Here is a 60948-nt window from a genome sequence, read left to right as displayed (position 1 = left end):
ATATTGTTCAAGTGAGGCCTGGATGCTTTTCTTGAAAAATATATTATAAGTTATGGGCATTATATATCTGGTGATAGGATGTTGATTCGGGGATTTATAAGGGTTTTTTTCCTTCCTCTGGATCAGCACACTAGAGTTATAAGTTGAGCTTATCATATCCAAGAATGCCCAAACTTCCAGACACAGAACAAATTTCACACTTGGGTCAGCGTGCTTCATGACAGGTACATTTTAATTGTCTCTGAGATTGCCAAGTGCTTTAGTGGACTCTCTCAGGTGACCCCTTGGGCAATAAAAAGGACAACAATGCGAATGTAACCAACTAGTGTGGCGGTCAACTGGGGTTTCCTGCTCTCAATGTCCTGTGGATAGAGGATGAGTGCTGGAGATGCATGAGCAGGAGATGTGACACTTAAATAGAAAATAGAGCACTGACCTCTATAAAGATTGATCATGAAATTATTCCGCACAGATTAGACCCCAACACAAAGATATCGTGAAATAAAATGATTTTATTACCATTATTGAGCAGAAAACCAGTTACCATATTTATTCACGATGACCTTTCATATTGTAACAATTTACAAAGGTATTCTAGAGAATTAGTTTCTCTTTACATAGAGAACTAAAGTTTTTTCTCATCTGACAGCATGTCCAAATGTTGACCTTGTACAGCAATATCTCATTTTCTGGGGAAAACACAAGTATCCGCCTGGCAATATAATATGCAGTTTACAAGCTATGGTGATCTGATTGATATTGCTGGTGCTTATACTTATATTCATTGGATATGTTGCGTTTCTACATTACACATAGGACAGAACCGAAAAAACAATAGCGTGTTATGGGAAAAGATGAACACAAAAGCGCAATGACCTTTAACCTGTATACAATTTAAATTACACTATGAAAATTTTTTGTAACTTTTCAACACCACACAAAATAAATTGGTTAGAGCAATGTAACAGAGTATCCATAACATGGGTTAAATTTCCAATTGTCTACCTGGAATTGTGTTGGATGGTGGAGCACTGGGGGTGCACTAGTTTAGCGAAAGTGGTTGCAAATTATAGAAGTCAGTTGTTCAGACTTGCAGTATCCACCTGCGTTCCACTTACCAAGGCTATCACTGGCCTTATGGCAACTCCTGCCAGGACTTCATTCACAGAAAAGGGGCAACTCTTTGAATTCTTTAAAGTAGGTAGCTTAAAGGGGTTGTCTGGGCAGGTGACTTTGATGTATGCCAAAGTTGGGGGTATTTGAAAAAAAGAAATTACACCTATCTCCCTGACCCCACTGGTAGGTTACCGATCCATCCCCGCAGTATGAATGCTTCTGGAATTGTGACATTGCAGGCCCCCTTAGACAACCAGCAACTAAGGACAATGTTTCAGCCGCTGACTGGATGGGCAGGCCTGCAACGTCTCAACCCCAGAACCTAGAGGTGGCTGCACTTCTGGGGGATAGTTGTAAGATACAGACAACATAGTGGGAGCCAAGGACGAAAAATAGATATAAAAGGTATATGTGTACAACGCAATACAGTATATCTACCGTAATTATTTTACTGGCAATTTTTGCGTAGAGTATAACTGGACAATTAGAATAGAGTCTGATATACTTGCCTTGTATGTTTGCCATTCATAAACCACTTAATACTAGAAAGGCCAAAACAAATTTAGTTTTGAATGTAGAAATTCATCAGATAGGCCTCAGGAAAACCAGTCAGATGGCTACCATTATTTTAGAACAAACATCTGACTGGTCTCACTGGTAAGCACCAGTATTCATAGATATTAAGACTGGAAAATTCTTTATAAATGAAGCACCAGACTTCAGTGATAGTATGACAATAGAGGATACTAGGCCAGTGGTGGTCAACTTACCACCATATGGGGTCTCAGATGCCTACAGATTACTTAAAGGGAACCTGGCACATTGAAAATATATTATAATCTGCAGCATGTTATACAGCCGGGGAAAGCTGAACAGACTAATATATAGTCAGGTAAATGGCTGCTCATGAGTTATTGACAGTTATCAGTGTATAAGTGTGCGTAAAAGTAGCTGTCAATCAGTGAGTAGCACCGCCCACTTGCCTCAGTGGCCCAGAATGAGCAGAGATTTACATGAATATATGACAAGTTATCCTGGAACTTTACCCACAAAACTATATATCAATCTGCTCAGCTCCTCCTTCTCTATAACATGATGCCTACATATTGGACAGCAATTTCAATATAATGTGTAACTTTAAGAGGGCTGCACATGCAATAAAATGTCCTGCCTTCCCTGTGAATATGGCAAGTCTACAGTATCAGTATGGCAAGACAATACACAGTTGCAAGTGCATTGTCTTCAGTCCTGTAATAGGAGGCAGGGAACAATGGGCTACCAGTTGCCGCCACTGTACTAAGAAATGCATATCTTCTCCTTATCACAAGTGGTTGTAACCAAATCAATAATCTTAGGGAGATGAGAACGATTCATGGACTGTGTTTTCATCATCATACGGAAAGCTATGTTCTACATTGATCATTTGTCTTGGGAGATTGAATGTCTTGATTTTTTTTCATGAAATCATCGATGGAACAGTTTGCCACTTTTTCCTTTGAGGCACAAGAGAAGCTTTGTGCATTACTGGAGAGGAGAAATCTTCAATGGGATCATAATCCTGGATTCCATCTCCTGTATAAGAGGGACTAAAACGTATAAAACCATTAGTGCTGAATATTAATGTGACACAGTTTGACAAAGTGCTATCAAATTTATGTGTAGAAACGTGCTACCTGTAGTTTCAAGCGACTCTGTACCCACAATCTGACCCCCCAAACCACTTGTACCTTCGGATAGTTGCTTTTAATCCAAGATGTGTCCTGTGGTCCATTCGGCAGGTGATGCAGTTATTGTGCTAAAAATTTACTTTTAAAGGGGTAGTGCGGCGGTAAAGATTTATTGACAGAATAACACACATTACAAAGTTATACAACTTTGTAATGTATGTTATGTCTGTGAATGACCCCCACCCGTGTACCCGGAAGTGTGGTGCGCTATACATACCTGTCACGTGTCGACTCGTCTCCAATCTTCAGTCTGCGATGTCGTCTTCGGGCGGCCGAGCCGAATCCCTCCAAACGTCCTGAGTGCCGGCATCATCGGCTGCTCAGCAGCGATTGGCTGAGCACAGTTATGCTCAGCCAATCGCGGCTGAGCAGCCGATGATGCTGAAGAGGGCGGCCGGCACTCAGGACGTTTGGAGGGATTCGGCTCGGCCGCCCGAAGACGACATCGCAGACTGAAGATTGGAGACGAGTCGACACGTGACAGGTATGTATAGCGCACCACACTTCCGGGTACACGGGTGGGGGGGGGGGGTGGGACAAGGGGAAGGGGGCCATTCACAGACATAACATACATTACAAAGTTGTATAACTTTGTAATGTGTGTTATTCTGTCAATAATTCTTTACCGCCACACTACCCCTTTAAACTGGCAGCCCCGTGCCCTACGGGAGTGGCCTGGATTGTGTATGCATTAGGCTGGCACAACCTCTCTGTCCCTCCTCATCATTAGGAATGCTCCAGGGAGATTGCCTACTATTCGTCAGCTGTGCCAGCCCGGCACATGGGCTGGATCGTTAAGGACCTGTGCAATGTTCAGCATGGAGAGAATGTTCCAGTAGCATTCCTAATGATGAAGAGGGTGGCGAGGAGGAACGGAGGAGTGGTGCAAAGTTAGGGCACAGATATTCCCGTTTGGCACGGGCTGCAAGTTTAAAAGTTGTTTTTTGGACAATAACTACATCACTTGCAGAACGGACCCCAGGACAGATCTTGGATTAAAAGCAGCTATCTGAAGGTACAAGTGGTTTGGGGGGGTCAGATTGAAGGTACAGAGTCGCTTTAATGGGCATGGCTTAAAGTGTGTCTATCACAAAAACACAAAAAACTCCTGCAGATGCGTGGTCCTCCTGTATTGCAAGTGAAGGATGGAATTCCCAGAAAGTGCTGTAGACATTTTAAAAAGAATGTACAGCAGTACATTTGCTTTAAAGTGTAACTGTCATTTCAGGGTCATTTTTCTGAAAACATTAAATATCAACAGTACAAGCGATTTTAAGAAACTCTGTAATAGGTTTTATGTACTAAAAGAGTTTCCTTCTGTAGTGAAAAAGCAATCTCCCAGCCTCCCCCCTCACATCAAATGAAGCAGGATTTCTGTCTCCATTATGTGGCTATGGAGAGGGGAGGGGCTGTTAGGAGTGACTGAGCACGGAGGATTTCTGCAAAGCACAACACCCTGCAATCTTCTCTCAGTAAGTTCATAGATAAGCACTGACCTTTCTGAATTTAGCGTTTTAGGTGCCCAGAGAGTCTACAAACAGCTGACCTTCATGTCACCTCTTCCTGCTTCCTCATCTCCCTCAGCCCCTCCCCCTTCATAGGCTTACAATGGAGAGAGCAGAGCCCGTCTTCACTGGCTTCTCTGTAATGAAGACGTGTTTGCCTGATAATGCACAGATAAGAAGTCAGGGGGGGAGGCTGGGAGATTGCTTCTTGAGTACAGAAGGAGGCTTTTTTGGCTGATGAAACCTATTACAGAGTTTCTTAAAATTGCTTATACTACTGATTTCTGCAATAATAAAAAAAAAAACATGACAGTTACGCTTTAAGGTTTCCCCATCGATAGAACAGCACTTGCTCGGGGAAGCCAATGCCGTGGTTCTTTTTTTGAACCACTGTCTGATTCCCATGTACAGCACCGTTCTATTCCCTGACCTGCCTCCAGTGCTTCAGCCACGGTCAGTGCCTGGGAATAAAATGGCGCCGTACACCGGAACTGGGCCACGGTTCAAAAAAAGGACCACGGCAACATCGCCATTCTAATTATGTGAAAAGCTTAAAGTGACACTGTCACCCCCTATTTGCATTCTGACTTCTCTACACAGGTGTAATGGGTAAATTTAGCAGTTCTCATACCTTATTTTATATCATATGTCATGGTGCTTGTTCAAGTAAAAAGTGTTATTTTATCAACTGCAGATTCTGCTAAGTGGGTGGGGCTTCACGACAACAGTGTCACTTAGCCCCACCCACAATGACATTATAGGTACATAGGCCCCGCCCCTTCACAGACCATTGGAACAGGCTGGCCTAAAGGTCTAGGCCCCACCCCCTCTAGGTTGACCATACCAATGGGTGTCGAGAGAGCGGGGCCTATGTGCTGATGACGTCACGGAGGGCCCCCTTAGCACAATCTGCAGTTGATAAAATATCACTTTACTTAAACAAGCACCATGACGTATGATATAAAATAAGCTATGAAAACTGCTAAATTTACCCATTGCACCTGTGTAGAGAAGTCAGAATGCAAAAAGGGGGGGGGACAGTGTCCCTTTAAGCTTTTCACATGAATAGAATGGCGCCAGTGTTGTGCTCCTTTTTTTGAACCGTGGCCCGGTTCCTGTGTACGGCACTGCTCTATTCCCAGGCACTGGCTGTGACTGAAGCACTGAAGGCGGACCCCAAAAAGGGGGTGGTGACAGTGTCATTTTAAAGCGAATGTACTTCTGGTACATTTGCTTTAAGTGTTTTACAATGCAGGCAAAGGCGCTTCTGGGAGGTCCATACCCCGCTCACATCATAAGAGGACTGCCCGCTTCAGAATTTTTTCAGTTTATCCTGAAGCAGGTGCAAAGTGATTTTAAAAGAAACGAGTCACAGTGAAAAAGTCTGATCTGTTGTAATACATAAGGAGCTGAGTGGATCACCATGTGGGTGGAGCTACTCAGTGATTGACAGCTATCTGGGTGTATAAGCCAGCATATAGAGAGCTGTCAATCACTAGGTAGGATTGCCCATTAGCCTAGAATGAGCAAAAAGTTTTGCATCAATGACAATTTGTCCTGGAATTGTAGCCATGAAATTGATAAATAATAATAAAAACAAATTATATATATATATATATATATATATATATATATATATATATATATAAAGATAGATATAGATTTCTAAGTGTATATTATATATATATATATATATATATATATATGCATACACACACAAACACACTTTTACCAGAAAGTTAACCGGCAAAGAAAGGATCATCGGCTGATTGTTGGCTTTCAACATGTTGAAAAATCAATATATGCATATATACCTGTAATATACTGAACTGAAAAGTTAAAAATTGAGATAGTTTTTTGGCCTCCTACCTGTATAGTAGACACATTCATCCCAGCCATCTTTCTGCCAGGCTGAATTCCTAATGTCATCCCTGGACTGCAGATCAGTATAAGCTAGAATGAAATAGTTAAGATATTAGCTGCTTTTGCATAATATAAGTAATGTACATCTAATGATATGAGTTTACTGCCCCTAAATCATTCTTGGCCATTTCCACTTAGCCAAATGGCAGCCGTCCATGGGAACCCCCAGCCGTTTTTAGCACAAAGAGACCAATGTAGCAATAGAGGGGTGGTTGATAAAAAGGGCAGTTCTTTAGGACATCCATATGGCACAAAAAAGTGCAGTATTAAAGAATGCTTGTCAAAAAACACATCTGCCCAGTATACAAGGGGTTAAGCAGTTCTACCAATTGATGTGGCATATTTGTGCTAAAGATCATTGACGTTCCAAAGCTTATAGATAGACCATAGATGTCATATTTGGGTAACACTTCTGCCAGTAGGTATACATAGTAGGTATAAATGATATAAATTGTGGTAATGTGTTACATCTCAGTGTGACTCTCAGAGACTCCATAGCTAGCCATGTCAGAAGCTCTGGTGTTAGAACTAGATTAGCTACATTTTGATCCTTTTGGTACAAAAAAATAAAACATATAAATTTTTACCCCACAAATGATGGACCATGTATAGCTGTCCAATCTGTGAGAAAAATCCAGCCACAGCTTCACCGCTGTCTTGTCGATAGCGAATGGCACGAGCCCTGAGATACAGAAACAAACAGCACAGGTCACAATAAAACAGGAATTTATTCCATCTCACTGTAAAAGCAGTGGTCAGGTAGATTATATATGGCTGACATGGCTTTGTTTTACGCTGTATATTTCTCTGAAATGCCCTAAGTGTTAGCGATGAGGGGCACAGCTTGCTGAATTCTTTATCTGCATTGCATTATCAAAACATGATGATCATTCCATTATTTCTTCTGCATTTGTCCCAAGCAAAAGCTCAGACACATTTTTATATATAAAAATATAATTACAGTGGACTTTCCTATGGAGAGGGGTCACGTGTCACACACACACACACACACACACACACACACACACACGGGAAGTCCTCTAGAACAAGTAGTTTAAAGTCCATCCAGGAGTATTATGTGATCCATCCTAACACCACTCATAGGCCGCATGGGATGACTTTTACTGGTCCAGATTAAACTAGTAAACTTTCAAAATCTAAATCAACGGTAGATATAAACAGTGATATAAAGCAAGTTTGCAATTTTACCTTCCTGGGAAACACAGGAAGTTCCGTGTTTCCCAGGTCATCTGAGAGAAGGCAGTCATTGAAAGGAGAAGTCTGGCAAAAATAAATTTTTGATATGTTATTACTTACGGAAAGTTATACAAATTTCTAATGTACAATAATGATGGGAAATGCACATATAGGGCTATTTCCCTTAATTTAGTAGATCAGGAAGTGTTAGAATTCTCTCAGATACAGTGACGTCACGACGAAAGGTGTAATTCCTATGGAGTGTCTATATGTAGAAGTCTATGGGACTTTATTGTTTCTATGGATGTCTATGCAAAGTAATGTAATGTAGTGTACAGTGTGCTTTATTGAATGAATACATCTATGGAATACTTTGGGGAGCAAGTGTCCTTGCTCCCCAAAGCATTGCATAAATGTATTCAAATCAGTACATTAGGATATCACAGTAAGCCCGCCGATCCGCCGCACGCCAATCTGGACTATATACACTGAACTACTGCTCCCATCATCTGCTCATAGTATGAGCAGGTGATGGGAGTAGTAGCTGGGTTATGGCTATCACTTGCCTGCCGCCGGGCGCAGGGGGAGCCGCTCATCACACAGGAGCGCTCCCCCCTTCTCCTCCTTCCGGGATCTGGGGAACCTCCCCCCTATCCCAGGGCTGACTCCCCGCCTGGCCGCCGCTCTCCCCCCACACATACCGTCTCCCGATGCTTCCTGGTCAGCAAGTGTGGGAGAGGACAGTCAGTGCGGACACCAGGATGCATCGGAGCCGTTATGTGTGGGGGGAGAGCGACGGCCAGGCAGGGAGTCAGCCATAAGATAGGGGGGAGGGACCCCGGAAGGAGGAGGGGGAGCGCTCCTGTGTGATGGATGAGCGGCTCCCCCCTGCGCCAAGCAAGTGATAGCCATAACCCAGCTACTACTCCCATCACCTGCTCATACTATGTATTTCAGTGTATATAGTCCGGATCGGCGGGAGTGCGGCGGATCGGCGGGCTTACTGTGATATCCTAATGTACTGATTGAATACATTTATGCAATACTTTGTGGAGCAAGGTATGGAGCAAGGACACTTGCTCTCCAAAGTATTCCATAGATGTATTCATTCAATAAAGCATACGGTACACTACATTACATAGAAATCCATAGAAACAATAAAGTCCCATAGACTTCTACATATAGAGTGCCCCCTGCTGGACACGCCATAGGAATTACACCTTTCGTCGTGACATCACTGTATTTGACAGAATTCTAACACTTCCTGATCTACTAAATTAAGGGAAATAGCCCTATATATGCATTTTCCATAATTAATGTACATTAGAAATTTGTATAACTTTCCATAAGTAATAACATATCAAAAATTTATTTTGGCCGGACTTCTCCTTTAATTGATGGACACATTGAGCCGTGACTCTCAGTACTGGCCAGGACTTCATGTGTTTAGTCTCTTTTTTTTCCAACCAGCACAACAGTAAAAAGCTGCCTCCAGGAGACTGGACCTGGATTTCTGGTAAGTACATTATAGCTTTGTTTTACAGCATGATAAAAAAAAATAATGAATGTTTATTGCAAACTTGCTTTATATCAGATCTACTGTTGATTTAGATTTTGAAAGTTATAACAACAGGGACACTTTAATACAAGTTGTTGAAGTCTTTGATGATTCCTTTCTGCCTTTAGATGTAGCTGTAAAGTGAACCCAACTCCATATAAGATATTATAAAAGAAACTACAATGAAAAGCAAAAAAGATGTTCAGTGGATACGGAGGATTCCAGTGATCACCGAGAACAGAGGAGTGCTAGATGTAACTTTGGCTTCTAATACTTCAATATAGACTGTAAGCTCTTGTGAGCAGGGCCATCACTCATATTGTGTCTCCTCTATTCCCTCACAAATTGCAAGTTATTGTGCGCAGGGCCCTGATGCCCTGTGTTCCCTCTATTCCTCATAGACTAAGCTCTTGTGAGCAGGGCCCTGACTCCTGTTGTGTCCCTCTATTTCTTTATAGGGTATAAGCTCTTGTCAGCTCTTAATCATATTTCTGATTAATCTCTTATTGTGACATTTTATCATGACAGAGAAAATAGGAGCTAACAAATAGAGAATTATCCTTAAAGAGGACCTGTTGGCCCGGTGCCGGGGTGACAGGCTCCCAACCCCCTGCTAGAGCCCCTCATACTTACTTGATTGCGCCGGGTCCTGCTTCTTCGGCCGCTCCCGGGACGGAGATATCCCCGCGGGAAGCCCGGAACATGCGCCACTGAGATGAGTCCGACACTCATAGAGAATAAATGGTGAGTCCGACGCTCCATTCATTCTCTATGAGCGTCGGACCCATCTCAGCGGCGCGCGATCAAGTAAGTATGAGGGGCTCTAGCGGAGGGTCGGGAGCCTGTCACCCCGGCACTGGGGGTGACAGGTCCTCTTTAAGAGCCAGTTCACACGGAGCAAAAGTGTCAGAGCTCTCTGTCGCAGAATTCCGTCTGCCTCAGCATGACACTTTTTCTCTATGGGAGGGCTAATGTTCCTCCACTTCCATCGCTCTCTGCTCAAAGAATTCACACATCACTTTTGCTCCGTGTGAACTGGCCCTAAAGACAACCTATCACCTGGTTATGTTTATTCCTTGACACATTATTAGTCCCTTCAAACTAATTTTTTAAATGTAAAAAATAAATAAATTTTAGGGCATGTGCTCTGAATGCAAATAACCCAAATATGAATAAAATATCTTTAATTCCACTGGCAACATCCTAAAGTCCCCATCAGCATACAGTGTCAGAGTCATGAATATCTATCAATAGTCACGATCGATCGCTTTACCTGAGTCCTGTAATAGGATGGGTCATTTACTGACTGTGCCTGTGACATAATAAGCTTTTTTTTAATTGTAATTTTTTTTATTTATTTATTCAGGTGATAGGTCCTCTTAAATGATTACAATTTCAAATATAAAGATAGATAGACATACGCTGAAACAGTAGCCAAAGTTGGTCATATATTTATTTTACTGTGAGTTGCTGCAAAACTATTATAAAATGACAGCCAATATGGCTGCCAATACTGTGGCTCCAAACGTCAGATGTATTACTACATGGCCAGTTATAAGTTTTGGCTGTAAATTGTCTGTAAGTAAAATATCTTTACTAGTTTCTGAATAGGAATTATTAGTCTAATGTATTGGGTCCTTACCAGTGGTTTCCCCATTCAATCATGGTTCCGGGCTGGAAAAGAAAAAAAGCATGTCCCATGTAGCAAAATGGAAATTTTTAGGAGGGCAGTACTAATAATTTTATCTAAGTATAGTGGAGGTCTAAACACAAACATCACTAGCAGTTACACATGGCATCACATGCTTGACCACAGTACAGGGTTAGGCGATAGGCTGCGAACATCAATCACAGTATACTATACTGATAAGAGATATAATACCAGCACAGAAAGCTCAGGTGTACACTGCTGCAAGCTACACAATCCATACTCATTGCATGTGACCTGATAAGTAGAGACATCTGACTAAGCGACTATGATGGGGAATTTATCAATGGTTTCACCAGAAAACTATTATAAGAAAGTATCACATTTCTGTACAACACTGTCAATTTTTGTGCAGTGCTTTGAAATTTTTGCACAAAACACAGGAAAGTCGCAAATCCTTGAGCAAATAAGTGATTGAGATGATTTTACATCAAAGCCTACACAAAAACCATTGAGAAATTCCCTCAGTAGTGTCTACAACGCAAGACCCCAATACACTTTATCCTAAAGACGTCTGAAACCGCCAACGATGGAAGGTTCTGCTGTCAGTATATAAGGTGTATGGGGGCCTCCCAAATCTCCACCGAGAGATGTCAGTAGAGAAATAGGTCAAGCGTAATGGATTTTTCTGGAAGGGATAAGCCAGCACCAGAGCTTACCTCTCTCAATAGTGAACACATAAACGTCTAGCAACACTTATGAATGGATAAAAGATAAATGTTGAACGAATAATCATTCAGCCAACATTTATTAAAGGTGTATGGGCACCTTTAGTTTTAAGTTAGTGGACGGTAAGCTAAATAATCCTGTCAGCTCAGGAATGCCTGCTCAGCCAGTCAGTGACTGGGGCGGGACACCACTGCACTCACTGACTGGCTGAGCAGGCAGGTCCCAGTCAAAGAGCTGGTGACACAGTGCTGTAGGGGCACCCCCTGCACCAGATTTTTTTGTTTTTGCAGGACTTGTGCTTTTATATCAAAGAGGATTTTATGATACTCGCGTCAAAATTTATTAAAAAGAATCAGCAAAATTAAAGAGCATGAGCTAGGCCCGATTAGCACATCAGTGATCCTATCCATAATTGTGGACCCGCACCTACGGATAGGATTCAGGTTAAAAATATTGAATACTATACAGTCCACAATCATGGATCCGTAACAGCGGACAGTATGATACTAATGTGTAAGAGGGACATTAATGTGAAGCGTAACATACCCTTGTTTGTTAGTACTGTCCTCCATGCCACCCCTATACAATCCACATAGAACACATATAAAGCACATAATCATGCTGAATCACAACTCACTCTTAGTTGGTAAGATCTTAGCTCATATATATTTGGCCCTGCTCTAGGGACCGGCTCGTTCCAGAAGCTGAATTCAAGTAGTAGCTGATTTTTACGAGACAGCAACATTTGGCCCCGTTCTTTGCGAAACTCTGTGAATTCCTGTCCATGAACAAAGTAAAACATAAAAAATACTTAGAAAATGTTTTTGTTGTAGATAATGTCTAGATAAAACTCTATCTACAGATATACAACTGTATTCAGTGTTATTGACAATGATTTACTAAGAATAGTGTTTCATGGTGTTTGGTTGAGACCCAAAAGCGTATCAAGCCGACCACGCTTAAAAAACGTATAAGTCCTGGAAAATTCACAGAACATGATCACAAAATGACTACAACCTGTTTATTAGGTTAATGGGGCTGTCGGCAACACATCCGGCTAAGGCTAGGTTCACACTGCGTTTTCAGCATCCGTTTAACGGATCCGTTTTTTTTAACGTCCAGAAAAATAGGGTCAGCAACGTTTTTTGGTCCGCCAAAAAAAACGGATCCGTTTTTTTTATAATGGAAGTCAATGGAAAAACGGATGCACACAAATGAATCCGTTTTTTGCAATCCGTTTTTCATGCGTTTTTTAAAAAAACGGATGCGTTAAACGGATGCTGAAAACGCAGTGTGAACCTAGCCTAAGCGTCAGCAACCCTTTTTTTCATAGGTTTCTGAAGTATAGCCTGGTGTGGGGCAGAAAACAAGACGTGAACCTAGCCTACAGTGTACAAAATAAAAAACCATGTCCATATGCCATTTTGGGACCAATGGGAGTTATAAGGAGAGAAGAATCCTCTTCTCATGGCCCCCCTTTATGAGCTAGAGCAGAAAGATGCTAAAAACAGTGCCAATCCTTGGCCATCTATAATATGTTCACAATGTAACACCATAGGGGCCATAGCAAGGAAATAAATGGCCAGTCAAAGCCTCCACTAGCTATAATAGCTGTTTATTGAGCTGAGCCACAGCATGAATGCCCCTTCCCTCCCACACCCTCACTGTATTGACTGAGAGATGGGGAGGAGGCGTGCATGCTGTGGCTCAGCTTTATTTCTGTTGCACTTCGACTTCACCTATATGTAGCTCTGTACCTTTAGTATATATGTTTATGGTTAGCTACTTTAGTACTATGTAAATTTATTGCTGCAATTTGTGATTCCCTGACAGGTTTGGAATCTGTTGTGAGAACTTACCTTGTTTTTTCTAAGTTTACTCATCACCTCTGTAAGTGCTGGATATCCTCCTTCATACCGCCACAGGTGAACTGTAACAGGACAAGACCCCAGTCAGCACGTGATACATAACAGCATGTTAGTAAACTTGTTGTGCTGTAAATGGAGAACACACACACCTGCCTGATCTTGCTCTCCGTACCATGTATTCCAAGTGCCCACCAATGTACATGGGTATTCCTCTCCTTCATGGACCTTGGACAGTACTTCCTCACTGAAAAACAATACACGTGAAAACAAGATTGTAGTGCAGCGTTTATGGCTCTTTTCATTTTTAAATTTACCTGATCATTTAGAATAGGAGATGACAAACAACAATACAAATACACACGCATATACTAGCCCAGATTTATCAGACACTTACACCGTGTGCCACTGAAAGCGGTGTAAACTGCCCATAACAACCAGTCACAGCTGGTATAGTAACAGCTGCACTTTGATTGTTGGGGGAAACTTAGGGTCCTATTCCACGGGCCGAGGAGGGCCCAATCAACGATGTGAACGAGCGTCGATCTGCTAGATCGCCGCTTGTTTACTGGGCCTATTCCACGGCCCGATGATTGTTGAGCGAGGGCTGCAAGGACATCGTTACCGATGTCCTTGCAGCATCATACATTACCTGGCTGCAGGGCTTGTCCTCTGCTCCGTCTCCTCCCCGGGTCCCCTGCGCTCTATCTTCTGAATGGCCGGTCAGCTGACAGGCCACACTCAGCCAATCACAGGCCGCGGCGGTCCCGGCCTGTGATTGGCTGAGCGCTCCGTCAGCTGACCGGCCATTTAGAAGATAGAGCGTGCGGGACCCGGGGATGAAGACAGCGCAGAGAAGAAGCCCTGCAGCCAGGTAATGTATGATGCTGCTGTTTCTTCTCAAATCGTCGGTCGCCCGCCGTGCACCGCTATTCAACCGTAGCGATGCGCGGTGGAGGAACGATGATTTTAGGTCTGGCCCTAACTGAACGATCAGCCGATGACACGATCTCTATTTCACCAAACGATCCGGCCGATTATCGTTACTGTGGAATAGGGCCCTTACTCCATTTTCTATTTTACACAGTTTTATAAATTTGGTTCATTTACTAAAAGGGAATCTGCGATTCACACTGCAAACCGCTGATGCTGTTAGATAATTGTTAGGTCATGGAGACACATGGTACCTTTCATATATCCAGCTATGCTTCCAGAATGCTAAAAATGCTTTTATTTTCTAAAGCAAGTGTGTCAAAGAGGGTTTCCCAAACTTCTCTGAATTCAATCTCCCTGCTGCCTTCACTTTTTAAAGAAAATCCAAAAGACCAGGGGTCTTTTTACATGGCCTGATATGGGGCCCTGTAAGGACGCAGACAAACACTGATCAGCTAGATCAGCGCTCACTTGTAGTGCCTTTTTTCACTGCGAGTTCGTAGTGAAATCAGCTGCAGGTCCCAAACTGTCATTTCCAATGAGATTACATACTCTCAGCAGAATGGTCATCCCGCTGTGAGTATGTAAATGCCGCCCCCTCAACCCGCCGCCTTTAGCTGCCTGCGGCTGCTCCGGCTGCATCTGAGGCTTCCAGCCCCAGCCAATCGGTGACTGTGGCGGGCCCGTGCAGAGTGATTGGCTGAGTGGGACTTACGGGGGCCGAGAGCCTCAGATGGAGCCGGAGCGCGGACCAGGTAATCTATGCTCCAGGCAGCGGCGGGTTAAGGGGGCCGGGGACCCCCCCCACACACACTCCGTTTCTCCCCCATTCTTATAAATCCCTTCTGATATCATACCCATGGTAACCCGCTGACTATCTCTCATACAGTCCTACAAGCAGTACAGCAATGTCATCAGTGGTATGGGACAAAATGTTAATGGTGCAGAGCTCTTAGATTTCTGGATACATACATGGGTCATATTATAAATAACTACATTGGACACATTCAGTTGTGACTCGCTTTCCTTGGACCCATTTACCTATATTTTAAAGTCAATTTTAAAAAGTTTGTTTTTAATGACATAATAGAAAGATGCGGGGCTAAATGTCCTCATAGGGGGAGATTTATCAAACATGGTGTAAAGTGAAACTGTCTCAGTTGCCCCTAGCAACCAATCAGATTCCACCTTTTATCCCTCACAGACTCTTTGGACAAATGAAAGGTGGAATCTGATTGGTTGCTAGGGGCAACTGAGCCAGTTTCACTTTATATCATGTCTGATAAATCTCCCCCATAGTATCAGTATTTAGCACTTTAAGTGTAAAAGTAACTTACCAAAGCTTGTTGTAGGCATCAAGGCATTCAGGTTTTACATTGTGAACTGGAAAAACAAAAGAAACAGAGCATGAAAAGGAAATGCAGATAATGCAAGCAAATCACATAGATTCTACAATGTTATAAATGTGTATATTGTCAGCTTTACACCCTCAGTAGCCGGATTATTGCCCTTCCCATACAATGTTATGTACACTGCAGTACACGCTGATGAAGGAATAAAGGCAATTTTACACAATTATTGTTAACCAGCATTTCTCAGAACACTCATTAAGGGTACAAACCCACACACCGTATACGCAGCAAATACGCAGCAAATACGCAGCAGTTTGATGGTGAAGATTTAATGCTGAGTTCAGTTATTTAGATCTAATCTGCTGCGTTTTTGTTGCGTATTTGTTGCGTTTTTGCTGCGTATTCGCTGCGTATCGCAGCAGTAAATACGCTGTGTATACGGTGTGTGGGTTTATACCCTAACCGGATAATCGTCCTGTGTAAAAAGGCCAGCGATCACCTGTAGAATAAGGAAACGCTCACTCATTGGCTGAATGAATCTTTTGCGTGGCCGGTATCATTGGCATCAGGTGCACATCTATCTGTCCAAACAGGAGATGTGCGGCCAATAACAATACATTTAAGCGGCTGCATGAATGATACATTGATGGTTTGTGCAGCCTGACCGCACAATTAAATCATGCCTTATAATGGCGCTCATTTGTGGCCGCACATTGAGTGTGTAAGAGGAGCCTAAGGGCCTTATTACATGGAGAGATAATCTGCTGAATCAGGCCAATTCAGCAGATTTTGGCTCCCTATAATCAAGACAACGAACACTGACTGATCGTGTATTTTGGTCCTGCCTAAGAATCATTGCCCACTGATCACGCATCGCTATGTGTAATAGGAGGTGTCAGCTGTAAAAAAAAAAAAAAAGAAAAAACTTTACACATACGTCTCCACAGTCTCCAGTGTTCTTCTTGCTTCTGCCCACTTTCCGACACAGCCACTGAAGCTTCTACACTGGTCTTTGAAGTACCAGGTTGCTTAGCCAATCAGTGGCCCTGTCCAATCTCAGCCAGTGATAAGCAGAGCGGCCTGTCACTTCAGAGACTGTCTCTAAAATCCCAGCAATAGCTGCGGGGAGGGGGTAAAAGTGAGAAGAACACCGGGTAGCGTGGAGAGGTGACATATATACTTTTTTATTTGCTGTATACAGCAAGGGCTGCACGGACATCGCTAACAATGTCCTGAGAATGCACTAGATTCATAATTCATTCCTTCATCAAACGTTTAAAGGGGTACACCAGAAAAGTTATAAAGTTACGAAGTTTGGGTACGTTCACACTGAGGAAAACAGGTGGGAATTCCAAGTGGAATCCCACCTGCCTCACTGTCAATTCTCTAAGCAGAGAGCCACGGAGCCCTATACATTACCCTGAGGCAGGCAGTATTCCAAGAGGAGTCCGCGGCGGGGATTCTGCTCAGAAATCCACCAGTTTTCCTAAGTGTGAAAGTACCCAAACTTTGTAATACATCTTTAGAACTTTTTTCCTCAGTGTGAACATACCCTTTGTTACATAATGTCATGTATCCATTACATGATAGTCACTGAGCTCACCTTTACTGTAAGTTCTTAAAGTGAACCTGCTTCTAAGACAATGCTATCTAGCCATCATGTTATAGAGCAAGAAGAAATAAGCAGATTGATATAGATCATTGTTGGAAAAGACTCAGTATAACTCCTCCTTGGTATGGAAACATCAGAGCTTACGGAGTTTTAGGAAGACCACTTAAAGAAAAACAAAAAACTATGCATAAAGCTGTAACAATTACATTGTATTTTATAGAGGTTGCTGGTCTCTCTCTTGGCCAGTAGATTTGAATGAGCGTCTTTCCGGGGATCTACTTTACGAACAAACAGCGATCTCAACCAGCTGTCTTCTCTGGCTTTCGAACTGGAGGCGGAGAGGCCCCTGTGAAGAGATTCAATCTTCATGTTAAACTTTATTTTTACACAACACTCCTATAAAAGAATACTTTCCTTCACCAATATCTCAAAGCATTCTTAATGGAATTATTACATGGAAACAAGACTTGCAGTATAAGCATTGGTATCAAGGCTGCACAATGGGCTGACCATTACTGTTTACAATTAGAATATGCATTAGAGCCAATGAGAACCCAAACCACAGGAGGAAAAAATGGGCAATTTGACGATTGGCATGCAAATTAGAGATGAGCGAACCGGGTTCGGGTTCGAGTCGATCCGAAACCCGAACGTTCGGTATTTGATTAGCTGGGGCTGCTGATATTGGATAAAGCTCTAAGGTTGTCTGGAAAACATGGATACAGCCAATGACTATATCCATGTTTTCCACATAGCCTTAGGGCTTTATCCAACTTCAGCAGCCACCGCTAATCAAATGCAGAAAGTTCGGGTTCGGGTAGACTCGAGCATGCTCCAGGTTCGCTCATCTCTAATGCAAATATTGGAACAGAATCTATTTTTCCATGTAGTCAATTATTACCTAAAGAGAGGACTTTGATAGATCTTATGATCATTATAGTAAACTGATACTGGACTGGCAACCATCCATGACCCAAATTAAACTATTCAATCATGCCACTATTCCAAAATCTGGAGAACAGTTCATTGCTCTTGTAGTTTCAGGGCCCGATCCTTCTGATTATCGCTCCATGTGACAGAGTGAACGTTCAGCCAATGAATCGATTAGGTTTCTTTAGGTCCAGAACCAAAGTCATCAGCTGATGATTGTAGTATAAAATAATAAAGTATTTACTTACCTTACCACATTCCCGGTCATCCTCGGAGGCCTTCCCCGCTGTCTGCAGCTCTGACTTCTGTTTTGGTCTTTGCTCTAACAGGCTGTAGCCGCTCTGCCAATCACAGGCAGAGACAGGCCTCCAGGTTGGTAAGCTAATTACAGGCCGAGACAGGCCACCGGACGGTCAGCCAATCACTAGCCGCAGACTGTCTCAGCCAGTGATTGGCCGAGTGGCCTCGGCCTGTCAGTGCAGAGACCAGAGCAGAAGGCAGAGCTGCATACACTTTGGAATGCCTGAGAACATCAGGGGAACGTGGTGAGGCGAGTTACTTTACACTAAAGGCATAGGCTGCACGGGCATCGCTAACAATGTCCGCGCAGCCCTTGAGCCCTGATCTAGCAGATTGCCACTTGTTTACAGTTTATGATCAAGCCTTCTAATAGGACCCTTAGGCTCCAGACATCCTTTTGACCACCGACAAATGATGGGTTACCTTTAAAAATGAGCAAACTGGGTTCGGGTTCGAGTCGTTCCGAACCCGAACGTTCGGTATTTGATTAGCTGGGGCTGCTGAACTTGGATAAAGCTCTAAGGTTGTCTGGAAAACGTGGATACAGCCAATGACTATATCCATGTTTTCCACATAGCCTTAGGGCTTTATCCAACTTCAGCAGCCACCGCTAATCAATTGCCGAACGTACGGGTTCAGATCGACTTGAGCATTCTCGAGATTCGCTCATCTCTAGTTACCTTATAACCTGTAAAATAGATAAACTGTAAGGGACCATTCACACATCAGCAAAATTTGCATTTATGATGATCTCGGGAGCTCTGAAACTGTTTAAATGCTCACGCTACTGTAGTGACAGCGTGTCAGTACAGTAGCGTGAATGTAGTAACAGTTTGGGTGCTACTGGTGTCATAATGAATGCTGATGCCTGAGGATGAATTTTCTTACCTTCATCCTCTGCTCCCTTTTCATTAAAAAGTGTCACTGTCGTTTAATTTTTTTTTTTTTTTTTTTTTGCAGAAATCAATAGTACAGGAAGTTTTAAGGAACTTTGTAATTGGGTTTATTATCTGAAAAATGCATTTTTATCATGAAAAAGCAGTTTGAAGCTCTCGCCCCTGTCTTTATGGTTTTCTATGCAGGGGGGAGAGGGGGATGAGGCACCAAAACAGGACAACAAAGAGTTAATTTACAGCTACATCACCGAGTTATCTCCTCTGAAGTCAGCACCGACCTCTCTGACCTCTGAATACTGGCTTTCACACAGCTCCCACTGTGTAATCCTTTGTTCTCTTCTCTCTGCTGGCGACTAATCTCCCTTCTCCCTCTTCCCCTTTCCATAGCACAGACCACCCAATGTAAACAACTTCTGGCATGTCACAGTGAAGATGGGGTCCACAAAGTCTAGGTTTTGAGAACCTGTCGGCTATATTACAAGAAACTTTATTCCCCATTGTGCAGCAATGAGTCTCAGCACACAGCATCATGTGTGACTGTATAAGCTTTATCCATGTATTGTATTATCCTTTTTTATTTGCATTTAAAAATATCTTCTTGTGTTAAACTGTAAAAAGGGTCGGGAGCTTTAAATAGCCCATAGAGATGATATATATATAGTAACAGTCCTACAAGATAAATAAGACACACAGTGACCTTTCCCAGGAATGTAACCACAGGATACCCACGTACTCAGAGTCATAATAGGAAAGGGTCAACAGTAGCAAAAACCATCAAATAAGACTTTAGATAAATAATTTTGTCTTGAATTTATTTTATACAATAAAAAGTGTTGGCTTGGCCACCTTCGAACGTCATATTGGATTTATGCATTTCTTGATGTATCCTGATCGTGTGATGCAGCCTGTATTAGGATCCTATGATCAATATTGTAAATGAGCAATGATCTGCTAGATCCGCATTTGTTTACTGGGTCTATTACACAGCCCAATAGTCGTTTGGCAAGGGCTGCACAGACATCGTTAGCTGTTAACTGTTAGGGCAATCGTTAGCTGCCGGTCGTGCATCGCTATTAGGCTGGGTTCAAACTCCGTTTTTGCAATCCGTTTTTTTTGCAAAAAACGGATGGAAAAACAGGTAGAAAAAACGGATGCAAGTGTGTGCATCCGTTTTGATCCATTTTTCCATTGACTTCTACTATAAAAATAAAAAAACTGATCAAAACGGATCCATTTTTTTTTACGGACACAAAAATTAGGTCAACCACGTTTTTGTGTCAGTCAAAAAAAAAAAAAGGATTTTTTTTTATAATGGAAGTCAATGGAAAAACGGAGCAAAACGGATGCACACACTTGCATCCGTTTTTTTCTGTCCGTTTTTCATAGTTTTTTTTGCAAAAAACGTAGTGTAAACCCAGCCTTACACGTAGCGATTAGAGATGAGCGAACACGGTTCGGGTCCATTCGAACCCGAACGTTCGGCATTTAATTAGCTGGGGCTGCTGAACTTGGAGAACGCTCTAAGGTTGTCTGGAAAACATGGATACAGCCAATGACTATATCCATGTTTTCCACATAGCCTTAGGGCTTTATCCAACTTCAGCAGCCACCGCTAATCAAATGCCGAAAGTTCGGGTTCGGATGGACTCGAGGTTCGCTCATCTCTAGTAGCGATGTGTGATAGGTAACAGATGATTTTAGGTCAGGGCCTAAAGAAAGGACCAGTCAATGATTGTTTCATTGGTTGATTGTTGTCTCTATTCCACGTAGCGGTAATTTTCCGCATTGGGCCGATTATCACTCCGTGTAATAGGGCCCTTACAGTCCACGGCTATGTTCACAGGCTGTAATAAATTCGGAAAACTACAGCTGTAGCGGTCATTGAAAACAAAGGCCGTAGGCTTCAGAATTCATTATGAACTATTGTTTTCAATAGAAAAATGGCCACCACAAAATAATGAACATGTCTATTTTCTACAGCCGCAGTTGGCAGCTTGCTGGCTGTGGTGTCCATGAAAGTCAATGGTTTATTGATTTTCATTCACACCCATACGGCCACCATGTTTAATAAATTCCCCCATAAAGTGTAAAATAGAGTTCAAAGCTAACCCAATAGGTATGTATATGGCTACTGTTCTGAAGAAAGACACCAGTGATGGGCATGGCCTGTATACTACCACAAGAGCCCAACCTAGAAGTGGCGGTCATGATGGAGCCATAGCCACAGAAGTCCCAGCCTCTTTACACATTTCAGCCAAAAAAAAAAAAAAAACTGATAAAATCCAGGACACCATGATAAAAACCTGATGGCCTTTGGTGAGGGGGGTCCTACCCTGCCAATATTTTTGTGGTTCTTCGATTTAGAACAGGGATGGGGACCCTTCAGCCCTCCAGCGGTTGCAAAACTACAATTCCCATCATGCCTGGACAGCCAAAGCTTTAGCTGTCCAGGCATGATGGGAATTACAGTTTTGCAACCGCTGGGGGGCTGAAGGCTCCCCATCCATGGTTTAGAAGAACAATAAAAACAATGACAGAAGTGTGACCACAGCCTGAGATTTTCCAGCTGCCCAGCCAGTCCTCACGCCATCTCTACCCACCGCACGAGATGCTCTTAATAAGATGAATGGGATTCACTATCAGAGAGCAAACACATTACCTTCTGCCGCTCCTAGATAGAGTCAGGTACATGAATTACTCACACTGAGATGAACCTATTGCAGATACACAGATGGACCAATTACTATGGGTTTTATTTACTAATATAGTACTGGAGTCACCAATATAGCTATAGCGGCTCTAGTTCACATTTAAAGTGTCACTGTCGTATTTTGTTTTTAATTTTTTTTTTTTCTTGCAGAAATTAATAGTACAGGCAATTTTAAGAAACTTTGTATTTGGGTTTATAAGGCAAATATGCCATTATCTGCATTCAAAAAGACTTTCCCCAGGTCCCCCCCCCCCTCCCTTTTCTCTCTCTCATTCACTGCTCATGATCAGGAAATCTCAACTCTTTTACATCAGTCCATCCCTGTGTAACCTATGGAGAGGGGAGGGGGAGGGGGGAGGAGGGAGATTAGTCACAGCAGAGAGCAGAGAACAAAGGATTACATAGCAGGACCTGTGTGAAAGCCAGTATTCAGAAGTCAGAGAGGTCAGTGCTGACTTCAGAGGAGATAGCCCAGTGATGTAGCTGTAAACTAACTCTTTGTTGTCCTGTTTTGGTGCCTCATCTCCCTCAACCCCTCCCCTCTCCATAAGAGAACCATGAAGACAGGGGGGAGAGCTTCAAACTGCCTTTTTATGATAAAAATGCATTTTTCGACTAATAAACCCAATTACAAAAGCTTCTTAAAATCGCCTATACTATCGATTTCTGCAAAAAAAAAAAAATGTAACGACAGTGACACTTTAAGATATTTCCTTTGAAAGTTAGATTCTCAAGATTAGATGTTGCAGGTTCAGATGTCTCTGTCCACACAGAAGTCGCTATGAGTTTATGGACAGTCTCTGATGGGAACACTGGATGTCACAGACTAGATCTTTTGCATCCAACGTCGCAGCCTATGGAGAAACGTATGGAAGGGGCACAACGTCAGACCAATCAACCGTCCGGCATGTAGAGGTTTTGGATCCAGCGCCTGCAGGCCAGATGGCAGATCTGCAGATATATAGGAAAGTGGCCATATACAGATGGGCACATAGAACAGTCCTAAACCACTTCAATACAAGGCCCAAATGGCAACAATATCTGTAAGGCTCCCATGACCTTTTGCATTTTTATTTTTTGCATTTTTTAAAAATCCATATAGCAGTCCACAACTGGCCGACCGCAAAGGCCAGCTGTCCGGACCCCTGCTGCAGCGCAGTATACCTGTATACTGAGCTGCGCACTGCAAAGTAAATATGAGCGCTCATAGTTACCGTGTGGCAGCACTGGCAGAGAGGGAGCCATTGACTCCCCTCACTGGCCACAGCGGTCACAAGAGGCCGCACTCTGCCTCTGGTGCCAGGGCTCGAGTGACGTCACTGGAGTGCCGGGGCCAGAACAAGGGGAAAGCGGCCCTTTTGTGACCGCTGCAGTGCAGCCACAAGAGGGGAAGAGAAGAGGGGAAGAGAAGAGGAGACGCCTGGACCCAGATGAGTGTTTTTTTTGTTATATGGGAGGGGGAGCACAGGGAATCTATATACTACTGGGGGACTGCACAGTGGGGCTATATATACTACTGGGGGAGCGCACAGGGGGGCTTTATACTACTGGGGAGAGTGCACAGGGGGGGCTATATACTACTGGGGAGAGCACAGGGGGGGCTATATACTACTGGGGAGAGCACAGGGGGGGCTATATACTACTGGGGAGAGCACAGGGGGGGGCTATATACTACTGGGGAGAGCACAGGGGGGGGCTATATACTACTGGGGAGAGCACAGGGGGGGCTATATACTACTGGGGAGAGCACAGGGGGGGGCTATATACTACTGGGGAGAGCACAGGGGGGGCTATATACTACTGGGGAGAGCACAGGGGGGGCTATATACTACTGGGGAGAGCACAGGGGGGCTATATACTACTGGGGAGAGCACAGGGGGGGCTATATACTACTGGGGAGAGCACAGGGGGGGCTATATACTACTGGGGAGAGCACAGGGGGGGCTATATACTACTGGGGAGAGCACAGGGGGGGCTATATACTACTGGGGAGAGCACAGTGGGGGCTATATACTACTGGGGAGAGCACAGGGGGGCTATATACTACTGGGGAGAGCACAGGGGGGGCTATATACTACTGGGGAGAGCACAGGGGGGGGCTATATACTACTGGGGAGAGCACAGGGGGGGCTATATACTAATGGGGAAAGCACAGGGGGGCTATATATTACTGGGGGAGCGCACAGGGGTCTATATACTACTGAGGGAGCAACAGGGGGCTATATACTACTGGGGCAGTCACCCCCTTTGTACCTAATATCAAAGGGCCGATGAGAGAGAAAAAAATGCCAGTTTGCCCACTAACACGCATCAATTCTGTATATAAATAGTTCAACAACGTTTGTGAAAAGTAACAAAACATGTTTACTACTGATGTTCAGCTCGGACCTTCACCTGACAATAGACCCCGGTAAGTGGAGCTTCACTAAAAGTTGTTGAGTACCCCTGCCATATAGAAATACTAACACGTCTACATACACAGCATTTTGAGCAAAACACAACTTGCTCTATAGGCGACTACTGAACCTAAGAGCTGGTTTACACACAGCAGTGACCATGCAACATATCGCATCCACAACACAACAGTCCCCTAAAATCCAAATTTGATGGGTTTTTAGTCACAGGTCACACATGACTCTCAGCAGTGACCTTGCGTCGCATAAGACTGCAACCAGTTTGCAACTTGTCTGCAAATTCTAACAAAGTCACATGACAGCAAAGCTGCAGACAAATAACTAATTAGTCATTTATGGTGCGTTTACACAGAGCGATTTTTCTAACAGATTTTTTTAAGCCAAAGCCAGGAATGGATTTGAAAAGAGGAGAAATCTCAGTCTTTCCTTTATGACCTGATCTCTGTTTATAGTCTGTTCCTGGCTTTGGCTCCAAAGATCTGTCAGCTTAACCTCCCTGTGTAAACACACCATTACTGTTGCACGACTAAAGTCACCATGTAGCCCTTGCTTAATACTTTTGTTTACCCCTAACAAAAAGAGCAACATCTCCATTTCGCATTTATGATACCATTCTCAGCCCTTACATATACACATATCTGTGGGACTGCCACAAATGGCCGCCTGCAGCCCGCTGATGGATTTGCCCATCTAGGCCACAGACTTAAAAATTCCCAGAAATTCTGCGGCTGGTTATAGAGGGGGTAACTAGCATGTTGTATAGTATAGGGAGGGTAGAGGGGGTAACTAGCATGTTGTATAGTATAGGGAGGGTAGAGGGGGTAACTAGCATGTTGTATAGTATAGGGAGGGTAGAGGGGGTAACTAGCATGTTGTATAGTATAGGGAAGGTAGAGGGGGTAACTATCATGTTGTATAGTATAGGGAGGGTAGAGGGGGTAACTAGCATATTGTATAGTATAGTGAGGGTAGAGGGGGTAACTAGCATGTTGTATAGTATAGGGAGGGTAGAGGGGGGTAACTAGCATGTTGTATAGTATAGGGAGGGTAGAGGGGGGTAACTAGCATGTTGTATAGTATAGGGAGGGTAGAGGGGGTAACTAGCATGTTGTATAGTATAGGGAGGGTAGAGGGGGTAACTAGCATGTTGTATAGTATAGGGAAGGTAGAGGGGGTAACTATCATGTTGTATAGTATAGGGAGGGTAGAGGGGGTAACTAGCATATTGTATAGTATAGTGAGGGTAGAGGGGGTAACTAGCATATTGTATAGTATAGTGAGGGTAGAGGGGGTAACTAGCATGTTGTATAGTATAGGGAGGGTAGAGGGGGGTAACTAGCATGTTGTATAGTATAGGGAGGGTAGAGGGGGTAACTAGCATGTTGTGTAGTATAGGGAGGGTAGAGGGGGTAACTAGCATGTTGTATAGTATAGGGAGGGTAGAGGGGGTAACTAGCATGTTCAATAGTATGGGGGGGGGGGTGGAGGGGGTAACTAGCATGTTGTATAGTATAGGGAGGGTAGAGGGGGTAACTAGCATGTTTTATAGTATAGGGGGTAGAGGGGGTAACTAGCATGTTGTATAGTATGGGGGGGTAGAGGGGGTAACTAGCATGTTGTATAGTATGGGGGGTAGAAGGGGTAACTAGCATGTTGTATAGTATGGGGGGTAGAGGGGGTAACTAGCATGTTGTATAGTATGGGGGGTAGAGGGGGTAACTAGCATGTTGTATAGTATAGGGAAGGTAGAGGGGGTAACTAGCATGTTCAATAGTATAGGGGGGTAGAGGGGGTAACTATCATGATGTATAGTATAGGGGGGTAGAGGGGGTAACTATCATGATGTATAGTATGGGGGGGTAGAGGGGGTAACTATCATGTTGTATAGTATAGGAGGATAGAGGGGGTAACTATCATGATGTATAGTATAGGGGGGTAGAGGGGGTAACTATCATGATGTATAGTATGGGGGGGTAGAGGGGGTAACTATCATGTTGTATAGTATAGGAGGGTAGAGGGGGTAACTATCATGATGTATAGTATAGGGGGGTAGAGGGGGTAACTATCATGATGTATAGTATGGGGGGGTAGAGGGGGTAACTATCATGTTGTATAGTATAGGGGGTGTAGAGGGGGTAACTAGCATGTTGTATAGTATAGGGAGGGTAGAGGGGGTAACTAGCATGTTGTATAGTATAGGGAGGGTAGAGGGGGTAACTATCATGATGTATAGTATGGGGGGGTAGAGGGGGTAACTATCATGATGTATAGTATGGGGGGGGGGTAGAGGGGGTAACTATCATGTTGTAGAGTATAGTAAAGTGTTGCTGTTTATGCAGTGTCCTCATCTACCATTGTAGGTGTACTATCAGATACTCCAGCGTCTTCTCTGTATACTACCTGTCCCTATGTCTTATTTACTAGATATCAGCAGCCCCACCTGTATTCTGCTGATACTTTGTGTTTATTAGCAGTTCGGGTTCCATTATTGTTCATTGTTACAAGTTATTGTTTACAGTCTCCTGCCCCATTGTACAGAGACATTACAGATGCAGGCTGGAGGGAGTGGGGGTCACTGGGGACAGTGCTGGGGTGTCCTGCACGGGATCCCCCATAGAGAGTGCAGTGACCTTGAGCCGGCCGGCAGCTGTGCACATGTCACATGCATGGCAGGAGCGCAGTACAAGTCACAGGGGGGCAAACAAGGCTAAATAATAATAATAACCCCCTGCAGGGGCAACAGCCGCTCACCGAGTGCCCCGAGCCTCTCACTATCACTACTGCCCCCTGCTAAAATCCATAAGAAAACATACAGCGGCGCAGGATGGGGGATGCAGCAGGACGAGCCGAGCAATAGCCCTGTTCTCACCTGACCAGCAGGACGCTCGGCCCGCAGGCCTGGATCTTCGCTGCCCTACTCAATGCCACAGACATGGCTCTGCTCGCCATCTTGCACAACCTACTGTGCTGCCAGTAACGTCAGGAGTGGAGGAGGAGCGGTAATACTGACAGGCGCCACCAGGGGGGGAACTGCTGCCGACTTGGAAGAACTTCCTAAAACTTAGTAATACCATAAATAACCACTAGAGGGACGCAGCGAGCTCGTGTTGCTGGCACTGAACAGAAGCGGATGGGATTGTATTATTTTGTAGATTTGTATATTTATTCAGGATGTACAGACTGAAGACGATCTGTTCAGAAGTTGTGTTTATGCTTACCCATACCATGATACTTACCATGTTACCCATACTATGATACTTACCCATACCATGTTACCCATACTATGATACTTACCCATACCATGTTACCCATACTATGATACTTACTCATATCATGTTACTTACCCATAAAATGTTACCCATATCATGATACTTACCTATACCATGTTACCCATACTATGATACTTACTCATATCATGTTACTTACCCATAAAATGTTACCCATATCATGATACTTACCTATACCATGTTACCCATACTATGTTACCCAAATTATGATACTTACTTATATCATGTTACCAATACCATACCTACCCATACCATGTTACCCATAGCATGATACTTACCCATACCATGATACTTACCCATATTATGTTACCCATTCCATGATACTTACCCATACCATGTTATCCATACCATGATACTTTTAAATGAAATAGTTTTGTTTCTTTTATGTTTACAACATACATAAAACAAACATTTATTTAAAAAGAAATAATCAGCCTTGCATCACGATATTCTGGCTGTATAACTTTTTCATTTTTTTTATCTATGAAGATGTGTGAGGGCTTGTCTCTTTATAACAGGGTGAGCTGTTGTTTTTACTGGTGCCATTTCTGGGTGCATATGACTTTTTGAACATTTTTTAATCCATGTTGACAGTTTAATTGTTTGGACATTTCCAGATCTGGCCATGCCAGTTACGTAGACTTCTCTCGCCCCAGATTTAGGCAAGGGCCATAGAGATGAACACAACTCCAGCATGCTCAAGTCCAATCAGTTGGCATTTGAATACCATTGTCCGAAGAAGTTGGATGCAGCCCTAAGGGCCATATTACACATACATTATCTGACAGATTTTTGCAGCCAAAACTAGGAATGGATTTGAAAAGAGGAGAAATCTCAGTCTTTCCTTTATGACCAGACTATAGTTTATAGTCTGTTCCTGGCAGACAATTAGTGTGTGCAAAGGGATCATAAGGCTGCCTGGAAAACATATGGCTGTCTCCACATTTTCCGTGACTCCCTAGGGCTGCATCTAGCTTATTCAGCCACCAATATTCAAATACCGAATGATCGGATTTGAGCATGATGGAGTTGCGCTAATCTCTATAGCGCTACACAGTGATTTTGGCTGCAACACAGGTCACTCAACTAAAGATTGTCATGTAGCACAGTGCGGAAGGCGTTGCAGCACATCTAAGGTAAGTAGGAAGGAGACCCAAAACAGGCAGTTACTGCAACCAGAATTGCAAGAAGAGATCACACTAGTGTATTACAGCCTTAAAGGGGAACTCCACATAAGGAAAAAATGTTTTCTATTAAAAGTACATTAAAAGTTATATAGATGTGTCTATACAATGTATTACCATATCCGTGCGGTTCTGCCACACTGGTAGCTGATAGAAATCCAGGAAGTGAAGAAATATGTCCTCTGTGCCAATTCACATTGTCTTCTGCTCCCTCTGCTCTCCCACCTTAGGAGACAAAGATTACATTCCTCTGTCTCACATTGTGTGTGTTTGCTGAGCACAGGCTGATGATGCAGACAGTGGGCAGGGGCGTGATGTCACAGGAGGTGGGGCTGTATCCCCCAATCCCCTGAGTGATTCACCATCTCTGACCAGCCAGAAGCAGCATGTTCTGCAACAGATTTGGGCGGGGAATGGGCAGGGTGGAGTACTGTGATGAACAGCTGTGGGAAAGCATTGCATTCTGGAACCAGTACTGCATTCTGGGAACTGATCAACCAGAAAGTACAGAAACACAATACAGAACAACCCTCCCAAAACAAATCGATTTTTGGAGCAGTTTTTTTTTTTTTTAAACCTCTTTAAGTCCTAGCCAGGCCCCTGATCTGATGACCTGAAGTGGTAGCTGTGAGTGATGGCGTTATTTGTCGCATTTAATGGCAATGCTCCTTTCTACCATCAGGCAGCCTGATATTGCTGTTCTGTCTTGTGAAACATTTAGCCTCATAAAGACAGGTATAAGATTCCAGTGCTACCTTCTCGCCAAGACTTGTTGACCGCTTGGTTCACCTCATGTCTTTGAGTTCGAAGAGATCATCTTGTTTTTCTCTTCTGATGTAAGGATGGGTTTACACATTTTGCTTTCATCAGTATTTTTCCCCAAAACCAGAAGTGGAGCTTACATAGAGAAAGATTATAATGGAAAGATTTGCACCCCTTTCACTCTACATGTGAATACATATATAATATAATATACAAAATACATATATATCTTCCGTAGTACAGCTGTCTCTTGTAAGCCCCCTGCCCAGGTTCCAATGCTGTGCAGGCAGAATAAAGGCTCTTACAGCCTTACTGTATGGGGCCCCGCTACACACACACACACACACACACACACACACACACACACACACACACACACACACACACACACACATATTCAGTGATGTGGCAAAAAAAAAAAAAATCTCTTGTGGCCAGAGGCAGAATCCTGCGTGCAGCCACAACAGTGACTGGCAGAGGAGAAAGACAATGTCTGCTTGCTCTGTCCATCCACTGTATTTAATTATAACAGCATATTAGGAGCCTCATGGTTATATACATAGGTGCAGGAGCACACTACCATTTGCTGTTAAGGTTAAATTTATATGTTGACCTCTCTCTATGGAGAGAAGCCAAAAACCCAGGTAAAGGATGGTTTTTTAATTATATCTAGAGTTGGAATCCTGCAGTGTTCCCACTCGTTACTTATACGTCATGGACACAGATAAGACAATGTATCATGATTATAAGCCTGGAGAAAATGGCCCAAGTTTTATTATGGTCATCACATTTTATAGACAGATAGAATATAGGGTGGCAACAAATGCTAATAAGGCATAGATGAGGCGGTGCTAGTGATTTAGATATTCAGTCATGCGCAATGGCATCTATATTAGTATTCATTATTATTATTCAAAAAGGTTAGAACAATACATTCTGTGCAAAGATACTTTTTCATGAATCTAAGAGCACAATGTAGTTGTTTTCCATAAATTGTTTATAGATAGGAGTCTCTGGGTCCTTGGGGATTGTGTCTACAAATGATAACTTTCCAGGAGTTGTTCTAAGTGACGTGCTTCCAGCATTCCTCTTCTTTATCCAGAACATCTCTCTGTCACCCTCTGATCACGCTCTCATCACGCTCTGATCATCTCCAGTCTCTTAAGAGGGCAATATATATAGGTGTAGTCATATAGGTACGGCGCAGGTAGGTAAAATCGTATCGCTGGCCTTATCATTCCCCCATTTGACATCCGTGGAGCATGGATATGGTTCATCACTGGTGGTTGGGTCGTAGCCGGAGGTTTTAAGGACTCTACCCTCAGTCGCAGGTTGATCAAGGGACCACAGGTGAGAACATCCTCCAAGTACTAGTACAGCATCCAACCTCCAGAAATGTCCAGGCGGCACAGATTCAAGAGAACCGATAAGAGAAAGAAAGCATAGTAACGTTAGTCTCTTATATGAGGGTGAAGCTTCTTCCTGTTTGTCGAGGTTTTATACGAGAGAAAATACACATGAACACTTTTACTGAAAAACAGATCAGTATTATGCATAAGACCACTTGGAAGAGACCCTGAAGGACTCCCATTAGTTTATGGGCATCACCATAGGATAGACAAAAATAGTACCATACGTTTTATTGAAAGTTATAGATGGCGGAACAAACTTACAGCAGATGTGGTAGTAAGATCTGCAATAACCGAAAGAAAATACTAAACAATGGGTGAGTCTGTACAGTATACATCAATATACAGCTTAGTTACAACAAAACAAATAAAAGCTTATTATCAATACCCAAACAATCATATATATATGACAAATACCTCTCCGGATTTTATCAAAATAACCAAACCTTATTGTCTCATCACTCCTGTCCCTAAGATTTGTCCCTAATCTTGACTACAGATGTAGCCCCCTTCTCTAGGTCCCTTTACCGTAGGACTGCTTTAAAGGTAAGACAATCCTCCGTCCCGAACCTAACTAGTCTCCTGTCACTCCTACGTCTGCCTGTGACACTGAGTGATCAGACAACAAGTTCTTCACTGTATATAACAGACGTGACTCTATCACAAGGACTCTACCACTTTGGTATCATGTGGGTATTGGAAAGTCACAAAAACTAACTTTAAAAAGTTTCTGAGAATAAAAAGTTTTGATGTGAGCAAATCTTATCTCATGGCAAAAGCAAAATGAAAAGTTGATTGATACATAAACCAAAAACAGCATAACAGGTAAATGCAATAAAATCTCCACAATGTGACCTACTATGTAACCACTAGATTCACTTATAATAACCAATTAGTGAATTCACAACCTTCAGTAAGGGATTCTCAAAATTTCCACTTCTTTTTAGTCTTTTTACTTCATTTTGTACCTAGAAAACGTCTTTATAATTAGATCACACAGGTCTAATGACTGGTCGCATGGTCACATCTCTTCCTGTACATAATCATATAGTATAATACATACACCAATAATATGAAGTAACTGGGCGCTTATTACCGATATAATATTTTGATCCTACTGAATTGTCTCTTGTCTCACTGAGATCATCACATATTACACATAAAATAACCACCATAGAAATAAAAGCAAAGTGTACACCATACATCACCTAAGGTTTCAAAGCCTTTTTATGAGAATAATATATATCATATGATCCTTTTTGTAATAGTAGCATTGGTATGGATCCTTTATCCTTAAACCCATCTTTTGACTGACAGGCCTCTTTACAGACACTTGGACTCTTGGCCTCAGTTATATCGCTTCTTTTAAGGCCACTAGTATCACCTCAGACATTGGCTTTGTCGTCTCCCATAGTTTTGGCTTGACCTGTAAAGAAGACACCAATACAGACAAGGACATATCTATATAGGCCACCTGTGGCAGCTGGATGACGTCCACTTACATTCCCTGAAACAGGCAGGAAGATGACAGACTATGCAGACAGGCACTTTATGGTGTTACTTACAGTAGGTTATGACAGGTGTAGATAATACAGCCGTACACAACCCTCTCTGCTATATTTGTTGTCCCCTGGGCCGCCCAATGTGAGGATACTACATCACATTACACATGGCTTCCTTCTGCTGGTTTTGTCAGATAACTTACAGTGGGATACAAGGCTGTCGGCAAATAGTTATTGGATGCCATCTTTACCCTGTACCTCCTCTCCATCCGCTGGTCTCACAGCTTGTTGCTGATTGTCTCTGGAAAAGACTTAAAAACAAACAGATCCACATCTCCCCCTCCACCTGTACACTATGTACGGTTACCTCAGGAAGAGACTGGAAACATCTCCCCATTCCCTTGTACGCTTTGTACGCTGTTACCTTGGGAAGAGCATAGAAACCACCGCATCACCATCTTCATCCATCATCCATCACCCTTTAGGCTTCAGGGTTTGTCTGCGTGAACGTTGCGTCAGCCGCTCTATGGCAGCTTTTTGGTAAGCCCAGGGACCAAACAAATCTCTAATTTGCCAATTAACCCATAATGGTGGGCTTCATATAGACCTCTGCACAGTCACCTCCAACCATCTTACATGTCTCAGTGATTGTCCTCACCTCCAGCTTATGGCAGGAGCGGTTTCTGCAGTGGAACGTCACGCTGCATGGCGGTCACCATATATCCTTGCGTCTTGTGTCATCCATCTTTGAAAAATCTGAGATAATCTACAATAAAAAACTTTTAAACTTTCATTAATATTTGAGCTTTCAATTACATTTTTATCTTTCACAATTTAAAATATCAAACACAATAAGTAATAAAAACATCCTTATTCAAAAATAAAAAATTTGTACGGTGTTTAAAAAAAAATTTAAAACATCAAAATTGGCTACTCCATCAAAATGGGCTGCTCCCATTTCCATTCACCTCTATCCCCTCCCCCATTTGAATCTACATCAAGAGGCAACAGAGATGCTGGATTCAATGCACTTAACACAAAATATATATTGGGGGCATAAGGAGTGCAGACTGGAGCCATGGATATGGGTTTGGTTTTTACTAGGGATAAAAATACATATATATTCATGAGCTAGTCTGCCATAATCATCACAAAACTGTTAACCCTAAAAATAAAAACATAAAAAAAATTAAATGAATCCGCTGAAATGAATATTCCTTCAATACGCTGCTCTTATCAGTAAGCAGAACGCTCTGTGCCTCACTTCTAACCTTGAGCAGTGAGCAGTAAAATCATAGATACAAGAGTTAAAACTTCTTGGAAGTTTTTTTTTTTTTTTTTTTTTTCTAACATCCTTGAAGTTACAGAAGATATCAGATGTGCTCCTATACACCAGACTGTAACCTTGGACAGTGACACACATACTTATAACTTAGTAGGAAAAAAAAAACAATTTGCATAGAACTTATTAGGATAGATGTGTACACATATATACACATATATATATACTTGTTAAATAAAGTTACATAGAAATATATATTACAGTAGTAAGTTACTACTCCTTAGAAATATATATATTTTACTGTAGTAAACTACTTCTTCTTTGAAATATCATACGTTGGGGACACACACTTAAAGAAAATCTGCTTACAATATATATTGGGATACATATATATACCTACAAAATACTTTTTTTAAAAATACAAATGTGTAAGTTACAGTAATAAGTTACTACAGGCTCCTTATACCATTGGGTTCTTAATAAGTGCACAAAATTATGCGTTTGATCTTTACCAATTATCACTTTCTCTTGACATTCCTAATAAAACGTACTTTTTCTCTCTGACTCCTCCTACTGACACTTCCGTATAACAATCTTATACACTAACAGGTCTACTAAACCGGACTTCTTCAAACAGTCTCATTGCTTTTCCCTCCAACAAACCTTTGTCTAACTTTCTTCACCATCAGGTAATAACATTTCTTAATAAATGTGCAAAACAGTTGTCAGACTCTATCGGAGAGTCCTGTGCCCGCCCCCTCAGTGACACTAAGCAGTATGGGTGGAGGACAGAAATGCCAGGAGTTAAAATGGCCTCCGGACTAGATAACCGGATATAGGGGTGTTGGCTTAGGGCATGGTTTTGAGACGTCACAATTATAATACAGACGTGGATGATATGTGGGAGTGGTTGGCTCTCCGTCACCATCTTTAAGGGCTGATTACAGAAAAGTGGCGTACCTAAATAAGCAAATGTTCCACGGTTGAGACAACAGAAAATGATCAACATTTTGTAACAAGTCACATACTACTTCTAAAGGGGAACACCAGCTTAGTAAGACTGGCTGAAATATAGTATATAATGTAGGAGCGTACATTACATTACACTAACAGCTCTGATTCTTTCTTTCTTTTTTTTTTTTTTTTTTTTTTTTTTTTTCCCTAATGCTGCTTGCATGTGATCTGCAGCCCTCAGAGCTGGTTGATGGCCTTGTACAAAACATAACAAATAACACACACAAAAAAACTTTGTATGCTGCTTCACTACGCAGCATTAATTAACCTCTTCAGCTCTCTCAGTACTGTATCTAGCAATGAGCTGGACTGTTCTCCTTGTCTGAGTACGTGGCTTTGTACTTAAGACACTTACATGGCACTGTACACTATTTGAATTTAGGCTGCCCACCTCCAAAAAGGCATTGGTCTTACTATAAGGTCAGGGGCACTTTAAATCAAAGTAACTACTTCAACAGCCGACCAAGGGGAAGATTCCTGCAGAACAAAGGGTCTATACGCCACCATTGGACGTAGGTTGGCATTTCGCAGGATCTGGGGTTTGTATACAGATATAAACTGGGTACAATGGTGTAACATAATGATGTGGCTTGGGTCTGCCACACACACTACAATATTCTGTCTTATCTAGATATTGCTGGTCACCGGCACATGACATGTCCACCCAGCTGGACCTGTGCTTCCCACCCATTATCCTGAATGTTTTCCTTCTGTCTGACCCTCTGGCTCTCATCTATCTACTTCACACCCTCCCCTCTTAGAACTCTAATCCTTGATTCCCCCTTAGGAATAGTACTTACATTGACCCCTAAGGTTCCTGGAAATTCCAAGGACCCATTTGCCCTGCATGTTACATGTAGGTCTGGTTACCTACCCACAAGGCAAAAATAAGTGTGCACAGGAGTGTGAGGAGTTTCCCAGGTGTTGGTCAGAGAGCCAGAGGTTGGTGGGGCTAAGGCATGTATCTGCCTTCATATCAAACCTCCTAAAGATCTGTTCTAGATCTTGCACTGCATCTTCTCATGCCCATCGCTAACTATATCTTAGCTATTCAATTTCCCATAGCCCTCCCATAAAGATGATGAGTTCCTGTTTTTTTTTTAGTGAACATCTGTCCCATTCTCGCACCCAGCCCTAGGTAGCTTATTGGGGATTGTCCAGACCTATCTAGGTCTTATAGTAGGCTCCTGCTTGCGGCGGGATGCCTTCCCTCTTTGCCATCCTCCTAAGCGGCGAGAATAATCCACGGGTCTATTGATCCATGGCGCCTACATCTTGTACCGAATCGACAGGGCACAAGCAAGGAGTGGAATTAATACAAGTACTATTTCCACTGGTCACCGAACAGATTGTTTTCACTTCCGGAACCCATTCATACAGAGAGTCTATGCGCCTACTGTCCGTGACCTTGCAGCTGCTCTCGATATTATGCTGTATTACAAGGGTTAAGCATTAATCACAGCCTCCCCGTAAGGACGTAGAAGTGAATAAGTTCGGCAATCCCTTTCCTTAATTCAGCATGAATACAGCAACAGCTTATCTCAATCACACCACAGTTTGCGACGGCAATGCAGCACTTTAACCTTGTCCTATCCTGGGTTACAGAGTTCTTTGTCTAACAAATAGACTCAGCTTTACAAACATATATATAGAACGCAGGTGTGACGGGAATCTGATTAGATCCGTTCCCCTGAGGCACAGATAGTACGTAAGAAAGGAAAGTCTTTCTTACCTGGCCAGTTATATCTGTGCGTCCGATGACGGATAAATCACCGCATCCCGTCTGTCTGCGTTCTGGTTGCAAGCGGCTGAGTCCCGGTTCGGACGCCAAATGTTAAGGTTAAATTTATATGTTGACCTCTCTCTATGGAGAGAAGCCAAAAACCCAGGTAAAGGATGGTTTTTTAATTATATCTAGAGTTGGAATCCTGCAGTGTTCCCACTCGTTACTTATACGTCATGGACACAGATAAGACAATGTATCATGATTATAAGCCTGGAGAAAATGGCCCAAGTTTTATTATGGTCATCACATTTTATAGACAGATAGAATATAGGGTGGCAACAAATGCTAATAAGGCATAGATGAGGCGGTGCTAGTGATTTAGATATTCAGTCATGCGCAATGGCATCTATATTAGTATTCATTATTATTATTCAAAAAGGTTAGAACAATACATTCTGTGCAAAGATACTTTTTCATGAATCTAAGAGCACAATGTAGTTGTTTTCCATAAATTGTTTATAGATAGGAGTCTCTGGGTCCTTGGGGATTGTGTCTACAAATGATAACTTTCCAGGAGTTGTTCTAAGTGACGTGCTTCCAGCATTCCTCTTCTTTATCCAGAACATCTCTCTGTCACCCTCTGATCACGCTCTCATCACGCTCTGATCATCTCCAGTCTCTTAAGAGGGCAATATATATAGGTGTAGTCATATAGGTACGGCGCAGGTAGGTAAAATCGTATCGCTGGCCTTATCATTGCTTAACCCTTTAGTGACCCAGTGTTCTCTTACATGCTGCAACACAAAGGGTTAATACAGAAGACAATTAGCTCTCTCCTTCATTACTCCTGCACTGATAGCACCTGACTTCTGCAGAAGCTCAGAGGTTATCAGAGTAGTCTGGCAGAGAGATAATTGTTAACCCTTTTTTGTGTTGCAGCATGTAAGAGAACACTGGGTCACTTACACACTGCAGTACATAAGGGGTTAAGCAAAAGGACACAGGAGGCTCTTATCTTTCCTGGGCCCCCTTCCTCCAAGGGCCCCATAGCAACCGTCTTCCCTGCCTCTATGGTAGCTATGCCACTGGCTCTTACTCAGGTTCTGTTCATTGTGACATGTTCTCTGTTTGCAGAATACATTCTGCCTCATGTGCAGCCTACATTCTGATGATGGCTCCTGCAGGATAACAATGGAGAATTTTTCCAACCCAGAATGACCTTTTATTTGGCCATTTCCAGCATTATTACACAGAGATGTTTCCACTCACTGGGAACCCCTAATGTCATTCCTGCCTCACAGAAGCTTTGGTGGAGGAGCAGGTAAACATTCCAGAATCCACCAGGGCTGTCATCTAGCTCAGATAGGTTTATTACCTTGCAGATCATCTTTGAGCAGTCTGAAACCATTTTGCTTTTCCTATTGTAAAAGTAACGAGGCTGTAGACTAATACCAAGCAATGGATTACTTGGTCCAGGGCCGCACCTAGAACAGCAGGGCGGCATTAGCATCCAGCAAACCTAGCCCTATAACTGTGCGTATAATAAGAGCTTACAGGTAAATGTAGTGCTCTGACAGTGAAGAGATATTGGCTCCCAATTACCAAGGCTGCTCTCTGCCCCAGAGCTCCGATGCTTCAGTGCTTACAGAGTGGGGAGGAAGAGGAGACACCTGTGGACTGCACAGAAGTCAGAAGCCACATGATGCCTATACCATTTATAGGGGGAAGGTGTTGCAAACTACCAGGGGGAGTCTATCTACTGGGGGGGCTAACTACTGGAGGGGGAAAGCTATATAAAGCATACTACTAATACTAAGGGCCTACCTACTATATAGATACACAGAAGGGCCTAACTACTATGTGTGGGCACAGAGGGACCTAAATACTATATGGGAGCAGAGAGGGGGCAAATAATAGTGGTTTGCAATAAATAAGAATATCAACAAAAAGGTTTTTTTTTCAGTAATTCAAATCAAAAAGTGACCTGATATATTCTATAGAGTCATTACATGAAGAGTGAACTTTTTCAAATGTTTCTGTTAAAGTTGATGATTATGGATTACAGCCAAGAAAAACCCAAAAGTCAGTATTTCAGAAAATTAGAATTAACCCAAAACACCTGCAGTAGCTTCTTAAGGGTTATAAAAAGGTCCCTTATGCCCCTATTCCACTGGTCGTCAGAGGAGCAAACGAGCGCTGAGAGCGCTCATTTGCTCCTCGTTCCCCGCTCGCTGCCGCCGCTATTCAGCGCGGCTGCAGCGAGCAGGTGAGTGCGGGAGGGGCGGCGGGGAGCTGCGGGGGGGCTGCCCGGGGGATCGCTAAATCGTCCGGGCAGCCCATAGGATATAGCAGCATCTGCTGCCGACGCTCCGATTCAACGGAGCGACGTCAGCAGATTGCTGCTATATCAGTCGCTTGTTTTTCAACATGTTGAAAAACAAGCTACTGCAACGATCAGCCAACATGAACGATGTCGGCTGATCGTTGCACTCTATTCCACGGGACGATTATCGTCCGTAGCGGCCGAATACGAACGATTATCGTTCCGTGGAATAGGGCCTTTAGTCTGGTTCAGTATGCAAGACAATCATGGGAAAGACTGCTGACTTGACAGATGTCTAGAAGGCAGTCATTCACACACTCCACAAAGAGGGTAAGCCACAAAAGTTCATTGCTAAAGAAGCTGGCTGTTCTCAGAGTGCTGTATCAAAGAATATTAATGGGAAGTTGAGTAGAAGGAAAAAGTGTGGTAGAAAAAGGTGCACAAGCAACCGGGAGAACCGCAGTCTTAACAGGATTGTAACGAAAATGCCATTCAAAAATTTGGGAGAGATTCACAAAGAGCAGACTGCTGCTGGAGTCAGTGCTTCAAAAGCTACCACATCCAGACGTCTGCAGGACATGGACTACAAGTGTTGCATTCCATGTGTCAAGCCACTCCTGACCAATAAACAACGCCAGAACCGTCTTATCTGGGTGCTGTTTTCAGATGAAAGTAAATTTTGCAGTTCATTTGGAAATCAAGGTCCCAGAGTCTGGAGGAAGAGTGGAGAGGCACAATCCAAGCTGTTTGAGGTCTATAGTGTGAAGTTCCCACAATCAGTGATGGTTTGGGGAGCCATGTCATCTGCTGCTGTAGGTTCACTGTGTTTCATCAACACCAAAGTCAACACTGCCGTCTACCAGGAAATTTTACAGCACTTTATGCTTCCCTGTGCTGAAAAGATTTTTGGAGATGGAATTTTCATCTTCCAGCAGAATTTGGCACCTGTCCACACTGCCAAAAGTACCAACCCCTGGTTTACTAACCACAGCATCACTGTGCTTGATTGGCCAGCAAACTCGCCAGACCTTAACCCCATAGAGAATTTATGGGGTATTGTCAAGAGGAAGATGAAAAAGACACCAGACCCAACAATACAGACGAGCTGAAGGCCGCTATCAAAGCAACCTGGGCTTCAATAACACCCCTGCAGTGCCATCAGCTGATCGCCTCCATGCCACATTGCCGCATTGATACAGTCATTCATGCAAAAGGTGCCCCGACCAAGTATTGAGGACATTTACTGTACAGACTTTTAATTTGGTCGACATTTGTGTTAAAAACGTTTTTTTTTTAGTTGGTTTTATATAATAATCTAATTTTCAGAAATACTGACTTATGTTTTTTTTTTTTGGCTGTAATCCATAATCATTAACTTTAACAGAAATAAACGTTTGAAAAAGTTCACTCTGTATGTAATGACTCAATAGAATAAATGAGGTCACTTTTTGAATTGAATTACTGAAGAAGAAAAAAACAACAACTTTTTGTTGATATTCTAATTTATTGCAAACCACTGTATATGTGCTGAAGCAAGGAACCTAAGATTTTCTTTGGCAGATTCTGAAGAGAAGAGTCGTGCCCTGGGCCCCCAAAAGATTTGGGGTGGAATACCCCTTTAGGATACCATCACACGTACCAAATTGCATCGGGTTTCACACAGCGAATTCCACTGTAATTTTCTATGGGTTTACATACTTTTCATTGTGCTGCAAGCGGGAAGGTGCTTTGAAGGGGTTATCCAGCGCTACACAAACATGGCCACTTTTTACCAGAGACAGACCCACTTTTGTCTCCAGCTTGGGCGGGGTTTTGCTGCTCAGTTCTATTGAAGTGAATGGAGCTTAATTGTAAACCGCACCTGAACTGGAGACAAGAGTCGTGTTGTCTCTGAAAGAAAGAGGCCATGTTTTTGTAGCACTAGATAACCCCTTTAAATACTTGCAGCTGAATAAAAAAATATTCACTACAAGTAGGTAAACATAGAAAATGACATTACCAGGCAATTGCAGTGCATTTTGCTGCGGGACTCGCAGTGTGAAATTCGCTGTGATCCGGAATGTGTGAAGGTACCATTAATGGTGCTTTTACACGGAAAGATTATCGTTTGAATTTTTGCAATAACGATCGCATTTGAGTGATAATCGGTGTAAACACAGCAAACGATGAGCGATAAATCGTTCATTTTGATCTTTCAACAAAAAATTCGCAGATCGCTTTGTGTAAAGTCTTTCAACGATTTATCGCATGTGTGAGATGGGCTTAAGCGATTTTAAAACGATCGCAATAACAATTTTTTTAAACGATCTATCGTTCTGTCTAAACGCTGATCGTTATAAAAAACACATAGTTACTTCAAAATCGTTAAACGATCGATTGGGCGAATTATCGCTCTGTGTAAAAGCACCATTAATCACATGCAGCTTTTATTGCAGAGGGTGCTGCAGAATCAACAGATGAACAGCTGTGGCATTTCTGCAACATAATGACCATGCATCAGGTATTAAAACCGCACACTTCTTACTTTTCTGTACATATTTTTTTTCTGCCACTTATGTATGTTATTTTTAAAACCCTAACTACATAGATGACACTGTGATCTGCCACAACCATAGCAGTCATTGGGTTGCATGTCCCATTCTTGTATGGTTCACGTGTGCATTAGTTCTATATTTGTTTCAGTAAGTGGATTATGTCACAATTGATGAAGCAATGTAGAAGATTTACCCTGGACTTTCCCGAGGAAGACACTGAAATGAACGCAATATTGCCCTTTATTTTCTAATCTTTTGTCCTTTTGAATGTATTCCTGACAACTTAAAGGGGTTGTCTAGTAAAAATCTTTTTTCTTTCAAATCAACTGGTTTCAGAAAGTTGTATAGATTTGTAATTTGCTTCTATTTAAAGGGAACCTGTCACCCCCCGTGCCGGGGTGACAGGCTCCCAACCCCCGTTAAGAGCCCCCTCTACTCACCTAATCCCGCCGGGTCCCGCTTCTGGAGGTGGTCGGGTGATGAAGATATCAGCCGCTGCAGCCCGGCACGCGCGCTGAGAGAGGAGTCCAACACTCATAGAGAATGACGGAGCGCTGGACTCTCCTGTCATTCTCTATGGGTGTTGGACTCATCTCTCAGCGCGCGCGCCGGGCTGCAGCGGCTGATATCTTCATCACCCGACCACCTCCAGAAGCGGGACCCGGCGGGATTAGGTAAGTATAGGGGGCTCTAATGGGGGGTCGGGAGCCTGTCACCCCGGCACGGGGGGTGACAGGTTCCCTTTAAAAATCTCAAGTCTTCCCATACTTATCAGCTGCTGTATGTCCTGCATGAAGTGGTGAATTCTTTTTAGTCTAACACAGTTATCACAGAAGAGAAGGACCACCGTAGGTCAAAATAAACTATAAAACATAACGTTTATTGGGTATACATCTAAAAAAGGTACAAGCTAGAACGTATATCTGCACCTAAGCTTAAAGAAAACAAATATAAATGTGCTGTATGGTTGGTGTAGTATAAAGTGTAAAACAACTCATAGAGTGGGGGAAGAAAAACAAGGGGATGTATGTTATCTCCCGAATGCGTGATGGCTGACGCTAAGAAAGACAGGTAATAGGGAATGTGCACTCTATTTTCTCAGATTCATAAATCTTTCCCTGCCTTTTGGGGAACCCACCTCCTTAATAGGGTGGCCCCAACCACGATGTCAGTCCCCACTCTAACTAAAGTGCTCAGGTGAAAAAATAACAAACAGACAAACAAGCGTGCCACAAATATCAAAATAATAATATATACATATTTACAAAGGAGATACTTTGATATGCAATACGTTCACGGAGAAATGAATTACTCCAAAACGTTATTTCGTTCCAACGCGTTTCCCCTGAGTGATGAATATGATTATAGATAATTCAGGTTCATCAGGGAACAAATATTAAATCCGGCTATGATACAGCTTAGAGAACGTATTGGATGTCTGTATTTATGCTAGAAGCTTGACCCATGATGCTTAAGTATTAAACGGTACTACCTAATAACATGATGGACACAGTCAGTCAGAATATGCAAGTACATCACACCTCACATAGGTCCACGAAAAGTGGCCACAAAACAGAGAAATTAACCCCCACTTATGTAGTTGGCAAGATATGTTAGCCAAAAAATACATATATCATCAAGACCTGCCGCAGATATATAATATAAATGCAGATAAATATATGACTGAAGAATAAAACTGAAAATGATATCTGATGACTTATCTGTGGTCCAACGTTATAACCAAGCCTGATGATGCCGTGGTTAATGAAGTATATCGGACGTGGACCGGTGACTAGATAAAAAACAGAAACAAAATGCAGACATATATAAGAGCCACAGCGGCATGGCCAAATGACCAGTATACATTGTTACAGGCCACATGCTGAGTAATACCTGTGTAGCCCGCTGGTAGGATAAGCCGAGCTGAGTGAGGACTGTGCAGCAGCGCTCCTGTATTATATGTGAAGACGCCGGAAGTCACTTCCGGGTTTGACCAAGATGGCGGCAAACCGGAAGTGGTCATATTTGCACTTCCGGAACGCAGTGTGCGTTCCACCCGTACACAAGATGGTGGTGGACCGGAAGTTGTCATATTTGCACTTCCGGAACGCAATATGCGTTCCACCCATTGTGAATGCCCCCAAGTGAAAGTCCGAGGATGTCATTAGAGCGCAGAAGATGCGCTCCAAAAGAAACATCCTCAGACCTATATTACAAAGATGAAATAGATGCAGTATAAGGGGACAGACACCATAGGGGAAATTAGAAGTGACAAATAAACAAATGCCCCATAAACAATTGGATACTCAAGGTAATGTATACTATAGTACAGCACACACACAGTCCATCACTGGTGACTAGATATATTTGATGAAGATCAGGGGGAATGAATGAAAATAGGAATAAATAGAAAAAAGGAAAATACATGATGTAATAATTTCATATAAAGAGAAGTGGAACCCATGATTAAGTGAGTACATCTGACAAAAAATGAATGAGAGAGAGAGGCTGGTTCTTGTATATGGACAAGCAAAGATGCAAATAAGAAGGACTAAAGTGATTTTAGATAAATGACACAAACGACAGGGCTTCATTGAGGCCCAGTGGATTCACCGTGCGTAATCTGTAGATCCATCGGGTCTCTTTTTGTAGGAGCCATTTGTCAACATCACCCCCCCTTGGGGAGGGGCGTACCACCTCAATGACTTGGAACATAATGTCCAAAGGGGTTCCCGAGTGGGCCTGGTGCATGTGGGTTGCCACGGGTTTGTCCCTGTGGTGAATGATGTCACCCACATGCTCCAGAACCCTCCGCCTAAACTCCCTCCTAGTTTTCCCCACATATCGGAGATCGCAAGGACATGTGGCCATATATATTACACACTCTGTTTTGCAGTTGGCGAACTCACGGTTTGTAAATTGTGGGTACCCGCCTGTGCCACAGAAAGTCTTGGTCTGGTGTATGAATTTGCATGCCTTGCAGGATCCACATTTAAAAGTACCAATGGATTTAAACTGCCTAAGCCACATCGTGGATGACGGCGGCGAGAAATGACTATGTACTATTCTATCGCCTAAGTTCTTACCACGTCTATATGTGATTCTCGGTCTGGTATCTACCAATTGTGAGGTGAGTGGGTCAGAGGTGAGTATCGGCCAGAATTGATTGATGATATCCCTAATCTGTTGCGCCGAGGAATCAAAGGTACCAATAATTCTGGTTCTAGCGGCAGTGTCCCTTCTGCCATGTGGTGTTAAAAGTTGGCTTCGATCTCTATTGAGGGCCTCCTGGTATGCCTTTTTCAGCACGCCCATCGGATATCCCCGGTCAAGGAACCTATTTTTTAGAGTATGCGCTTCTTGTTTAAAGGTTTGTGATGATGAACAATTTCGCCTAGCCCTCAAATACTGTCCCTTTGGGATCCCTCGTCGCAGGGGGGCAGGGTGATGGCTTTCCCACCTAAGCAGGCTATTGCCTGCTGTGGGTTTTCGATATACAGATGTATGGATCTGGCCTCTTTCCCCCCGTTCAAGGAGTACATCCAAGAAACAGAGTTTGTGGGTCTGCACTTCAAAGGTGAAGTGCATACCGATGTTGTTATTGTTTAAATCATCCATAAATGCCTTGAATTCCTCCGGGGACCCGGACCAGATGACCAGGCAGTCATCAATATATCTGCCCCAGAACACAATAAAATCCTGGTACCTTTGCATACGGTCACCGAAAACCTCAATCTCCTCCCACCAGCCCAGGAACAAATTGGCATAGCTGGGCGCCACTGGGGCGCCCATAGCCGTGCCCCTGAGCTGGTGGTAGATGTGAGAGGAGAAAACAAAGTAATTTTTGGTTAAAACAAACTCTAGAAGTGACAATAGCAGATTATTGTGGGGGATGTCATGTACGCTCCGACTCCTCAAAAAATGACCAACAGCCATGATTCCCAGATGGTGGGGAATCGAGCTGTATAAAGCCTCCACATCCACTGAGCATAGTAGATGGTGTTCCTCGAGAATAACATCTTGGATTCTCAAGAGGAGATCGGTGGTATCGCGAATGTATGAGGGGAGGGATGTCACAAACGGTCTAAGAATCTTGTCTAGGTATGTTCCAACATTTTGTGTCAGATTGTTTATACCTGAGACAATTGGACGGCACTTAAGAGGAGTAAGACCTTTATGCACTTTTGGGAGACCGTAAAAAGTAGCGGTCTGGGGGTGATTAGGATACATGAAGGCATATTCATGTTTGTCTATCAGTTCCCCCAGGAGTGCCTCATCAAGGATAATTTTCAGTTCCTTCTGGAATTTTACCGTGGGGTTGGACCGAAGTACCGCATAGCTTGTCCTATCATTAAGCACCTGTAGACACATAGAACAGTATTCTGACGAGTCCATAATAACAAGGTTTCCCCCCTTGTCGGAAGGTTTAATGACAATGGAGTTATCCTTCTCGAGGGCTAGGAGGGCATCGTTCTCTTCTTTTGTAAGGTTGTGTTGGATTCTTTGTGGGTACAGTTGTTCTATAGCCCGTATTACAACCTTTACAAAGGTGTCGATATTGTCTTCGTTGCCTATAGGAGGCATCCTAGTGCTTTTGTTCTTGCAGTCTGAGTATGGTCCAGTGCCGGGAACATGATCCTGCTCCTCCAGTAATGAGGTAAGGATCTGGATACCGTCGTAGTCCCTTTGGTCCATTTCGGTATCCTGATGTGATCGGATGTTGCGCATCAGAAAAAACTTTCTCCATTTTAGGGACCTGGCAAAGAGGTGTAAGTCCTTTACCCATCCGAATACGTCCATCCGATTGGTGGGGATGAACGAAAGGCCCTTTTTTAATAACTGCTTTTCTCCTCCTGTGAGTATATGATGGGACAAATTTATGATTTGGTTATCTGATTCCTGGGGGTGGCCCAATACCATCCCCTGTTGGCTGCCCATTATCCCTGTGTGGGTAATGTTGGCCCCCTCTCCAAAAAAGAAGTCGCCTGGTTTGAGTCTGACGTAGAGGGTGTTGATACAGATTGAGATGAGGGGTATGAGGAATAATTGTATCCCCAACCTCTTTGGTATCGCCCCCTTCCTCTGGGTGGGCCCCATGATCCCCTACCTCTATATCTAGTGGAGTAGGGAGACCGTTTATTGGTTTTTTTCTTTTGTTCAGAGTCCGAGAGCTCTGCCTCAGAAGATGAAATATCCGAGTCTGTTCCTCTCTGATCCGGGTTATTAATAAAGGAATAGGCCTTATTTTCTTTAAATTCGTTTAGATCTTTTACGAATTGGCGATGTTTTCTTTCCTTTAAAGTAAATTTAAACTTTTCTACCTTATTTTGTAAGTCCAACTCTTTTTTGGAAAAATCCGGATCACCCTTCAAGCCCAAAACTGTGGTCAATGTTTCTTGGAGCTTTTGTGTGGTGCGTGTAAGTGTTTTGCGTTCCTCCTCCAAAAGTAAATTCATAAACCTAAGAGAACTGATGGTGGCCTCCTGTTCCCACCTGCTCATCAGTTCAGGTGTTCTGGATCTATCAGCTGGGACGATACCTACTTAAGCATCATGGGTCAAGCTTCTAGCATAAATACAGACATCCAATACGTTCTCTAAGCTGTATCATAGCCGGATTTAATATTTGTTCCCTGATGAACCTGAATTATCTATAATCATATTCATCACTCAGGGGAAACGCGTTGGAACGAAATAACGTTTTGGAGTAATTCATTTCTCCGTGAACGTATTGCATATCAAAGTATCTCCTTTGTAAATATGTATATATTATTATTTTGATATTTGTGGCACGCTTGTTTGTCTGTTTGTTATTTTTTCACCTGAGCACTTTAGTTAGAGTGGGGACTGACATCGTGGTTGGGGCCACCCTATTAAGGAGGTGGGTTCCCCAAAAGGCAGGGAAAGATTTATGAATCTGAGAAAATAGAGTGCACATTCCCTATTACCTGTCTTTCTTAGCGTCAGCCATCACGCATTCGGGAGATAACATACATCCCCTTGTTTTTCTTCCCCCACTCTATGAGTTGTTTTACACTTTATACTACACCAACCATACAGCACATTTATATTTGTTTTCTTTAAGCTTAGGTGCAGATATACGTTCTAGCTTGTACCTTTTTTAGATGTATACCCAATAAACGTTATGTTTTATAGTTTATTTTGACCTACGGTGGTCCTTCTCTTCTGTGATAGCCATAATTAAAAATAATTAACCACTGGGTCACACCCATCATTGGTGGGCCGACAGACCCAATTATCGTTTTCTGTTTATATATAATTCCTATGAGACGCTCATGTACACTGTTTGAACAGTGATTTTTATCGGTTTTTCTTTTCGAGAGGCATGGCTGGTTTTCTCTCTGGTTGTCTCAATACAGACACCTGGACAGAGGAGGCACGAGAGGTCTTCTCCAATAAGGACATCACACTAACGAATAGGGCAACACCTACCCTTAATGGCACCTTTAAGGATCTCGAATACAGATAAAAAGAAAACATTCGATCTTGGTGGGAGGTGAAGTCGCTTGAGAGCTATATTTCCAACAACATTGTACCAAGGGGGCTCCGTATAGGTATCGTCCCAGCTGATAGATCCAGAACACCTGAACTGATGAGCAGGTGGGAACAGGAGGCCACCATCAGTTCTCTTAGGTTTATGAATTTACTTTTGGAGGAGGAACGCAAAACACTTACACGCACCACACAAAAGCTCCAAGAAACATTGACCACAGTTTTGGGCTTGAAGGGTGATCCGGATTTTTCCAAAAAAGAGTTGGACTTACAAAATAAGGTAGAAAAGTTTAAATTTACTTTAAAGGAAAGAAAACATCGCCAATTCGTAAAAGATCTAAACGAATTTAAAGAAAATAAGGCCTATTCCTTTATTAATAACCCGGATCAGAGAGGAACAGACTCGGATATTTCATCTTCTGAGGCAGAGCTCTCGGACTCTGAACAAAAGAAAAAAACCAATAAACGGTCTCCCTACTCCACTAGATATAGAGGTAGGGGATCATGGGGCCCACCCAGAGGAAGGGGGCGATACCAAAGAGGTTGGGGATACAATTATTCCTCATACCCCTCATCTCAATCTGTATCAACACCCTCTACGTCAGACTCAAACCAGGCGACTTCTTTTTTGGAGAGGGGGCCAACATTACCCACACAGGGATAATGGGCAGCCAACAGGGGATGGTATTGGGCCACCCCCAGGAATCAGATAACCAAATCATAAATTTGTCCCATCATATACTCACAGGAGGAGAAAAGCAGTTATTAAAAAAGGGCCTTTCGTTCATCCCCACCAATCGGATGGACGTATTCGGATGGGTAAAGGACTTACACCTCTTTGCCAGGTCCCTAAAATGGAGAAAGTTTTTTCTGATGCGCAACATCCGATCACATCAGGATACCGAAATGGACCAAAGGGACTACGACGGTATCCAGATCCTTACCTCATTACTGGAGGAGCAGGATCATGTTCCCGGCACTGGACCATACTCAGACTGCAAGAACAAAAGCACTAGGATGCCTCCTATAGGCAACGAAGACAATATCGACACCTTTGTAAAGGTTGTAATACGGGCTATAGAACAACTGTACCCACAAAGAATCCAACACAACCTTACAAAAGAAGAGAACGATGCCCTCCTAGCCCTCGAGAAGGATAACTCCATTGTCATTAAACCTTCCGACAAGGGGGGAAACCTTGTTATTATGGACTCGTCAGAATACTGTTCTATGTGTCTACAGGTGCTTAATGATAGGACAAGCTATGCGGTACTTCGGTCCAACCCCACGGTAAAATTCCAGAAGGAACTGAAAATTATCCTTGATGAGGCACTCCTGGGGGAACTGATAGACAAACATGAATATGCCTTCATGTATCCTAATCACCCCCAGACCGCTACTTTTTACGGTCTCCCAAAAGTGCATAAAGGTCTTACTCCTCTTAAGTGCCGTCCAATTGTCTCAGGTATAAACAATCTGACACAAAATGTTGGAACATACCTAGACAAGATTCTTAGACCGTTTGTGACATCCCTCCCCTCATACATTCGCGATACCACCGATCTCCTCTTGAGAATCCAAGATGTTATTCTCGAGGAACACCATCTACTATGCTCAGTGGATGTGGAGGCTTTATACAGCTCGATTCCCCACCATCTGGGAATCATGGCTGTTGGTCATTTTTTGAGGAGTCGGAGCGTACATGACATCCCCCACAATAATCTGCTATTGTCACTTCTAGAGTTTGTTTTAACCAAAAATTACTTTGTTTTCTCCTCTCACATCTACCACCAGCTCAGGGGCACGGCTATGGGCGCCCCAGTGGCGCCCAGCTATGCCAATTTGTTCCTGGGCTGGTGGGAGGAGATTGAGGTTTTCGGTGACCGTATGCAAAGGTACCAGGATTTTATTGTGTTCTGGGGCAGATATATTGATGACTGCCTGGTCATCTGGTCCGGGTCCCCGGAGGAATTCAAGGCATTTATGGATGATTTAAACAATAACAACATCGGTATGCACTTCACCTTTGAAGTGCAGACCCACAAACTCTGTTTCTTGGATGTACTCCTTGAACGGGGGGAAAGAGGCCAGATCCATACATCTGTATATCGAAAACCCACAGCAGGCAATAGCCTGCTTAGGTGGGAAAGCCATCACCCTGCCCCCCTGCGACGAGGGATCCCAAAGGGACAGTATTTGAGGGCTAGGCGAAATTGTTCATCATCACAAACCTTTAAACAAGAAGCGCATACTCTAAAAAATAGGTTCCTTGACCGGGGATATCCGATGGGCGTGCTGAAAAAGGCATACCAGGAGGCCCTCAATAGAGATCGAAGCCAACTTTTAACACCACATGGCAGAAGGGACACTGCCGCTAGAACCAGAATTATTGGTACCTTTGATTCCTCGGCGCAACAGATTAGGGATATCATCAATCAATTCTGGCCGATACTCACCTCTGACCCACTCACCTCACAATTGGTAGATACCAGACCGAGAATCACATATAGACGTGGTAAGAACTTAGGCGATAGAATAGTACATAGTCATTTCTCGCCGCCGTCATCCACGATGTGGCTTAGGCAGTTTAAATCCATTGGTACTTTTAAATGTGGATCCTGCAAGGCATGCAAATTCATACACCAGACCAAGACTTTCTGTGGCACAGGCGGGTACCCACAATTTACAAACCGTGAGTTCGCCAACTGCAAAACAGAGTGTGTAATATATATGGCCACATGTCCTTGCGATCTCCGATATGTGGGGAAAACTAGGAGGGAGTTTAGGCGGAGGGTTCTGGAGCATGTGGGTGACATCATTCACCACAGGGACAAACCCGTGGCAACCCACATGCACCAGGCCCACTCGGGAACCCCTTTGGACATTATGTTCCAAGTCATTGAGGTGGTACGCCCCTCCCCAAGGGGGGGTGATGTTGACAAATGGCTCCTACAAAAAGAGACCCGATGGATCTACAGATTACGCACGGTGAATCCACTGGGCCTCAATGAAGCCCTGTCGTTTGTGTCATTTATCTAAAATCACTTTAGTCCTTCTTATTTGCATCTTTGCTTGTCCATATACAAGAACCAGCCTCTCTCTCTCATTCATTTTTTGTCAGATGTACTCACTTAATCATGGGTTCCACTTCTCTTTATATGAAATTATTACATCATGTATTTTCCTTTTTTCTATTTATTCCTATTTTCATTCATTCCCCCTGATCTTCATCAAATATATCTAGTCACCAGTGATGGACTGTGTGTGTGCTGTACTATAGTATACATTACCTTGAGTATCCAATTGTTTATGGGGCATTTGTTTATTTGTCACTTCTAATTTCCCCTATGGTGTCTGTCCCCTTATACTGCATCTATTTCATCTTTGTAATATAGGTCTGAGGATGTTTCTTTTGGAGCGCATCTTCTGCGCTCTAATGACATCCTCGGACTTTCACTTGGGGGCATTCACAATGGGTGGAACGCATATTGCGTTCCGGAAGTGCAAATATGACAACTTCCGGTCCACCACCATCTTGTGTACGGGTGGAACGCACACTGCGTTCCGGAAGTGCAAATATGACCACTTCCGGTTTGCCGCCATCTTGGTCAAACCCGGAAGTGACTTCCGGCGTCTTCACATATAATACAGGAGCGCTGCTGCACAGTCCTCACTCAGCTCGGCTTATCCTACCAGCGGGCTACACAGGTATTACTCAGCATGTGGCCTGTAACAATGTATACTGGTCATTTGGCCATGCCGCTGTGGCTCTTATATATGTCTGCATTTTGTTTCTGTTTTTTATCTAGTCACCGGTCCACGTCCGATATACTTCATTAACCACGGCATCATCAGGCTTGGTTATAACGTTGGACCACAGATAAGTCATCAGATATCATTTTCAGTTTTATTCTTCAGTCATATATTTATCTGCATTTATATTATATATCTGCGGCAGGTCTTGATGATATATGTATTTTTTGGCTAACATATCTTGCCAACTACATAAGTGGGGGTTAATTTCTCTGTTTTGTGGCCACTTTTCGTGGACCTATGTGAGGTGTGATGTACTTGCATATTCTGACTGACTGTGTCCATCATGTTATTAGGTAGTACCGTTTAATACTTAAGCATCATGGGTCAAGCTTCTAGCATAAATACAGACATCCAATACGTTCTCTAAGCTGTATCATAGCCGGATTTAATATTTGTTCCCTGATGAACCTGAATTATCTATAATCATATTCATCACTCAGGGGAAACGCGTTGGAACGAAATAACGTTTTGGAGTAATTCATTTCTCCGTGAACGTATTGCATATCAAAGTATCTCCTTTGTAAATATGTATATATTATTATTTTGATATTTGTGGCACGCTTGTTTGTCTGTTTGTTATTTTTTCACCTGAGCACTTTAGTTAGAGTGGGGACTGACATCGTGGTTGGGGCCACCCTATTAAGGAGGTGGGTTCCCCAAAAGGCAGGGAAAGATTTATGAATCTGAGAAAATAGAGTGCACATTCCCTATTACCTGTCTTTCTTAGCGTCAGCCATCACGCATTCGGGAGATAACATACATCCCCTTGTTTTTCTTCCCCCACTCTATGAGTTGTTTTACACTTTATACTACACCAACCATACAGCACATTTATATTTGTTTTCTTTAAGCTTAGGTGCAGATATACGTTCTAGCTTGTACCTTTTTTAGATGTATACCCAATAAACGTTATGTTTTATAGTTTATTTTGACCTACGGTGGTCCTTCTCTTCTGTGATAGCCATAATTAAAAATAATTAACCACTGGGTCACACCCATCATTGGTGGGCCGACAGACCCAATTATCGTTTTCTGTTTATATATAATAGTCTAACACAGTGCTCTCTGCTGCCATCTCAGTCTGAGACAGGAACTGTCCAGAGCAGCAGCGGTTTTCTATCTTGGACAGAGGTGGCAGCAGAGAGCACTGTGTCAGACTGAAAAGAAAACATTTCATGCAGGACATACAGCAGCTGATAAGTACTGAAAGATTACAAATCTATAAAACTTTCTGAAAGCATCTTATAAAGCTGTAGCAGCCTCAATTATAGGAATAAAAACAAACATGTCAGCGATAATAAAAGCAATCTATGAGAAGTAGAAAAAACAAATAACTTTAATGACACCTGTCAGTGGTAACATTTATAATACAGAAAACATCCACAAATCTTCATGAATCTTCCTTCTTTTCCTCACTTATTCCAGCTGAGATTTTCAAATCCTGGAGATGTTTGTCCAGATCATCTACATTAACGTCCTCTAAACTCTCCAGAAAATTGCTGCCTGCACATAGCTTCCCAGTGAGAGGGTCGACCACTCGGCCAACCTTAAAAACGATTTCAGACAGTTCATGTGTGACGTGCTTGCCTCTTCTCTCCGGTAACGCTTTCAGCAGCACAATGTCACCCACCGTGCACCGCTCCTCTGCATCGTGGGCAAAGTAAGTCTTCCTCTTGTTGTAGTACTATAATAAAGGAAACCAAAAATGAGTCTCTAACTCATCTAAAAAACAAAACAAAGAAAACAGAAAATATAGTAACACTAACAACTCCTGATGACTTTTACACTTTCATCAAAGAGTTAATGCTACAACAATATTTTAAGTTTTTTTTTTAAATTTTTAAAGTGATACTGTATCCACCAACCCATCTCCCCAACCTCTGGTACCGTCCATTTGATGAGAGTAAGTTCTTCCTGGTCGTCGTGTCTTTTAAAATGGTTCCGGAGCTTTGATGAAGGTAAAAAATTGGCTTTTAATCTGCAGAAGCCGAGTCAATGAGGTGTGGCCTAAAGTGTCTGTGCCCAAGGCCTGACACGCCTCTTCTTTCTTCTTCTCTGCCCTTCTCGTCATTAGGAACCCCTCTGTGCAGGATTTCTCCTATTCATCGCATGTCTAAACATTGCACATGCCATTGACTCAGCTGCTGCAGAATAAAAGATCATTTTTTTACCCAAAACAAGGCACCGGCACATTTTAAAAGAGACAACCAGAAAAGACTTATTCTCTGACCAAATGGATGGTACCAGTGGTTTGGGGAGGTGGGTTGGTGGACCCGGTATTGCTTTAAAGCCACTCTGTACCCACAATCTGATCCCCCCCAAACCGCTTGTACCTTTAGATCAGGGGTCTCAAACTCTCGGCCCGCGGGACACAAGTTTGCGGCCCCCACCACCGCCCGGCCCATTGATCGATCACTCTTGTGACCGCAAGCAGTGTTTTGCTTGCTGTCACAAAAGTCTGTGTTGGACGGCCCCCGGCTGATGCTGCCTCTCTGGGGGTGTCCCCGGGATTCCCGGGCAGCACGCGCACCAGGGAGCTGTGTGCGCAGCGGCTGTTGCTTCCGGGTCAGGGAGCACTGACCTGGAAGTAACAGCCTGGCGCACACAGCTCCCTGGTGCGCGTGCTGCCCGGGAATCCCGGGGACACCCCCAGGGAGGCAGCATCAACCGGGGGCCGTCCGTAAGAAGGGAGCTGCGACGGGGGATCGATGTGTTAGGTGAGTTGTTTTTTTTGTTTTGTTCTTTATCTACTTTGTGGGGGACAAGATATGGGGACAACATCTACAAAGGGGGGGGGGGGCATTTATAAGGGAGGCATCTATTTGGGGGAAAGTTAAGAAGGGGGCAACATAAAAGAGGCATCTATATGGGGGGGGCGATAAGGGGGCAACATAAAGGTGGCACCTATATGGGGGAGGAGATAAGGGGGGCAACATAAAGGAGGCATCTATATGGGGGGGGAGATAAGGGGGGCAACATAAAGGAGGCATCTATATGGGGGGGGAGATAAGTGGGGCAACATAAAGGAGGCATCTATATGGGGGGGGAGATAAGTGGGGCAACATAAAGGAGGCATCTATATGGGGGGGGAGATAAGTGGGGCAACATAAAGGAGGCATCTATATGGGGGGGGAGATAAGTGGGGCAACATAAAGGAGGCATCTATATGGGGGGGGGAGATAAGTGCGGCAACATAAAGGAGGCATCTATATGGGGGTATAAGGGGGGCAACATAAAGGAGGCATCTATATGAGGGGGGAAGATAAGGGGGCAACATAAAGAAGGCAAGAAGGCATCTATATGGGGGGAAAGATAAGGAGGGGACTACATGGGGGGCATCTACTATAGGGGGACTACACAGAGAGGGGCTCCCAAGGAGATGCACATGGGGCCATATATATGAAAGACTGAGCAAGGGGCCATCTCTACACAGAGGGGGGCATATTCTATAAGGTGGATCAGATAGAGTCAGCCTACCCACTAAATGAGGGTGTAAATGGGACAATACAGATGTGCAGTTAATAGAGAGATGAGGATGGTGCCAGAGTGAGGAGCCTAATATGTTTCTCTGGCAGATTCTGTGGATTTGTGGCTCGAAGAAGTTCTCACAATGGCCCAGGAGAGAAGGAGAAGATGATGAAAAGGAAAGAACTCCGATCAATGAAGACGTCCCCTGTGAGTCACCTGATGTAACTTTCATGTTCAGAAAGTTAAATGTTAAGGAACTGTCAATACACACATTTGAATCTGAATAATAATAATTACATTTGATGACATTGGAATGTTTTTGTAAGAGCTTTTCTTGTGGAAACCCTGATGCGGCCCAGCCTCACCCAGACTACCTCCAGCAGCCCCCGGGTAAATTGAGTTTGAGACCCCTGCTTTAGATAGCTGCTTTTAATAAAAAAAACAACTTTAAAACAGCCATGTGTCAAATTAGCGTGGGCTAGAGTACCCTTGCTCTACGATTGCAACGCCCCTCCGTCCCTCCTTATCATTAGGAATGCCCCTGGAACAATTTCTCCTATTCAATTCAATTTCTACCTGTGTGAATACTGTACATGTTGGATCGTTAAGGCACACGTGGGGTGTTCAGATAGGTGATGAATAGGAAAATAATTTCTAGGGGCATTCCTAATGATAAAGAGGGCGGGGAGAAGGGACGAAGAGGCGTTGCAATCCTAGCGCATAGACACTGTAAGCCACATCAATTTGACACAGGGCTTCAAGTTTAAAAGTTGTTTTTTAGGACAATAACTATCACCTGCCGAACGGACCCCAGGACAGATCTTGGATTAAAAGCATCTATCTGAAGGTACAAGTGGTTTTTGGGGGGTGTCAGATTGTGGTTACAGAGTCGCTTTACTTATAATATACAGTAAATCATGGCCACAGAATTTAGCTATAACCACAAGTCATATAGACATTAATGGGGCATTGGGCAAAATTCCAGCACTGATGCCGGTATCCCACAGCTCCGGTCCTGGCCGCTCCTGGGTCTAAGTGGGGACCTGGGGTGTGATGTGCCAGGCCCGCTCAGCCAGTCAGCTTGGCATGTCACGTCAACCGCTCATAGGAAATGGCTGGCTGGGACCGGAGCTGCAGGATACCGACATCAGTGCTGAAGCAGGGGAGGGGAGAGCATGTTACTTCTTTCATCCAGCACAGTGCCAAAAATCAACCCAGCCCGGAGTTCTCCTCTAAAAGGAGAAGTGCAGCGAAAATTTTTATTAACCCCTTTAAGACAGAGCCCTTTGATGCACAAAAGTCTGGGTCAAATGAATGCAATGTTCCCCGCCTTCTAAAAGCCATAGCGATTTTATTTTTCCACCTACAGGGTTGGTTGGGGTGTAATTTTTCGCGCCATGATCTCTAGTTTGCTCTTTATTAATTTTTGGGGGATATATAATTTAATAAAATCAACAATCCTGGCGCTTTTTTTGTTTTCCTTTACACCGTTCACCGTGTGGGAACAATGTCATATATTTATAGATCAGACAATTCCGCACGCTATGATATGTAATATGTTTATTTATTTATATTTACCCTCTCATTACCTGCGTCCCCGGAGACTGATGTGAGCGGGATCGCTCTCTGCAGTGCTCCCGCTCACATCAGAAAGCCCCAGTCAGTGTCAGGAACGTATATATACATTCCTACTGCACGGGGTATGTGCAGTAGGAACGTATATATACATATTACTGACGGGAAGGGGTTAAAGTATTGTACTTCCCCCCCCAAAAGTTACACAAGTCACCAATATACATTTATTACTTATTATTTATTATGAAATGCTTATAAAGTGTTTTTTTCCCTGCACTTACTACTGCATCAAGGCTTCACTTCCTGGATAACATGGTGATGTCACGACCCGACACTCCCAGAGCTAATATATCTCTAAGGGGAATGAATACAAATTGCTGGACGTACCTTTAGCAGGTAAGAATCCAGCACCATCCTGGTCACTCTTACTTTAGCTGTTTTTTTCATCTTCGTCCCTATAACTTTTCCTACAATCCATCTGGCATGAACTGAGCTGCGTACAAGTGACATGGTGAAGGGCACCTAAACAAAGAGAGACCTTCCACAGTGAATTACACATCACAAGCTGTACACTATCCTGAAAGTGACATGTCTGCTGTTGCTTTTAAATTGTAGAGTATGTTCACACTGAGCAAATTTTTTGGAATGTCATTTCTTTTAGTGAAGGCGCGCGAGCCCCCCCCATAGAGACGCAGTTTGACACTGAGGCAGACGGAGAGCTCAGCCGCGGAATTCTGCAGAATTTGCTCAGTGTGAACTGGCCTTTAGTCATTAAGGGAACAGTCACCTCTACACATCTCCCTAAACTACAGCGATCTGGAAAGGCAGTGAAAAGCCACATTTCGGACAATTTCAAGTGACTGTACCACCAGGGCCAGGCTGAAGCACTGGAGGCGGCGGACCCACCCTTAGTGGGAGGAAACCCCTGCCCCTCTATGATAGGGTTCCATTGATTCTAATGGAGTCACGTCATGGAGGGGCTGAGGTTTCTTCCCACTAAGGGTGGGTCGGCCCGCCTCCAGTGCTTCAGCCTGGGCCTGGTGGTACAGTCACTTTCAGGATTTTGGTGTAATTTGTTGCAAAGCAAACAGTGAGAATCCACAACTAATCTGCAGTGGATTTATAATCTGCACCACAGGCCTATTCCTGTGCAGCCTAATGAGAGAAACACACACTATGGCAGCAATAATATATATACACGCACTAGCTATGTAACCCATCTGTATACACATGGAGAATAACAGCAGCACTGTGGGCCGACAGGAGCGTGGAGATAACAGGGCACAACAGACATGACACTACAGGAGGCAAATACACAGGAAGGAGATGAGCTCAGCACTCTACGTGTACACTACTGTAACCTCCTCACTGCACTACATGTGTACACTACTATGACCTCCTCACTACACTACATGTGTAGACTACTCTGCCCCCACTACACTACATGTGTACACTACTCTGCCCTCCCCACTACATGTGTACACTACTCTGCCCTCCCCACTACACTACATGTGTACACTACTCTGCCCTCCCCACTACACTACATGTGTACACTACTCTGCCCTCCCCACTACATGTGCACACTACTCTGCCCTCCCCACTACACTACATGTGTACACTACTCTGCCCTCCCCACTACACTACATGTGTACACTACTCTGCCCTCCCCACTACACTACTCTGCCCCCCACTACACTACATGTGTACACTACTCTGCCCCCCCACTACATGTGTACACTACTCTGCCCCCCACTACACGTGTAGACTACTCTGCCCCCCCACTACACGTGTACACTACTCTGCCCCCCACTACACGTGTACACTACTCTGCCCCCCCACTACACGTGTACACTACTCTGCCCCCCACTACACTACATGTGTACACTACTCTGCCCCCCCCACTACATGTGTACACTACTCTGCCCCCCCACTACACTACATGTGTACACTACTCTGCCCCCCCACTACACTACATGTGTACACTACTCTGCCCCCCCACTACACTACATGTGTACACTACTCTGCCCTCCCCACTACACTACATGTGTACACTACTCTGCCCTCCCCACTACACTACATGTGCACACTACTCTGCCCCCCCACTACACTACATGTGCACACTACTCTGCCCTCCCCACTACACTACATGTGTACACTACTCTGCCCTCCCCACTACACTACATGTGTACACTACTCTGCCCTCCCCACTACATGTGTACACTACTCTGCCCTCCCCACTACACTACATGTGTACACTACTCTGCCCTCCCCACTACACTACATGTGTACACTACTCTGCCCCCCCACTACACGTGTACACTACTCTGCCCCCCCACTACACTACATGTGTACACTACTCTGCCCCCCCCCACTACACTACATGTGTACACTACTCTGCCCCCCCCACTACACTACATGTGTACACTACTCTGCCCCCCCACTACACTACATGTGTACACTACTCTGCCCTCCCCACTACACTACATGTGTACACTACTCTGCCCTCCCCACTACACTACATGTGTACACTACTCTGCCCTCCCCACTACACTACATGTGCACACTACTCTGCCCTCCCCACTACACTACATGTGCACACTACTCTGCCCTCCCCACTACACTACATGTGCACACTACTCTGCCCTCCCCACTACACTACATGTGCACACTACTCTGCCCTCCCCACTACACTACATGTGCACACTACTCTGCCCTCCCCACTACACTACATGTGCACACTACTCTGCCCTCCCCACTACACTACATGTGTACACTACTCTGCCCTCCCCACTACACTACATGTGTACACTACTCTGCCCTCCCCACTACACGTGTACACTACTCTGCCCTCCCCACTACACTACATGTGTACACTACTCTGCCCTCCCCACTACACGTGTACACTACTCTGCCCTCCCCACTACACTACATGTGTACACTACTCTGCCCTCCCCACTACACGTGTACACTACTCTGCCCTCCCCACTACACTACATGTGTACACTACTCTGCCCTCCCCACTACACTACATGTGCACACTACTCTGCCCTCCCCACTACACGTGTACACTACTCTGCCCTCCCCACTACACTACATGTGTACACTACTCTGCCCTCCCCACTACACGTGTACACTACTCTGCCCTCCCCACTACACTACATGTGTACACTACTCTGCCCTTCCCACTACACTACATGTGTACACTACTCTGCCCTCCCCACTACACGTGTACACTACTCTGCCCTCCCCACTACACGTGTACACTACTCTGCCCTCCCCACTACACGTGCACACTACTCTGCCCTCCCCACTACACGTGTACACTACTCTGCCCTTCCCACTACACTACATGTGCACACTACTCTGCCCTCCCCACTACACTACATGTGTACACTACTCTGCCCTCCCCACTACACTACATGTGTACACTACTCTGCCCCCCACTACACTACATGTGTACACTACTCTGCCCTCCCCACTACACGTGTACACTACTCTGCCCTTCCCACTACACTACATGTGCACACTACTCTGCCCTCCCCACTACACTACATGTGTACACTACTCTGCCCCCCACTACACTACATGTGTACACTACTCTGCCCTCCCCACTACACGTGTACACTACTCTGCCCTCCCCACTACACTACATGTGTACACTACTCTGCCCTCCCCACTGCACTACATGTGCACACTACTCTGCCCTCCCCACTACATGTGTACACTACTCTGCCCTCCCCACTACATGTGCACACTACTCTGCCCTCCCCACTACACTACATGTGCACACTACTCTGCCCTCCCCACTACCTGTGCACACTACTCTGCCCCCCACTACACTACATGTGCACACTACTCTGCCCTCCCCACTACACTACATGTGCACACTACTCTGCCCTCCCCACTACCTGTGCACACTACTCTGCCCTCCCCACTACACTACATGTGCACACTACTCTGCCCTCCCCACTACCTGTGCACACTACTCTGCCCCCCACTACACTACATGTGCACACTACTCTGCCCCCCACTACACTACATGTGCACACTACTCTGCCGTCCCCGTCACCCGCCTGTCACCTCCAGCAGCCACTTCCTGTCGCTCCGTCCTCGGTCGCTCAGATGACGGCAGACGCTAT

General features: G+C 43.8%; 2 protein-coding genes across 2 annotated transcripts in view; both read right to left on the bottom strand.

The window, feature by feature from the left end:
- Positions 1–492: 492 nt before the first annotated feature.
- NIPSNAP2 (nipsnap homolog 2) lies at positions 493–27396 on the bottom strand. Its single transcript, XM_069971183.1, has 10 exons — positions 27285–27396; positions 17372–17511; positions 15539–15584; positions 13421–13515; positions 13263–13333; positions 12041–12181; positions 10669–10700; positions 6859–6953; positions 6218–6301; positions 493–2702 (listed from the first exon to the last, which is right to left on the bottom strand). The coding sequence occupies exons 1-10, from the start codon at positions 27362–27364 to the stop codon at positions 2638–2640; spliced, it is 849 nt and encodes a 282-aa protein (XP_069827284.1). The 5' UTR covers positions 27365–27396; the 3' UTR covers positions 493–2637.
- A 25688-nt stretch (positions 27397–53084) lies between these two features.
- Positions 53085–60948, bottom strand: part of MRPS17 (mitochondrial ribosomal protein S17) — a 7930-nt gene continuing 66 nt past the window's right edge. The window contains exons 1-3 of the mRNA XM_069972482.1: positions 60890–60948; positions 57197–57331; positions 53085–53450 (exon numbers count right to left, since the gene is read on the bottom strand). The exon at positions 60890–60948 is cut by the window's right edge and continues 66 nt beyond it. Of these exons, the coding sequence (XP_069828583.1) occupies positions 53157–53450; positions 57197–57319 (417 nt within the window). The 5' untranslated portion in view covers positions 57320–57331; positions 60890–60948 and the 3' untranslated portion in view covers positions 53085–53156. The remainder of the gene's footprint in view (positions 53451–57196; positions 57332–60889) is intronic.

Source organism: Dendropsophus ebraccatus, chromosome 5 (assembly GCF_027789765.1).
Source record: "Dendropsophus ebraccatus isolate aDenEbr1 chromosome 5, aDenEbr1.pat, whole genome shotgun sequence".
Classification (NCBI taxonomy): Eukaryota; Metazoa; Chordata; class Amphibia; order Anura; family Hylidae; genus Dendropsophus; species Dendropsophus ebraccatus.
This window is presented reverse-complemented; position numbering and strand designations above follow the sequence as displayed.

Coding starts and splice junctions, on each gene's coding strand:
- NIPSNAP2 (XM_069971183.1), bottom strand. CDS start 27,364: ATGGCGAGCAGAGCCATGTCTGTGGCATTGAGTAGGGCAGCGAAGATC. Junction 13,516..15,538: donor GATGCCTACAACAAGCTTTG/GTAAGTTACTTT, acceptor ATTGTTTTTCAG/TGAGGAAGTACTGTCCAAGG. Junction 12,182..13,262: donor GTAAACTTAGAAAAAACAAG/GTAAGTTCTCAC, acceptor GTTCATGGACAG/GAATTCACAGAGTTTCGCAA.